The following is a 72,089-nucleotide window of genomic DNA, read 5'->3' on the forward strand; positions in this document are numbered from 1 at the left end:
TCAGGTTCTGACTGTTCACAAAATAATCGAAAGGCTCACCAGAATTTAGTTTAGTTAGTTTTTAGTCTGGCCAATTTTGAGTACTTCTTGTCTAGCAATTGTTACTGTAATGCCGTAGACAGTACAGCCAGCGACGTGCAGGGTGATGGATAGTTGTGGGTGCCTTGAGAGTTATGGGAGATCAGGTTGGATGATACATGGGCTAGCTGTAACTAGTAAATAGGGTATAACCTGTCTTACTAGAGCACCTGTGAATGATGTTCTAGCCGGTCTCGTACCTTAAATTGCTGGAGAACGGTGCAGCAAGATCAGGAATTTTTTCCTTCTTTTGTTTCCTTCTTTTTTCTCACGGTAGGGCTAGTTCGTAGTTTAAGGTGCTTGCTATGTGTCATCATGCCATTCTCTTCATGCTCCTGACGGCTCAACGACTCGCCCAATCAGTTGCTTTGTTTCATTTATTCATGTGGAGTTTTTTTATGTCAGAAACTTTTTTAGTTTTTTGTTCTTGTAAGCCTGCTTAGAATATAGGGTAGTTAATTACTGGCTGAGAGGCGGTGACCTGTGAAAAATGAGCCTATCTGGCCCCGCTCCTTAAACTGTAGGTGAATAGCACGCCCAGGCAGTAGCTTTATTTCTTTTCCTCTCTCATGTATGTAGAGCCTTGTTCTGTAAGAAACTTTATTTTTCTTCTCTTTCTGAAGGGCTATTTAAAGTTTAGAGTAGTTAACTCTTAGTTGGGAGACGGTGACCTGTGAATAATGAGCCTACCGGGCCCCGCCCCTTACACTGTATTTGCTTTTTTGTATATTTTTATTTATGTAGAGTTTCGTTCTGTCAGGAACTTAATTTGCCTTTTTATTGCTGTAAGGCTAACTAGAATATAGGGTAGTTAATCATTTGATAGGAGGCGGTGTCCTGTGAAGAATGAGCCTTCAGGGCCCGTCCCCTAAACTGTATAGGTGAACAGCGCACCCAGTCACTTGCTATTTTGGTGAAGAGGTTAGTTTTGTCAGGTGCTGACTGTTCACAAAATAATCGAAAGGCTCACCAGAATTTAGTTTAGTTAGTTTTTAGTCTGGCCAATTTTGAGTACTTCTTGTCTAGCAATTGTTACTGTAATGCCGTAGACAGTACAGCCAGCGACGTGCAGGGTGATGGATAGTTGTGGGTGCCTTGAGAGTTATTGGATATCAGGTTGGATGATACATGGGCTAGCTGTAACTAGTAAATAGGGTATAACCTGTCTTACTAGAGCACCTGTGAATGATGTTCTAGCCGGTCTCGTACCTTAAATTGCTGGAGAACGGTGCAGCAAGATCAGGCATTTTTCCTTCTTTTGTTTCCTTCTTATTTGTTTCCTTTTTTTTTCTCACGGTAGGGCTAGTTCGTAGTTTAAGGTGCTTGCTATGTGTCATCATGCCATTCTCTTCATGCTCGTGACGGCTCAACGGCTCGCCCAATCAGTTGCTTTGTTTCATTTATTCATGTGGAGTTTTTTTCTGTCAGAAACTTTTTTATTTTTTGTTCTTGTAAGCCTGCTTAGAATATAGGGTAGTTAATTACTGGCTGAGAGGAGGTGACCTGTGAAAAATGAGCCTACCTGGCCCCGCTCCTTAAACTGTAGGTGAATAGCACGCCCAGGCAGTAGCTTTATTTCTTTTCCTCTCTCATGTATGTAGAGCCTTGTTCTGTAAGAAACTTTATTTTTCTTCTCTTTCTGAAGGGCTATTTAAAGTTTAGAGTAGTTAACTCTTAGTTGGGAGACGGTGACCTGTGAATAATGAGCCTACCGGGCCCCGCCCCTTACACTGTATTTGCTTTTTTGTATATTTTTATTTATGTAGAGTTTCGTTCTGTCAGGAACTTAATTTGCTTTTTTATTGCTGTAAGGCTAACTAGAATATAGGGTAGTTAATCATTTGATAGGAGGCGGTGTCCTGTGAAGAATGAGCCTTCCGGGCCCCGTCCCCTAAACTGTATAGGTGAACAGCGCACCCAGTCACTTGCTATTTTGGTGAAGAGGTTAGTTTCATCAGGTACTGACTGTTCACAAAATAATCGAAAGGCTCACCAGAATTTAGTTTAGTTGGTTTTTAGTTTGGCCAATTTTGAGTACTTCTTGTCTCGCAATTGTTACTGTAATGCCGTAGACAGTAAAGCCAGCGACGTGCAGGGTGATGGATAGTGGGTGCCTTGAGAGTTATGGGAGATCAGGTTGGATGATACATGGGCTAGCTGTAACTAGTAAATAGGGTATAACCTGTCTTACTAGAGCACCTGTGAATGATGTTCTAGCCGGTCTCGTACCTTAAATTGCTGGAGAACGGTGCAGCAAGATCAGGAATTTTTTCCTTCTTTTGTTTCCTTCTTTTTTCTCATGGTAGGGCTAGTTCGTAGTTTAAGGTGCTTGCTATGTGTCATCATGCCATTCTCTTCATGCTCGTCACGGCTCAACGACTCGCCCAATCAGTTGCTTTGTTTCATTTATTCATGTGGAGTTTTTTTCTGTCAGAAACTTTTTTAGTTTTTTGTTCTTGTAAGGCTACTTAGAATATAGGGTAGTTAATTACTGGCTGAGAGGCGGTGACCTATGAATAATGAGCCTACCTGGCCCCGCTCCTTAAACTGTAGGTGAATAGCACGCCCAGGCAGTAGCTTTATTTCTTTTCCTCTCTCATGTATGTAGAGCCTTGTTCTGTAAGAAACTTTATTTTTCTTCTTTTTCTGTAGAGCTTATTAAAGTTTAGAGTAGTTAACTCTTAGTTGGGAGACGGTGACCTGTGAACAATGAGCCTACCGGGCCCCACCCTGAAACTGTAGTTGCTTTTTATTTTTTTTACGTAGAGTTTTTTTCTGTCATAAACTTAATTATATTTTTATTGCTGTAAGGCTAACTAGAATATAGGGTAGTTAATCATTTGATGGGAGGCGGTGTCCTGTGAGGAATGAGCCTACGTGGCCCCGCTCCTTAAACTGTAGGTGAATAGCACGCCCAGGCAGTAGTTTTATTTCTTTTCCTCTCTCATGTATGTAGAGCCTTGTTCTGTAAGAAACTTTATTTTTCTTCTTTTTATGTAGGGCTATTTAAAGTTTAGAGTAGTTAACTCTTAGTTGGGAGACGGTGACCTGTGAATAATGAGCCTACCGGGCCCCGCCCCTTTCACTGTATTTGCTTTTTTGTATATTATTATTTATGTAGAGTTTCGTTCTGTCAGGAACTTAATTTGCTTTTTTATTGCTGTAAGGCTACCTAGAATATAGGGTAGTTAATCATTTGATAGGAGGCGGTGTCCTGTGAAGAATGAGCCTTCAGCTAGGGCCCGTCCCCTAAACTGTATGCGAACAGCGCACCCAGTCACTTGCTATTTTGGTGAAGAGGTTAGTTTTGTCAGGTGCTGACTGTTCACAAAATAATCGAAAGGCTCACCAGAATTTAGTTTAGTTAGTTTTTAGTCTGGCCAATTTTGAGTACTTCTTGTCTCGCAATTGTTACTGTAATGCCGTAGACAGTACAGCCAGCGACGTGCAGGGTGATGGATAGTTGTGGGTGCCTTGAGAGTTATTGGAGATCAGGTTGGATGATACATGGGCTAGCTGTAACTAGTAAATAGGGTATAACCTGTCTTACTAGAGCACCTGTGAATGATGTTCTAGCCGGTCTCGTACCTTAAATTGCTGGAGAACGGTGCAGCAAGATCAGGCATTTTTTCCTTCTTTTGTTTCCTTCTTTTTTGTTTCCTTCTTTTTTCTCACGGTAGGGCTAGTTCGTAGTTAAAGGTGCTTGCTATGTGTCATCATGCCATTATCTTCATGCTCGTGACGGCTCAACGGCTCGCCCAATCAGTTGCTTTGTTTCATTTATTCATGTGGAGTTTTTTTCTGTCAGAAACTTTTTTAATTTTTTGTTCTTGTAAGGCTACTTAGAATATAGGGTAGTTAATTACTGGCTGAGAGTCGATGATGACCTGTGAATAATGAGCCTACCTGGCCCCGCTCCTTAAACTGTAGGTGAATAGCACGCCCAGGCAGTAGCTTTATTTCTTTTCCTCTCTCATGTACTGTATGTAGAGCCTTGTTCTGTAAGAAACTTTATTTTTCTTCTTTTTCTGTAGAGCTTATTAAAGTTTAGAGTAGTTAACTCTTAGTTGGGAGACGGTGACCTGTGAACAATGAGCCTACCGGGCCCCACCCCTGAAACTGTAGTTGCTTTTTTTTTTTTTTACGTAGAGTTTTTTTCTGTCATAAACTTAATTATATTTTTATTGCTGTAAGGCTAACTAGAATATAGGGTAGTTAATCATTTGATGGGAGGCGGTGTCCTGTGAGGAATGAGCCTACCGGGCCCCGCCCCCTAAACTATAGGTGAACAGCGCACCCAGTCACTTGCTATTTTTGGTGAAGAGGTTAGTTTCATCAGGTGCTGACTGTTCACAAAATAATCGAAAGGCTCACCAGAATTTAGTTTAGTTACTTTTTAGTCTGGCCAATTTTGAGTACTTCTTGTCTCGCAATTGTTACTGTAATGCCGTAGACAGTACAGCCAGCAACGTGCAGGGTGATGGATAGTTGTGGGTGCCTTGAGAGTTATGGGAGATCAGGTTGGATGATACATGGGCTAGCTGTAACTAGTAAATAGGGTATAACCTGTCTTACTAGAGTACCTGTGAATGATGTTCTAGCCGGTCTCGTACCTTAAATTGCTGGAGAACGGTGCAGCAAGATCAGGAATTTTTTCCTTCTTTTGTTTCCTTCTTTTTTCTCATGGTAGGGCTAGTTCGTAGTTTAAGGTGCTTGCTATGTGTCATCATGCCATTCTCTTCATGCTCGTCACGGCTCAACGACTCGCCCAATCAGTTGCTTTGTTTCATTTATTCATGTGGAGTTTTTTTCTGTCAGAAACTTTTTTAGTTTTTTGTTCTTGTAAGGCTACTTAGAATATAGGGTAGTTAATTACTGGCTGAGAGGCGGTGACCTGTGAATAATGAGCCTACCTGGCCCCGCTCCTTAAACTGTAGGTGAATAGCACGCCCAGGCAGTAGCTTTATTTCTTTTCCTCTCTCATGTATGTAGAGCCTTGTTCTGTAAGAAACTTTATTTTTCTTCTTTTTATGTAGGGCTATTTAAAGTTTAGAGTAGTTAACTCTTAGTTGGGAGACGGTGACCTGTGAATAATGAGCCTACCGGGCCCCGCCCCTTTCACTGTATTTGCTTTTTTGTATATTATTATTTATGTAGAGTTTCGTTCTGTCATAAACTTAATTATATTTTTATTGCTGTAAGGCTAACTAGAATATAGGGTAGTTAATCATTTGATGGGAGGCGGTGTCCTGTGAGGAATGAGCCTACCGGGCCCCGCCCCCTAAACTATAGGTGAACAGCGCACCCAGTCACTTGCTATTTTTGGTGAAGAGGTTAGTTTTGTCAGGTACTGACTGTTCACAAAATAATCGAAAGGCTCACCAGAATTTAGTTTAGTTAGTTTTTAGTCTGGCCAATTTTGAGTACTTCTTGTCTCGCAATTGTTACTGTAATGCCGTAGACAGTACAGCCAGCGACGTGCAGGGTGATGGATAGTATTGGGTGCCTTGAGAGTTATGGAAGATCAGGTTGGATGATACATGGGCTAGCTGTAACTAGTAAATAGGGTATAACCTGTCTTACTAGAGCACCTGTGAATGATGTTCTAGCCGGTCTCGTACCTTAAATTGCTGGAGAACGGTACAGCAAGATCAGGTATTTTTTCCTTCTTTTTTTCCCCGGTAGGGCTAGTTTGTAGTTTAAGGTGCTTGCTATGTGTCATCATGTCATTCTCTTCATGCTCGTGACAGCTCAACGGCTCGCCCAATCAGTTGCTTTGTTTCATTTATTCATGTGGAGTTTTGTTCTGTCAGAAACTATTATTTTTTGGCCCCACCAAATTAAGGGGGACCAAGTCTCATGCACAGGTTTTCCTACAAACAGACACCAGAAATACCATGTCTGTATTGTTTGATCGTGTATATTTTCAATGGGTATCCCTATTGTATACCATGTTCGTCTTTTGCATGATTTCCGGATTTTATTCTATGTAATCGGTCATGAGGTTCGATAGTGTAGATACAGTAGTTCCTGGCTGGGGGATGGTGAGCTGTGAATGATGAGCATACTCAGCTCTACCCTTAAACTATAGGTGAACAGCACGCTCAATTATACACTGGTTTGTTTGTTTGTTTTTATTTTTGTTTTCTTTCTGTAGACCTTTGCATAGTTTTTCGTATATTCAATGACACTACAATGTCTTTATGTATTATTTTGTTCGTGTGAACATAGTTTACCTTTTATCATTCATATTTTGGGATGTAAGCCTTTTGAATGATTCACTTCATCTCTGGAAATAGTCATAGTGCTCCATGGATTGCGTATACACCACAGATATTTTTGGCCCCTTCCATCCTGTTTGTAGAGGCATGCATTTCACAATGCTTGTGTCCCATTTTCTTTGTCCCCTTTAGTATTACTCAAGTTTCATACTTTACGATGGCTTGGTACTGTAGGTTTCCAAATGTTTTGAAGTAATGTCATTCTTTCTATTGGGGGCGGGAAGGGGTGAGAGATGGGAATAGGGGAAGGGGAAGGAGGGGAGAGAGTGGTGAGGGTATTTCCGGGGGGAGGGCTATTGTACGGATCAGAAAAGTGAGCCCGTTTTATTTTTAGGTTATAGGGTAGAATTTTTACAGCAGTAAATTCGGGAGTAAAACGGGAAAGGGTTGCAAATGCTTTTACACATGACTTTCTTATCTCGTTGGTTCATTGAAATTTGTACCATCCATGCCGTGCCTAACCTTTTGTTTGAGTCTGATCAGTTAAGGTGACAAGCATGATTCTTGAGTGCCGCTGGTGACTTCAAAAGCAGGTTCCCCTCTCTACCACTGGATCATGGAATGGCAGAGACACCCCTAGAGCCGGAGAACAAGCAGAGAACGATGTCAAATCCCCGCTGATGATGGTCATGTTTGTGAGCGTATGATCTATTGAAATAAAGATTTGTGAGGCAAGTGCTTGCTTAGTATGTGCACTGTTTACAGTGCTGATATTCGACAGGCATAGCTTCACATGTCCTTGTTTCAGTCGTAGTCAATGTAGTCACTGTGATGGTCTTAGCTCTAATAACCTAGGTGGAGGATGGCTGGTCCGATCATAGGGGAATGATTAGGGGTTTGGGCTTGATTGAAGGAGGGGCCCAAGCCATCTGAATAAAATCTTCACATGCTGGGGGCAGGCTGTGGCATTTCATTCATCATTCAGGCAAAGATTCAACCTGGGAATTAATTTCAGTAGATTTCGATTTAAAAAAAAAAAAAATTTGTGAAAATGAGAATATAATTATAGACTATGTGTTTTTCAAGCAGTCATTTTCATTGTTTATATATATGTTGAACAAGTCAAATTGTATATAAATTCATTTCAGGATCATAAAGAAAAAGATCTTGATAGTTTTGAAATAAATTATCAACATTCTGTTATATACAAGAAAAACTAATTATTTTGACTTATACGCTTTACGTGCGTTACATACCCCCTTTTTACACTTTGATTTGTTTTCAAAATTAAAAAAGTACATTGATAGGACCAAGAATTATTTTTGAACATTTTTTTATCTCTTATAAAACCTTTGATTTGTTATACAAGAGGCTAGAATTCTTCATCGATTAATAATGGACGCAATATCAAAATTTCCGCAGATTCATGAATTCACTTAGCTCTGTCTAATAAGATACAGAACTGTGAAGCGTATTGCACCTTACGGCGTCATAAAAGAACCGCCGCGGGTATCTGATCGAGGCTTTAGTGCAGGGCGTTAAATTTGCTCCTTCTGGCTAGAGAGAGCGGGAAGAGTCCTTGATAGAATACTCCTGAAACTCCTGAAACTCCTGAAACTCCTGATTCCTAATCTAGGGGCAGTTTACAGGCCTGGGAATGAAATGACACATATTGTCTTGTTTTCACACTTTGGTATCCAGTAGTTACCCCTCCTCCTCAATCTCTATTAAAGATTAAAGGTCAAACATCTCTAAACATGGTTGATTAGTCAGATATATGATACATTTGGGACTTTGCACTGGAAAACGTAATGATAATGAAGGCTTGTTTTCTTTGCAGGTCTTTCTGAAAGGCACTTTTCTTTCATGTTTGTTTCATATCAAGTCATAGGGTTGCTTACTTCAAATACAAATGGTGATACGTGCTTGTTGCAATTAAGGCAAAAATTTCATTTCAGGAAGTTGGCTTTCTAGCCAAAATGTTATTCTATGTCTTTGGTCATATATCTAATTTTCAGTTTCCCATTTGTAAATGTTAAACTGCCACCCCCCCCCCAAAAAAAAAAAAAACAGACATCAAAACGGTAGAAACTTTTTCGTAGTATACATTATCATTGGAATGATACAGGTGGATGTACTCGTAATGGTAAAAAATGAGCAATACGCATATTTCTTATTCTAAAATACTTTTTCTTTTTTCTGCGACCTTTGATAAATGTGTTTTGCACTTTATTATAGGTAACTACTGTTGCAATTTAATAAAAATCCATTAAAACGTCAAACATTATGTTAGCTTCTGGCTCCAGTAGCAGAAGTTATTTATACATTTTTAAATATGTCTTAAATATAGTAGGTTCTGGGGGCTGGCCACTTTGGCCATTAATGTTCAAGTTTGCACAACACACCTTATTCGACGAGAAATGCCATGGCTAAAATAGCACTAATCTTGTGTTTTGAGATGGGATATATCATGTCCATGGCTTCTCGGTTAATCTATTCCTGTGCTTTAGTCTTTCTTTGGGATGCAATATTATTGTGCACCAGTAACTGAAGTAGGCAACCCGATGACGATCTTTTAACATCAGATTTCTCTACCCCTCCCCCTCACTTTCTTAATCGGAGCTTCGCTGGTTCTTTCTCCCCCGGCTAAACCCTCTTGGATGTTGACCTCTGGTCATCCCCTTATTCGCACTGCATATCACTCTCATACATCCATGGGTTAGCAGGCTAAACATTTTTCTCTTCTTGTTCCCAACCTCCAGGGGCGTCTCCTGCCATTTCATGGGAAGATGGTGTAGAAGGGAATCTGTGTTTGGAACCATCAACTGTTCTCCTGGATCATGCTTGTCACCTGAACTGTGATGACCCAAACATCAGATTTCGACACTGGATGGATGAGAAGCAGATTTCATGGAATCAAGGTAGTAAGAAAGTCACGTTTAAAAGCATTTGCCATTAATTTTAAGGTTTTTTTAAAGGGTTGGTCCAAAATATGTAGAATACATCCTTTCTGTCATGATTGGTCTAACATGACAATTTTCGGCATGGCTGTACATTGTCAAATTTCCCAAATGGTATTCTACATACATTAGTTAGGATTTTGGGGCTTTGTGGACTGATGTAAGGTGGGAGGGGAGGTATTCATACTTTAAAGGGATGGCTTGTTTGCGTAAGTTACTTACAGTATGTCAGTTAGATTCTTCATGGAGGAGGGGGTGCGGGTCGGTTTCACCCTTCAATATCCTAGTGGTTTTAATGATTAGATATTTATATTTGTATGCTTTGAGAGAATGTCCTAGATTCATTCCCTTTGTGCATGGTGTGTATATAATAGGGTATTCCCGTTGGTTTTTTAAAAGGAGAGAAGGCGGGCCTGCCGTGTCCTTAACTTCGCGAGTCTTATTGATGTAATATCCTTTCTGTTTGCTGGCTTCTTTATGGATATGGTCTAGATTTATTTTCTCCCCTTTTGTTGTTGTATTCTAGATGAAACGCATTGATGGGCCACGCCTGTTAATTTTTTGTTGTTGTATATGTCTGGCCAATTTTGAGCACACCTTGTGTCATAATTGATACTGCAATACCGTAAACAGTACAGCCAGCGACGTGCTTAATAATCAGAGTTGATTATAAATGGTCATTGAGGCAATTATGACTTAAGATCATTATAGTGTCAGCGGCATGTCTTCGAGCTGGAAGACTTTGACTAGCAGTGCCGCAAGGCTTGTGTTTTCACTTCGGACTCACACACAACCTCTTGGACTCAATATGCATTGGTTGCCTGTGCGACATATAATAGCTTTCAAAATCTACGGCTCAGTAAACAAGTCTATTAATGTCCGGAGTGAATAAATGACTGCCTGGTTCGTTGTACTCAGGTCCATCATTAGAGACTTTTAGATTTGCGTGGACTGATACGTGTGACGTCCATTAAAGACAGTGCATTAAAAGGACGTCGATCGTAGCAATCCACCTTTGTCTTCGTGCAAATCTAAAAGTCCCTATTTACATGCTTACTAATCGTCTCTCTAAGAAAAGTGTGGGAGAATTTATTACCCACTGATGACATTCTACATAGAGCCGATCGAGTGAGGGACTAGGGACAGACAACCAAACCAATTTGGCCTCTTTCCTCGTTATGACACGCCACATAGAGCCGATCGAGTGAGGAACTAGGAACGGACAAGCAAACCCGTTTAGACCTTTTCCTTGTGATGACATCCTACATAGAGCCAACTGAGTGAGGGACTAGGGACAGACAACTAAACCAGTTTAGACTCTCTCTTTGTGATGACACGCCACCGTCATAGAGCCGACTGAGTGAGGAACTAGGAATGGACAACAAAACAAATTTACCTCTTTCCTTGTGATGACATCCTACATAGAGCCAACCAAGTGAAGAACTAGGAACGGACAACCAAACCCGTTTAGACCTTTTCCTTGTGATGACATCCTACATAGAGCCGACTGAGTGAGGGACTAGGGACAGACAACCAAACCAATTTCACCTCTTTCCTTGTGATGACATCCAACATAGAGCCGACCAAGTGAGGGATTAGGAACGGACAACCCAACCCGTATAGACTTTTTCCTTGTGATGCACGCCACATAGAGCCGACTGAGTGAGGGACTAGGGACAGACAACCACACCAATTTGGCCTCTTTCCTTGTGATGACATTCTACATAGAGCCGATCGATTGAGGGACTAGGGACAGACAACCAAACCAATTTGGCCTCTTTCCTCGTTATGACACGCCACATAGAGCCGACTGAGTGGGGAACTAGGAACGGACAACCAAACCAATTTGGCCTCTTTCCTTGTGATGACATCCAACATAGAGCCGACTGAGTGAGGGATTAGGAACGGACAACCAAACCCGTTTAGACGTTTTCCTTGTGATGCACGCCACATACAGCCGACTGAGTGAGGGACTAGGGACAGACAACCAAACCAATTTGGCCTCTTTCCTCGTTATGACACGCCACATAGAGCCGACTGAGTGGGGGACTATAGGGACAGATGACCAAACCAATTTCACCTCTTTCCTTGTGATGACATCCAACATAGAGCCGACCGATCGAGTGAGGGATTAGGAACGGACAACCAAACCCGTTTAGACTTTTTCCTTGTGATGCACGCCACATAGAGCCGACTGATTGAGGGACTAGGAACAGACAACCACACCTCTTGGCCGATCGAGTGAGGAACTAGGGACAGACAACTAAACCAGTTTAGACTCTCTCTTTGTGATGACACGCCACATAGAGCCGACTGAGTGAGGAATTAGGAACGGACAACCAAACCAATTTGACCTCTTTCCTTGTGATGCACGCCACATAGAGCCGACTGAGTGAGGAATTAGGAACGAACAACCAAACCAATAAGAGCCAATCGAGTGAGGAACTAGGAACGGACAACAAAACCCGTTGAAACCTTTTCCTTTTGATGACACGCCACATAGAGCCGAGTGAATGAGGGAATACGGCCCAACAACCAAACCAGTTTGGCCTCTTTCCTTGTAATGACACGCCACATAGAGCCGACTGAGTGAGGAACTGGGAACGCACAACCAAATCAATTTGACCTCTTTCCTTGTGATGCACGCCACCACATAGAGCCGACTGAGTAAGGGACTAGGAACAGACTACCAAACCAGTTTAGACCCTCTCTTTGTGATGATACCCTGCATATAAGAGCCGATGGTGGGACAAATCCTCAGGGAAAACATCAGAACTGGCATATGAAATGTATGGACACTCTTTTAAGCAGCCTCACTGAATTGTTCATAATGAATGTAAATGGACCGTTGTAAAGTTCAGCATAGTCACATCTCTGAAAATACGACAGCCTCGAAACGTGGAAGTACTGCCGACAGAGAATGCTAGAGTCTGAGGGATGAAAAACAGTATGATCGTCAAAGCCCGATAGATGGCACCTAGAGTATACATCTCAAGTTGATAGTACATGCAGCTTGGCAGGAGACCCTGGTATTGACGCCCTACCGGAATGAGTTCTAAGAAAGACTGCTTAATACGGAATACAGATAATACATACATTGCATGACATAGTGATCAGGGACATCCTGCAATGATTTAGCACTCAACATCCTGGCCGGAGAGAATGAAAAACTTCAGCACTCTGCCAAAGATTGTGTAATGTGGTTGAATGCATGAACTACCAGACTATTGTCTTTATTCACCATACAAGGAAGTATTTGCTACATAATTCAATGGGGGGGGGGGGGGCGCTAGGCTTTTTACTTGAACCTGAGCTTCCTACAAAGATTAAGCTAGATTCGGAGAGGCTGTGGAGCCCGTGATGATTTTGCAAGCATCCGGCACACTAAACGATGAGATTAGTGAGACAATGTCATTTTGATCCAGCTCATAAATGGTGGAAGCAAGCATATCTTTGCATTGGCAGAGGAGTCAGTGGCTGATTTTACCCGGGAGTGAAGTGATTCAAGTGATACTGTACACTGCCCCCATCCCATCTTATCCCTATGCAGGCTTGATGAGACATGACTACATAGACGATGGGGAATCCCATGCCATTTGATTCAGCTCATGAAGATCTTTATGATTGAAGCACACTTAAATTATAGAGGAGACGGTTACTGGTTAGGACAATGCCTAGGACAATGACGAGGGAGGCAATGGTGTATACCATCTCCATCTCATTTCAACCTCTCTCTATACTGCATCAATTGAGAAGAGCAACTGATGGTTTGTTAACAGAAGTCCTGGCTGGAGTCTGAACAACCTAAGATATGCAGAAAACAGCACCCTTTATGCCACACGCATGGAAAAAGTTGAAGAACTGTTGGAAACAGTAAATAGAGAAAGCCAAGCTCTTGGGTCGCGTTTCAATGTCGCCCAAACCAATCTGATTCACCAAATGAGTCACATTACAACTTATGCCCGATTTTCGCCAACTTTGTTTCAAAAAGACTGCAAAGAACGCGCGGAAAATTATTCCTGCCTTGTGGATGTGGAAAAATTCGCGAAATTTTCAGTTGGAGGGAGAGGGTGAGAGAGAGGAAAAGGGGTGAGAGGGATGTGGGAGGGGAAATGTGAAAGAAGGGGAGAGTAGATTGGGGAGGGAGGGGATCTGGGAGACAGAGAGGGAGAGGAGAGGGGGATCGGGTGGGCGACTGAGACGGAGAGAAGAGGGGAGGGAGGGGATCGGGGGATTGGGGACGGAGAGGGAGAGGAGAGGGGTGGGGATGAGGGACTTAGACGGAGAGAGGAGGAAAGGGAGGGAGTCGGGGGATGGGGACAGAGAGGAAGATGAGAGTTTTTTTTTCTCTCTTCATTTTTGGGTGGGGGTGGGTACTGTGTATTTTTTTTTTATAATATAGTTTAGTTTAGTTTAGAGCCACATACTTCAGGGAACCAAATATTGGGCAAAAAGGGGGCAAATGCGTTTTTACGTGACTCTTTTACTATGTTGGTTCCTTGAAATCTGCATCATCCATGCAGTGCCTAACCTTTTGGTTGAGTCTGATCAGTTTTAGGTGACAAGCATGATACAGGAGAGCTTTTGGTGGCTTCAAATGCAGATTACCTTCTGCATCATCTGCTCATGAGTGGTATTGAGACAACCCTAGAGGAGCAGAGCAGAAAAAGAGGGAGATGTGGCGCACTGTTAACCTGAAAGATGTGTGAGTTTTGAGGCCCAGCGCATACTACATGATCTCACCACGACCTGGTCTCGGGAGAAAAGGCAAAGGGTTTGGTCTTAATTCTTGTTCATGCTAATCTTCCTCATCAAGGTTCTTCACTTTTCAAGAGCAGTTGGAACCTTGATGAGGAAGATTTGACATTGTTAGATATTGCACACCGGGACCCTTTGCATATTCTTCCAAAATCAGGCCGTTGTTGGATCATGTATTGTGGGCTGGGGTAGTGTGAATGGAAGGCTGGAGGTACACAGGATGAGGGAAAGTCATCGGGGAAGGATACCCAATAATCCTTGCAAAGTCTCAAACATGTATTTTTTTTTTAAATTGTGTTTTCCTCTTAGCAGCAACATGATTAGGCAAGGGGAAACCCTCCTTCCGGAGATTTTCTGTTTGACCGTACTTTAATAGGGATTCAAGGTAATGCACAGTGTCATTGGTTTTAAAAACTTAGGGTCAAGTAGTGAACAGTAAACTGTTATCTGAAGTGAGCAGCTTGAGATCAAAGGCTAGGCAAATACGACCATCTCATTCAATAGTTAATTGATGTCTCATTGAAAGTATGGTCTGTGCTACTCAAAGCCGGGAAGCTGCATTTTCATTTCTAGACATTGTAGGTAGTCATGTCATGTAGATCGAGTGCGGATCCACCGCATCTCCCTTAAGATTGAGCTAGTATAGGTGGTGAGGTATTCAACAAGCCTCGATGATAGTCCCTCACTTAGCTTACTCCTCGGCCCCAGCCAGGAGCGGAGGGAGGGAGGGGTGTAATTGTATTTGCCCGTCAAATTGGTGGCTGATACTGACACTGTGCATTACCTTTAGCTGAGTGGGATGAAACTTTTATCATTAATAGTGTTTTATGACGATGATGATGATGGTTTTATTTTAATTAAGATTATTATAATTACTATTAGTTATCATTAGTATTTACATTATTATTGTTGTTGCTTTTATTATTATTATTTTCCATTATCCTTTAAATAATTATTATCATTGTTAAGACCATAATTAATATTTTAATATAATTATTATTATTGTTAAAATTATTTTAATTAATATTTTAATATAATTATTCCATTATCCTTTAAATAATTATTATTATTGTTAAGAGTATTATAATTAATATTTTAATATAATTATTCCATTATCCTTTAAATAATTATTGTTAAGATTATTATAATTAATATTAGTTATTATTAGTAGTAGTATTATTATCATCATCATCATCGTCATAAACATTGATATTATTATTGATATTAACTACGTTGGGTTGCATTCTCATTTGAACCAAACAGCTTTAAGATCAAATCATGTTCTCCGATATCTCTGGGACAGGCTTCTCCTTCAGAATGGCAGAAGAACAAACTCTGCATTTGATCACAACTAGATAAATCTTTGTTGATGCGTCTGGTTGTGACCAAACGCAGAGCTGTTTACTTCCTCTTTCCTGAAGATGCCTGTGCTAGTGACATCGAACTCCATGATTTGGTAAGAGGGGTCTGTTGGGTTGAGATGAGAAGAACTCTAACATCTATAGGGTATTAAGCCCTTGTCATGATAGTGTCTATTGTCTCTCATAGCTTTATTTTATTTACCATAATAAATCATATGTATCTACCTATTATTGCTTAGTATTATAGTACTCTAATTATAATTATTCTTTATTGATTAATTTATATGTTAGTATAATTTACATGTTAGTATAATTTATATGATAGTATAATTTAGTTTATCCCACATACTTAATTAAATTTAATTATCGTTATTATTATATTAGTTTCATTATTGTTATTTGTATTATTATTTATAATGAGTAAAGGATTATTTCGTGACATTGTTACCACTCCCGTCAGATTGCGTGTGTGTACAGCAGTCATGGAGTGATTTATCTCCTAGCAATTGGTGACGTAGGATACATGGGAGGCGCTCGGTTTGGGAAACTTTCTGCTTCTTTCATTCGTCAGTTATCTTGCACTTGTTCGGTTTGTTGGAGAGAGATAGCAGTGCGAGTGAGTGTGTGGTGGTGCTATGTCTGACATAACACCGCCACACACCCACACGCACTCCTCTTTCTCCTCAACTAGCCGAATTTGTGCATTTTAACCGACGGATGGTAGAGGCTGATCGTGACTCGGATCGGGCGTTCCTGCGTCATCTTTTGTTTGGGGATACAATCACACCATGGCTTGTCTATACACATGCAATGAGATGGGAATGGTAACAATGTGACAAAACTCATCCTTTATCCTTTATCAACAAAACAATTGCTCACATGGGTATTATATGAAGTTATATTATTGTACATATGTTATTTTTGTTATTGTTGTTCATGTAACGAAAAAAAAAGAAAAAACCACGAGAAGCAAACAGTAGCTGAACAACAAATAAACCGTGTCTTGAGTCTTTATTTACCTGTTGATGTTCACGTGCTGGTGTCGAGAACGAATGAGAGATTGAGAGAGGGTGATACCGATTCCGATGTAAAACAATGGGAGTGAAAGCAGGGGTGTCGCTAGACATTTTTTCAGTGTGTGTGTGTGTGTGTGTGTGTGGGGTTGGGCCACCAATTACCAACAAAACTAGCCCCGATCACCGACAAATACGGTCTACAAATGTAATCCCATAAACCCGGGGCCGAAAGCTTAGTAAATAATTTTTCCTATGCACTATCTACAATACGTGCGTATGCGCACATTATCATTTTCCTCGACGACATAAATATACGATTTATTTCGTCAACTTAGTCAGCATATTAGCCAGGCACGAAATATTTAAAAATATATATATATTTTCTTTTCCTTTTCTTTTGCTTTCCGCGTATCTCCCCTGGAGATACGCTCTTCTAACGCTCCCTATATTTCTAATTTTCTCCTATTTTCTCACGTCACAATGGTCCAACTTTTGAGCTTTGTGACGTTTCTCTATCTCTTTTTCTCTTCTTTCGCGTACTCTCACGCGCCTTTGCATCTTGACTACCAAGCGTCGCCTATATATTTTTGATTTTGTATATTGTTGTTTATGCTTGAATCACTTCGATAAAGGGCTATGCCCGAAACGTCAGTGGAATATTCACTTCTCCGGTGTTTTTATTTATTAAAATTTAAAGAGTAGACAACGATTTAAAATGGTTTATTGACAGGCTGACAAAATGTAGGTCAATAGGTTGTTTACATTTTTGAGGGAAATTCACGCGCTAGGAAATGTAATACTTTGTATTACATTGGAAGGAAATGTACAAGCGTATGTACGCTTATCAAGCAAGCGCGGAAAATACCGCCAGCAAATTAAAAATAGCACGAAGGGGCTTTCATTCTAGTTATGGCTTTCATTTTGAATGGACAAGAAGAAAAATTTACGGAGTCTAAAACATTATTAGAGGATTTGGATTAATACTAAAGTTAGCACTGCACTGGAATAATTAGTTGGATATATAACGCTGAATTATTTCTTCTCGTGAGCGACCAGCGGGATTATACTCGGGTTTTGGGCTGGCCTTTGTCGTTGGGCCTGGTTAGAAAGGAGAGTCCATATCATTATTTTGGCCTGGTCGCACATCACACAGTGGCATTACGGCATAGGCGGGATCGAATGCTGCGCTTTACGGACGTGGCAGTCACCGGCAGTGCACCACATCGCCGGGTGAGTCTCTCTTAGTTTAAGGGAATCGAAAACTGATCCGAGGGGAAACGGTTGCACCATTTCAATACACGAAATTGAGGCGGGTAGTTGTCCCGTAAAGGCGGTCCTTATACTGTATATTTGAAAATGCGCCCGGGAAGTGGGGAGGCTTTCTTTTGCTCATATGGTTCACTTCCTCTCACCAAGCATGAGTTCAGTGCCATGATAAAGAGATGCATGTCATACAGAGATATGTTGGCGGCCAAATGTTGGCTATGACCGGCTGCTCGGACGCCCATATACAGCACATGGGTCGATGGGCTTCCTCAGCGCATCGCAGATATATTGATACGGTTGTTTAAATATGAGCAATGTTGCAAAGTACCGTTGGGGTTGATTTGATTTGATTTGATTTGATTCGCCAGGTATACGTACAAAATATAACAGAGTGAATGATGAGGTTAACGTGTCCGGGGCCAATAATGTAAGGGTGAGGCCGCATACACAGGAATGAATATATGTACAACACACAGAGGAATAAGTCCCTCGCCTCGAGAGGTTAAATAAGCTAATAATAATAATAGCAATAATAATAATAATGGTGCTACAACATGAAAATGAAAACGAAGTCAAGCAGACAACAAACATACATGCAGAACAAGAGCAAGAAAATATAATGGGATTTCAAGTTCACATTAACGCATGTTCTTTGGAATACAAAATGCTGCCCAGTCCTCTTTTCTTATTTTGTCCACAGAACAAATATGGATAGTAGGCGACTCTATCGTTTTCTGGGCCCATCGCAGGGCGGAGCGGATTGGCTGCGCCGATATGGATTTGGGGACGGTCATCCATTGGGCTGGAAAGCGGGGCCTTCGCTTGGACCAAACAAACGCATGGCTAGAGTCGATTACCAGTGGCCTGACGAAGCCGACCGTTTTAGTGTTACACGTGGGCACGAATGACATAGAGGGATGTTCGAAGAGGGCGATGGCGAATTCGGTGAACAGATTAATCACATCGAACACTGAGACGACAATAATATGGTCTGACAGCCTAGAACGGGTAGAATATAAATGCTGTAGTCCGGAAGAGCAGAAAAAATTAGACGATAGAAGGAGGGCCACGAACCGATACGCTAGCGCCTTGGCCGGCAGGAATGGGGGAAAGGCCATTCCACACCCCGACATAAGGCATAAGGATAGGGCTTTATATAGGCCGGACGGATTGCATCTCTCCAATGAGGGTTTGGACAGGTTTATCACTGACCTGAAGGAGGGCCTGTCCTATCTCGGTTCATCCAAGTAGTTAAACAATGATAATGTTACAAAACACGTTGTTCTTATATTTCAATGTTCTTATAGTTCAGTGTTCTTATATGTCAGCGTTCTTATATTTCAATGTTTAAAGGGAAAGTCCACCCCCAAAATAAGTTTGTTTCGATAGAGGCAGAATAATAAGAAAATCAGGTGAGTGAAAGTTTGAGCAAATTCTGAATGAAAATAAGAAAGTTATGAATTATTGAAGTTGTGATCAATCAAATACAAATTGGCAACTCTGTGACTTATTACACGAGCTCTCCTTCATTTGCTTTGTGCATAATATTCCATAAAATCATGTTTTCTTCGTTATTGATGACGGAATATATATTTGTTCCTTGCAGGGGGAGTATAGAAACATATTTGCAATTATTATATTTAGGGTGCATGTATGGTTGAAATTTTTCTTGAGAAAAAATGAAAATTTTAGATTTTTTTAGTACTGAGCAAATGGAAGTCGAGCTCGCATGATACGTCATAGAGTTGCCAATTTGTGTTTGATTGATCACAACTTCAAAAATCCTAACTTCCTTATTTTTAATCGGAATTTGCTCAAACTTTCACTGACTTGTTTCTCTCATTTTTCTACTCCTATTAAAACTAACTTAATTTCAGGGTGGACTTTCCCTTTAAGTCTGTTCGGGTAGCAAAGTAAATCCCGCCCAATAAACAGAACACTAAAAAGTAACCTCTTTTGGGAGTGTATTTTAAGTGATTTTAAAGTATAGCGCCTTTTGAACTAGATTTAAACGTTATCGACACGTGCCTTCATTTAAACAAAAAAGGTATTCCTGTTCACGTTTTCATTTGACCTAAAAACCACCAGTTTATTACGCGACTGGAATAACGTGATTCCACTTACCTTTGTAAGTGGAGTGTTTATGACCAAATAACCACTTGACCAGGCAACGAGTTTTTTGTCCGTTAACCGATGGTGGCGATAAATACGTAATTATTTGGTCTTGTAAGCACCTTTATCGATTGGTTTCACAGGTTATCCAAGGTTGATGGTAATAATCACGTTGCTTACACCGGCTAATCGTCTTATTGTTCTGTCCGTGAATCTCTGGTTATATTAAATTAGTAATTCGGAGGTGTCTTACACACCTCTTTAAATGGTTTCAAAGTTACCATAAATTTATTGGTTATGATCACGTGGCTCAAGCTGATTACTAATCTAAGCTGTGAATCCATGATATGTAGGTGTGAAAAATGAGTAATTATTAGGTGTCTTAAAACACCTATTTAAATGGTAGTCAAAGTTGCCAGCAGTTCCGCGGTGATAATCTCGTGACTCAAATGGAATATTAACCTAAGCTGGGCATACGTGACTTTTAGGTGTGAACAATTAGTAATGATTAGGTGTCTTAAAGCACCTATTTAAATGGTAGTCAAAGTTGCCATAAGTTCCGCGGTGATGATCCCGTGAGTCAAACGGATTATTAATCTAAGCTGGGCATACGTGACTTTTAGGTGTGAAAAATTAGTAATTATTAGGTGTCTTAAAACACCTATTTAAATGGTAGTCAAAGTTGCCAGCAGTTCCGCGGTGATGATCTCGTGATTTAAACGGAATATTAATCTAAGCTGGGCATACGTGACTTTTAGGTGTGAATAATTAGTCATGATTAGGTGTCTTAAAACACCTATTTGAATGATAGTCAACGTTGCCAGCAGTTCCGCGGTGATGATATCGTGACTCAAACGGATTATTTATATAAGCTGGGTATTCCGTGTTTTTCAGGTGTGAAAATGAGTTATTCTTGGGTGTCTTGATGGTTTCACAGTTACCATTTAAGTTCCGTCGTGATAATACCGTGACTGTTGGCATATTTTTATGTTCACCAGTTGATAACTGACTGTTGGCATATTTTCATTGCACCAGTTGATAACTGGAGTGTGTATATTTCCAGTTGCACCGGTTGATGACTGAGTGTTGGCATATTTCGAGTTGAACCATCTGACACCAGTTAATTTGCATATTGAAAATGGGGTGCGTGCAGATCTATGTTTTTTAAACAATTTATCTGAATTTACAGCATATTTCTTAATTACTGATGATTTAGTTATATGCAATTCATTTCGAAAATAATACAAATATAAATTACCAGTTATTAGGACATTTCGCTACTTCGTATAAATTACATTTAGTTAAACATGAATAAGGGAAACATTAACTATGAACTAAAATAATTTCAAATGATTCATCCCAAGTCAGCCTCGTAATATTCACGTGAATTTCACGCAGATATTTTGACTAAAACTATCACTAACGCTTCACGTGTTTCTGTGACGCGATAATTTCGTTTTTGAAGATGTAATTTCATAACCAAACAAACACGGGAATATTAGGTTTACAAACCAAGGTCTCCAAGGTAGGGATAATCACGTTATTATAATGGTGATATTGCAGTGACAATTGCGTGATTTAGTGTACGTGTGTTTTAAGTTACCTAGTGCAATAAACGTATTAACACATTTACGTAAATGTCAGGTGTTTGAAGAACGTAACTGTCCTCAAGTCGATACCTTGATATTGACGTGATTTTCACGTGATTTTGTTTATTGGGCGCAAAAAAGTTTGAGTCCGGCACCGCAAGATCATGTTTTTGTTGTTGGGATAAGAGTGCCTTATTTTGGGAGTAACAAAGTTGTGGAGAGTAAATAATGGTTATATGGGGCAGGTTTAGGTGGACATTGGTAAATGACCAGTAAATGCTTCATTTCGAAATGGGCATTAACGGTTTAGTCACCTCTTTGAGGGGAATGAATTAGGCATAATGATGTGCCGGTGTTGTAGAGAAAAGTTTATTACGATACTCTGTAGTCTGTTAGAGGGTTAAAAATTAGCTAAGGGCGAAAAAGTACATGCCTGTACATGTACATTGGTTAATTTGGCCAATTGAAATGTTAATTCCACCAAAGTGTAAATAGTTAAGCATAGATATTCCCTTAGGGCACAGAAATCGTTCATTACAACAAGTTAATACGCGTCAGGGGACAAAACCTAATGAGGTATGACGTATTGTTTTCATTTACATACAGCCAATCAGAGCCCATTGGTGGTACTGATTAATGAATATTCATATAACTATCACGAGTTGACCTTATTCGCATACGCGCAATGTAAAACAGATTAAACCAATTAGCGCGTAGTGTGCACATTGCATACGCGCGCGCCAGTCGTTGAGAGCCGTTGGGAGGTCATAAGGAATGAATATTTATGAAGTGATCCCGCGCTAACCTTATGCGACATCATACTCTAACGATAGTTATCCAATCAGCATCGCGTATTACAATTGTTGCACGCGCATGCTACTGTGTGTACACCTATGGCATGGGCAAAATGGCCTTGCTAGCTAGTCGGATTGACAAGGTTTATGAATATTGACAAGGTACCTATGGCGAATTTTTGCAAATTGCCACGAAATTTTTCATGAATATGCATAAGGATCTGTTGCAATTAATTATGTAGGTTTTTTTTTTTTTTTTTTTTTTTTTGTTGTTGTTGTTGTTTTGTTTTGTTTGTGAATGAACAACGTGTCGACAGTGAAACGCCCCGCCAAAGTTGGAAATCCGGCTGGAAATATTCCACCTCGCGTCAATGTGAAAACGCGTGTTGTGGCAGGCTAATTGCCCTAGAAAGTGCCTTGTAAGCTATTTTTCAACTCGAAAGGTACCTATGTAAAATTTTCACAAAAGTAGACAAATTTGGCATCTACAGCAAGTCTTATACCTGAATTTTCATAAAATCGGGTTCTTTTGTACATCAAGATATATTCGGGGAGATATGAGCTCGTAAAATGGACAGTGTGTGTAAAAGCCCATACCTGATTGTGCGCCCTTTTGTGGTGCGTTTTGAATACGCTTGGCCTCTATGGAGATGTCCCTCAACTTATTGTAATGTGATGACAACGTTGTGATTTGGCGGCCGATCATATATAAATATATTCTCGTTTGGCGGTAATTTGTCAAATTATGCCTCCAAATCACTAATCACATGGTACTGATAAGTTTATTGATCAATAATTGTCATCCGATAATTTTCGACCCCACTCAATTTTTACATGCGAGGGGGTTGCCAATGTATATTCAGTCGAATTTGTTCGCATGTCAATTCTTAGTTTTCCGGCCCCCATTCGATTTGAATGCGGGGGGACCTAGTTGTACCTACACATTTTCAAACTCAGAGTGTCACGCTTTAATCTTAGGCATCATCCGATCTTACAGGCGGAGAGGCTGGTATATATATATACATCTATATTCTATAACTTTAGGCATCACTCGATTTTATAGGCGGGGGGCTGATATGATGACTTAATGTATATAAGTTTAGCCTAGGCATCACTCGATTTCATAGGCGGGGGGCCTAGCATAACTTTAGGCATCACTCGATTTTATAGGCGGGGGGCTGATATAATGACTTAATGTATATAAGTTTAGCCTAGGCATCACTCGATTTCATAGGCGGGGGGCCTAGCATTGCATTTGTAAGCATTTTGTATGATTCAATATATCTGGGTTATTTTGTTATGACACCCAGAAAATCAAAATGTGCAAAATAAGCGTCCATCTCAAAATGTTAATAAAGCCACGACATAAACGCAAATTTGGTTGTTTGTTATTTTTGTTAGCCGTGAATAATAAAATTTAAAGAGTAGACAACGATTTAAAATGGTTTATTGACAGGCTGACAAAATGTAGGTCAAGAGGTTGTTTACATTTTTGAGGGAAATTCACGCGCTAGGAAATGTAATACTTTGTATTACATTGGAAGGAAATGTACAAGCGTATGTACGCTTATCAAGCAAGCGCGGAAAATACCGCCAGCAAATTAAAAATAGCACGAAGGGGCTTTCATTCTAGTTATGGCTTTCATTTTGAATGGACAAGAAGAAAAATTTACGGAGTCTTAAACATTCCCACCACCTCCCCATTATCTCCACCAATAAAAGTATTTTTAGTATATTAGTGGCATAAATTAAGTATTGCTTGGTGGTTCGAAGTAGCCAAGGACCAAGGTATACGTATTAGTACGGAAAGGATTTAGGGTTTGAGGTATGAAAGGTACGGATAGGGTTTATGTAATAAATTAGTCAGTGATTTATGAAGTTAATGCAGAGCCGGGGGCATTTGGCCTGGTCGCACATCAACTTGCGTCGTGCACAAAGAAAGTGGGCCGTAGGGGAATTTTTCCCATTGGGTTTCGCCCCTACCCGGTTTTGTATGGGTAAATCATTGATCACATGGTACTGATAAGTTTATTGATCAATAATTGTCATCCGATAATTTTCGACCCCACTCAATTTTTACATGCGAGGGGGTTGCCAATGTATATTCAGTCGAATTTGTTCGCATGTCAATTCTTAGTTTTCCGGCCCCCATTCGATTTGAATGCGGGGGGACCTAGTTGTACCTACACATTTTCAAACTCAGAGTGTCACGCTTTAATCTTAGGCATCATCCGATCTTACAGGCGGAGAGGCTGGTATATATATACATCTATATTCTATAACTTTAGGCATCACTCGATTTTATAGGCGGGGGGCCTAGCATAACTTTAGGCATCACTCGATTTTATAGGCGGGGGGCTGATATAATGACTTAATGTATATAAGTTTAGCCTAGGCATCACTCGATTTCATAGGCGGGGGGCCTAGCATTGCATTTGTAAGCATTTTGTATGATTCAATATATCTGGGTTATTTTGTTATGACACCCAGAAAATCAAAATGTGCAAAATAAGCGTCCATCTCAAAATGTTAATAAAGCCACGACATAAACGCAAATTTGGTTGTTTGTTATTTTTGTTAGCCGTGAATAACTACCTTGTGTCCTATATATATATATATATATATATTCTTTTATTTTTTTAATGAAAAAATAAAAAAAAAATTAACAAAAAATGGGGGAAAATAATTTTAAGACAAAAATTAAAATAACTTTTAAAAAAATCCGCCCGCCTTCCCCTACTCCAGAAAAGTTTGACGGAGATTCCGAACATGTTAATGATTTTTCTTAGAAATCATCAATAATTCTGGAATCTAGCTTTAAAAATGACCGACTCAGAACGCTTGAGGAAAAGCCCAGTTTCGGAGCTGTATCGCGCAATAGCACATGACGTCACTGCACGAGCCTCTTCGGTGAAAAGGAGGGTGATTTAGGCATTACAAAATTTCCCTCCCCTTTTATTCATTTTTCCTGAGAGCAGTGCAATTTTATCGACAATATCCTGACAGGTGTGGGATGTCGCACCCCCATCCACCCCCCCCCCCCCTGTAGCGACGTCCCTGAGTAAAATGGAAATAAGTTGAAATGCTGATTTAAAAGATTTAAAAGACTGAAATGGGAGAGAAAATGGAGAGTGAGATAAAAAGGAACAGAGAAAAGGATTGGAGGAGGAGGAATGGTGTAAAAGGTATGCAGCGAGGGAAATGAACTGGGAGGGGGGGGGGGGGGGGGGGGGGGAGGGGGGCACTCGTTTTCCCGAAGGTTCATAATTCCGAAACACAAATTTCCCATACCTATAGGGGTTCATAATTCCGAACATGAAATAGGGTTCGTAATTCCGAAAATGGAAATGGAAAAAGATACCTGCATGTAAACAACAAACGAAACGTAAAAGGAATTCAGGAGGCCTAGACAGCCCATCCACCCTCTCCAAATAAGAAAGGAAGGAAGAGAGGAAAGTTAGAAAGAGCATGGGCTTAATACGGATGGACATTCAACGTGATTCTTTCTTTGATCAAATCATAGTCGCCGCCTTCTGATTATGTGCATCTTAATGAGAACATTCAGCTATTTTAACAATAACGACTGCGTAAGCATTTTCGGTCATTGACAAAGGAGCAGTTTCCCTCTCTTGGGTTTTGTTTGGATGGTGTGCTCTGTAAAAGTGTGTCTTAAATAAAAGCGTCCTCAATGGAGAGCAGCAAAGTTGAAAAGCAGACGATTTTGGTGATATGAAATGTATTATTACTGATTCGCAAACTTTCGCACACACCTATGACCTTATAAAACAATTAGAAGGCCATGATCTCTATCAGCCCTGTGCGTTGTAACTCTGGAATATTATGAGGAAATAGGGGGAAACGGGATTTTAAATCACAACCAAAATATCCAAAAATAACCTCTATCTGGTAATATCAACATGTTTTTCAAAAAAAAAATACATGTACAGTACACGGAACAACAATTTCCGATTATAAGCCAGAACTGCACGTCTATTTTCCATGATTTAGGCGAGTAATTATCTTCTGCGCATGTAGATTAACATGTGTAAAATCACTATCTTGATTCTGTCCCGGCTTTTTGCCGGCGACCATGATGAGACCAAAGGGAAGAAACATGTACGGAATGTTATTGAGACGACATTGACGGAGACAATCACAATGAATTCGTTAAGAAAACGATAAATGTCCATCCGTAATAGGTTCATGGAAAGAGGGAATAAGATTGAAATCGGTGACAGAGAGTGAAAGATAGAAGGGGGTATCATGATTGATTAATAAGGTGATATAGGTGATTTTTTTTTTGGGGGGGGGGAGGCGGGGGGGGGGGGCACGTCCCCCTTGGATCCGCCACTGTCAGTATATCACTTTACTCCCAATAAACAAAATCACGTGAAAATCACGTCAATAACAAGGTATCGACTCGAGGAGAGTTACGTTCTGCAAACACCTGACATTTACGTAAATGTGTTAATACGTTTATTGCATTAGGTAACTTGAAACACACGTTCACTAAATCACGCAATTGTCACTGCAATATCACCATTATAATAACGTGATTATCCCTACCTTGGAGACCATGGTTTGTAAACCTAATACTCCCGTGTTTGTTTGGTTATGAAATTACATCTTCATAAACGAAATTATCGCGTCACAGAAACACGTGAAGCGTTAGTGATAGTTTTAGTCAAAATATCTGCGTGAAATTCACGTGAATATTACGAGGCTGACTTGAGATGAATCATGTTCTTCATTCACGTGAAATTTACTTCGAAGAGGAAGTATGTTACTGTAACCCGCGGTCAACCCAATAATTACGCAAATGTTACACAATAAATGAACCAAAATAATGACGTTCTCATCCCGTTTCTGAACATCGTGTCTTGGATCCAAGCGCGCCGGAAGCAGTTTGGGATAAGAGGGGGTTAGGTGTGGGGGGGGGGGGGTGCAAACATCCCAGAAGAGAAAGCTAGTTGCAACTGGTCCAGTTGATGAACCATTTAATGCCATCTGGTAACCCTGGAAATTGAAATGGGCTAAATGATCCAGTTGATCCAGGCCAGTTATAATTCAACTGGTCTAGCTGAGCCATTAGAACCATTTGGTAAAACTTCCAACCCGTTGAACAGCAACAATACTTCAATACTGGTACGTCTGTATTTCCAATGTAAGGGCATTGGTAATAAGTAGACTTACATAATTGAATTAATCGAAAAAATTTCGTATACTTGTACTTTATTGAAATTATTTTAGTTCACAGTTAATGTTTCCCTTATTCATGTTTAACTATTTATACGAAGTAGCGAAATGTCCTAATAACTGGTAATTTATATTTGTAGTATTTTCGAAATGAATTGCATATAACTAAATCATCAGTAATTAAGAAATATGCTGTAAATTCAGATAAATTGTTTAAAAAACATAGATCTGCACGCACCCCATATTCAATATGCAAATGAATTGGTGTCAGCTGGGTCAACTCGAAATATGCCAACGCTCAGTCATCAACTGGTGCAACTGGAAATATGCACACTCCAGTTATCAACTGGTGCAATGAAAATATGCCAACAGTCAGTTATCAACTGGTGAAAATAGAAATATGCCAACAGTCACGGGATTATCACCACGGAACTTAAATGGTAACTGTGAAACCATCAAGACACCCAAGAATAACTCATGTTCACACATGGAAAACACGGAATACCCAGCTTATATTAATAATCCGTTTGAGTCACGCGATCATCACCGCGGAACTGCTGGCAACTTTGACTACGATTCAAATAGGTGTTTTAAGACACGTAATCATGACTAATTTTTCACACCTAAAAGTCACGTATGCCCAGCTTAGATTAATAATCCGTTTGAGTCACGAGATCATCACCGCAGAACTTATGGCAACTTTGACTTCCATTTAAATAGGTGTTTTAAGACACCTTATAATGACTATTTATTCACACCTAAAAGTCACGTATGCCCTGCTTAGATTAATATTCCGTTTGAGTCACGAGATCACCACCGCGGAAGTGCTGGCAACTTTGACTACCATTTAAATAGGTGTTTTAAGACACCTAATAATTACTAATTTTTCACACCTAAATATCACGGATTCACAGCTTAGATTAGTAATCAGTTTTAACTACGTGATCATCACCAAGAAAGTTATGGTATCTTTGCAACCATTTAAATAGGTGTTTTAAGACACCCAATAATGACTAATTTTTCACACCTAAAAGTCACGTATGACCAGCTTAGATCAATAATCCGTTTGAGTCACGAGATCATCACCGCGGAACTTATGGCAACTTTGACTACCATTTAAAAAGGTGTTTTAAAACACTTAATAATTACTAATTTTCACACCTACATATCACGTTTTCACAGCTTAGATTAGTAATCAGCTTGAGCCACGTGATCATAACCAAGAAATTTATGGTAACTTTGAAACCTTTTAAAGAGGTGTGTAAGACACCTCAGAATTACTAGTTGAATATAACCAGAGATTCACGGACAGAACAATAAGACGATTAACCGGTGTAAGTAACGTGACTATTACCATCAACCTTGGATAACCTGTGAAACCAATCAATAAAGGTGCTTTAATACAAGACCAAATAATTACGTATTTATCACCACCATCGGTTAACGGACAAAAAACTCGTTGCTTGGTCAAGTGGTTATTTGGTCATAAACACTTGATTTACAGAGGTAAGTGGAATCACGTTACTCCAGTCGCGTGATAAACTGGTGGTTTTTAGGTTAAATGAAAACGTGAACAGAAGTACCTTTTTTGTTTAAATGAAGGCACGTGTCGATAACGTTTAAATCTAGTTCAAAAGGCACTATACTTTAAAATCACTTAAAGTTGATACTCTAAGACAATCCCAAATACTGAGATAATTACATAAATAGAAAGCTTTTAACCCCCATAATAACACCAAATGGTGTCAACCCGACAAAACAAGTTTAGAATAATGAATTTATTCGAGTAAACTCTACAAAATATCTAAGTCTGAAACCCGGAAGTGCGCGTAGAGTCGGGCCTCTATCCGTGACGTCACGAACGGGAGTCATGGGCTCAGTGAGAGTGAATGGCAGTGATATCCCTACGTAAATGCTATCCTGTCAGAGCTTAGATTTGTTGTTGTTAAGGAGTACATTTGATGGATTTTCTGTTTTCATTTGAATGAAGAATAACGAAGCAACATTTTCCAGTCGCTGATTTCTTTTTATATCCTCATATTCACCTATTTGGTAGAGATTTAAGACGAGTTTACTGCTTAGGAATTAAAGTTAAATCGTGCACTTATGAATAGGCGGATGCATTATATTGTCATCAGATGTACATCATGAGCAGTTTTGTAAAACGAATAGGTCTAGAACTATATGATAGTATACTTATCATAGATGTGTGTGACTGCCTTAAAAAAGCATACAGTACCAGTTAAACATTTTATGTTGTAAAATATCAAACTTGAACGAGATCATGCAAGCGCGCTTCCTCTATAATATTTTAGCGAGTGATGCGGCTCTTGCATGAACATTCGTGAAGCGAGCAGAATCGGGAGGTAAGACCAAGCCGCTGCTCTAGGCGCTGCTTGCTTGTGATGGAACGTACGTGCGCTAGTTATATGTTTATCGGCAATTGCAAGAGAATGAAAGCAACGTTGCCAGCTAAGAAAAACAACTAACAAAGACTTGCTCCTGACTACCGGTGTCAGAATTGGTAGATGAAGGATGTTCAGGGCCAAGGAAGTCGAAAGACATGGGTGAAAAGGAAGAAGAAACCATCGGGAGATCGCTGTAGTGTATGGTAATGAACTGTGCATGGGTAGACAGCTACTGTTCACTCCGTGCCTGGGCCGATTTCAACACCAAAACAAAAATTACATGGTGAAAATATCGACTAATAGCACATCGTTGGCATGTATATGTCATAATTTTTAAAAGGGGAATTGATATTAATACTATGAAGTAGTAGGGGAAGGTAAAGAATTGTACATAGAATTATGATTTATTAGACTTTTCAGCCTTTGAAACAAAAATATGCAGAAAATCGTATCACTCTGCACATGTTTGCTATGGAACATCCGGGTACATGAATATACTCTCTCCCGGACGTGAGGTCATAAATAGTAGACCAGCGCCGTGACTGATTTTCTATGCAAAGAGAGGCGGATATTTTAGACATTTCAATTGAGGATTTCGAGTAGACAGAATTTTTTTGTGATATACTAAGTAATTGAAAAACTTAAAAATAACATATACTTGCCGTAGGTAACAAATCAAGGGACATTTATTTGCTTAGAGTATCAACTTTAAAATACACTCCCAAAAGAGGTTACTTTTTGGTGTTCTGTTTATTGGGCTGGTTCACTCTTTAATATATGGTGTTTCTTTAAGTGGGCTCTCTATCGTAGGCGTCATAATCATTTCGATAATGGCATCGTAATCAGTCCAACCACTTTCCTAGAATTTAATTAGAATTCTCCACTTGCTTGAATACATTTTGATTGATTAGAATGCATTGCAATTTATTATGAACTACGTCTTTCACGCTGCCACGCTTTATATGCTTCGATGCATGTACATTACATCATCATAATTATAATATCAAATACGGAGAGTGGTTGCTGTATAACATGATTTTCCTCATGCTCCAGCAAACCCTCGCTATTAGGCTAATGAATGTTTATGACATGATCACTGTGAATCATAGGGATTACATGCTGTACCCCCCCCCCCACGGTAAACTAACAAAAGCTTACCATAATGCTAAAACTCCAATACAGTTATTAACAAATTTTAAAAATGCATTGACCCCGCAAGATCAACCATGTAAAATGACAATTAACATGGCCATCTATAAAAAAACAAAACATGCATTGTAAAATGTAAACAATGCCATTTGTATGATGAATTTCTATTTATTTATCCTTTATCCTTACGTTTACAAATTTTGCACGATCATTGTATCAACAAGTTCTGAATTTATTATTTAAAAAATTCACAACTCGTTAGTGTAATTAATTTTTTTTTTTTTACACCAAAACAAATTTCTTTTTGTCAGATTTTTTAAAAGTAACAATATATTCGCAAAATAAAAATTATTGGGATACTTCATAAATACTCTCCTAAATATGGTGGCCCTGAAGGGACATCGCGAATAGACTAAATCGTGAAAAATATGCGATAAAATTCACGATATCGTCAATTTTATCGCATATTTTTCACGAAGAAATTCACGAAATTGACGATATCGTGAACTTTATCGTGAACTTTTCGCGATGAAATTGACGATATCGTGAATTTTATCGTGAAAAGTTCACGATATAAAGTTCACGATATCGTCAATTTTATCGTGTACTCTATCGTGTACTCTATCGTGTACTCTCCTGACGGGCGCTTCGTAAACAAAACCAGCCCTAGCTGGGGGAGACAGAGAGAAGGAAAAAAGGGAAAGGGAAAGAGAAGATAAAAGGAAAGAAAGAATAATAAGAAGAAAAGAGGGAAACGGGGGAAGGGCGAAAGGCTCTTACCTCCCCCTCCCCCCTCCCGCCATAAAGGGAAAGAGAAGGGAGAGGGAAAGAAAATATAAAAGGAAAGAAAGAAGAGGAAAAAGAATAAGAAAAGAGGGAAACAGGGGCGAAGGGCTCTTGCCTCCTTTCTTTTCTTTCTTTTCCTTTCTTTCCTATTCTCCCTCTTTTTCGTTTTTCTCTTTCTTTCTTCTCTTTCCCTTTCCTTCTCTCTCTCTTATTTATTTTTTGGCGGGGGGCGGGGGACGAGGCAAAAGCCCTTTGCCCCCGTTTCCCTCTTTTCTTCTTCTTCCTCTTCTTTCTTTCCTTTTATCTTCTCTTTCCCTTTCCCTTTCCCTTCTCTCTCTCTCTCTCTCTCTGATTTATTTTTTGGCGGGGGGGGGGGGGGGAAGAGTCCTTCGCCCTTCCCCCGTTTTCCTCTTTTCTTCTTCTTCCTCTTCTTTCTTTCCTTTTATCTTCTCTTTCCCTTTCCCTTTCCCTTCTCTCTCTCTCTCTGATTTATTTTTTGGCGGGGGGGGGGGGAGTGAGGAGGAGGCAAGAGCCCTTCGCCCCCCCCCCCCCGTTTCCCTCTTTTCTTCTTATTATTCTTTCTTTCCTTTTATCTTCTCTTTCCCTTTCCCTTTTTTCCTTCTCTCTGTCTCCCCCAGCTAGGGCTGGTTTTGTTTACGAAGCGCCCGTCAGGAGAGTACACGATAGAGTACACGATAGAGTACACGATAAAATTGACGATATCGTGAACTTTATATCGTGAACTTTTCACGATAAAATTCACGATATCGTTAATTTCATCGTGAAAAGTTCACGATGAAGTTCACGATATCGTCAATTTCGTGAATTTCTTCGTGAAAAATATGCGATAAAATTGACGATATCGTGAATTTTATCGCATATTTTTCACGATTTAGTCTATTCGCGATGTCCCTTCAGGGCCACCATACAAATGCACTGAACAAGAAGTTAAAGAAACAATATTATGAGAATATTTGCATTGAAAATGGTAATGATATGAACAAATCCTGGAGAGTACTCGAAAATTTACTCCCCAAGAAAGATGCCAATTCTGATTATTACATTCTTGTAAATGACCAAATTGTAGTAGACAAAGGAAAAGTAGTAGAATTGTTTAATGAAAGTTTCAATAATATTCAAAGCCCATTAACAGGAGCGAATGATTCTCATCTCAATATAAATGCATTGCAAACATTACCGCAAATAGCACATGAATTCAAATTTACAGAGATCGAGGAATGTTTTATATTAAATGAACTACTCAAGCTTGATGTTTCAAAAGCAGTTGGAATCGATGATCTTCCTCCAAAGCTACTTAAAATAGCTGCCCCACACATATTAGAGTCTTATTGTTCAATTGTTCATTGTCAAAAGGATACGTTCCTCATGAATTCAAAGTTGCTAAAATAACCCCTATTCATAAAGATGGAAACAAAATGGAATTAACTAACTACCGACCTATTTCTATTCTCCCCACAATTTCAAAGATATGTGAGAAGGCTGTACACAATCAGATATATTCTTACTTAAACACAGTGGCGGATCCAGGGGGGGGGGGGGGGAGGGGCCGGGGGCCCGGACCCCCCCCCCCCTTGAAAAGAAAATCATGTAAAAACACGTGATTTTTTACCTTTTTGGGGGGTTGGCGCTCAAGGGGGGGGGGGGGGAGGGGGTGCAAATTTTTAAATTTTCGACGACCCCAAAAAATGTGCTCACTACCCCCCCCCCCCCCCCCACTGAACGACTTTTCGGCCGGCGCGAAAAGTGTCCTCTTACCTCCTCTTATTGCCCGAAACCCCTGAACTTCTGGGGGCCCCGCCCCTCCCCCCCCCCCCCCGGCAAAAAAAGAAGGGAAACAAAAAAGGGAAAAAAGAAGGGGGGAAAAGGGGGAAAAATAAGGGGAAAAAAAGAAGGGAAAAAAAAAGAAGGAAAAAAAAGAAGGAAAAAAAAAAAGGAAAAAAAAAAGGAAATAAAAGGGGAAAGATATCAAAGGTATCAAAATATGCTCATCTGACCGTAATTAAATGCTTAAAACCCCTGAGCTTCTGGGGTCTCGGCCCTATGGACCTCACGCCAATTAGTGTCCTACAAGTGTCGCAAATAAGGTATAAAATTATGCTCATCTGACGATTAATTGATGTATAAACCCCTGAGCTTTTGAGGGTTCTTCCCCCTAGACCCAACATCAATTTGTGTCCTGCCAGTGTCAGAAATATGGTATTAAAATATTTATTGCCCGAAACCCCTGAGCTTCCGGGGGCTCTGCCCCTGGGCCCTACGCCAATTCGTGACCTGCCAGTGTCAAAAATAAGGTATAAAATTGTGCTCATCTGACGATAAATTGATGTACAAACCTCTCAGCTTCCGAAGGCTCCGCCCCCTGGACCCAACACCAATATGTTTCCTGCCAGTGTCACAAATAAGGTATAAAAATATGCTCATCTGACCGTTATTTAGTGCCCAAAACCGCTGAGCTTCTGGGGGCTCCGCCCCCTGGACCCCATGCCAATTCGTTACCTGCCAGTGTCACAAATAAGGACCAAGTGGCGGATCGTGTAAAAACACGTTAATTTTACCTCTCTTTTTTTGGAGATGGCCCCCTCCCCCCTGACGCTCAAGGGGGGGGGGGGGGGGGTTGCGATTTTTCAAATTTTCGAGAGCCAACAAAAAAGGTTAGTGCCTACTACCACCCCCCCCCCCCAGAAATATTGGCCGCCACGATTTTCAAAATTCAGCACACCAAATTTTAAATTGATTTCAAGTTTGGGCCCCCCACCCCTAAGAAATCCTGGATCTGCGTCTGGTATCGGTTGAGTTGAAATTAAATGGTTCGAGTCATATCTATCTAATAGGCAACAATGCAATTCTTGCAAGGGACGTAGAGTAATTTTCCAACTGTGAAATCAGGAATTTCACAAGGATCAATACTGTATATTTATTATATATTCACACTCCCCACAATATGCTCCATCGTTTCGGGGAATTTTTTACAAAAAAGTACATTTCAACTATCAAATGGAATTATTGACCCGTAATTATTTTAATAATCACTAACAGAGTTTATACTTTTAACATGCATGCATTTATCAAAACAGGGTTTGGATGCAACACAAATATTACGAATATTCCAAATTTGTTGATTAGTATATTAGTAACTTCTACATCGTCTGGATTAAAAAAACTAAAATAATCTTTCAACAATTCATTTATAAAAACGGCGGTATGCTCTTCCACGTGTAAACTTGTTTTGGATGTACATTACAATAAAAAACTAGGTAACCGAGTTGAATGAACTTATCAAATATTCTTCCACACATTACTAGTTGTGTTATAAATATCTATCCACTTTAACGTAGAGCAAATGTCTGAATGTGACCTAGGTATAATGTCTATAGGTCACATTTGCTCAACGGCTAGGATACGGCACCGTTACGTACGCCCCCGAAATCGAGAAATACTTGCGGCGGCCGCAGAGAAACTGCGGTGGCCTCAGGGTCACCCTTGGGCGTATCCCTATCTTTACAGGCCGTACGGGTCGCCGTGGGATTATAACGCCGAGTTATAACTGTTTTCATTTCTAGATACGCCGTAGCGATTAGACACGCCGTAGTCATGCCGTAGAGTGGTTCCACGGCGACCGTACGTCGGGCGTACGGTAGCCTTGCGTTTTATATACTACAGGGGTGAAGCGGTAGCATCAATCTGACCGCACGGTCGCAGTACCGTCCCCCTTCGGCCGCCTTGCGGGCACCTTGCCGATACCTTGCGCCTGCCTTAGTATTTGTCAAAAAGCTACGGGCGCCGCAGGGACGCCCTAAGGCGACCGTGCGTCATCACTTCAAAGGCCGTACGGCAGTCGCAGATTGTCTGTCTCCACACATTCAAAATACGCCGTGCGGCTACCTTAACATAATGTGACCGCTACCGTAATGTGACCGTAGGAATGCTGCGGCGGTCCTATATTGCTAGTAGCAGTAGATATTTTAGACCGCACGGCCGCCGCGGCAAATGTGACCTAGGCATAAATCATGAGTCACTCTCCTTTCATCACACAAACATTGTTTTCTATAGCATGAAGCTCTGTTTAAGTCATTTATGATATTTTTTCTATTATCTTTTTCTTGTTTGTCATTACACATTTATTATATTGTATTGTTTCGAAATGTATCATGTATATGCTTATATTGGAACGGGAAAAAAGTAAAATGGCAATGAAATCAAATCAGATTCATGGTGGCCATTTTCCATATGATTGAAATAAAAACATAAAATACTTACCATTTTATAGATCAATCTTCAAGGGCTTCCAAAAATGATCAAACAGCACGATGATAACCTAACGTCTTTCTCGGATAATAAATATAACAAATCCAGAAGCGAAGGATACAGTTGCTTGATTTACAGAAAGGCGGAAAATACTAACCGTAAGATTCAAATTGTAAGCTATAGCGATCGATCAACGGAGATCAATTGAAATCGGAAGAGACATAGTATGACTTGATATCTTCCTTCGACCAATTGTAAATGGTAAACTAGACTTTAATTCGTCACTTAGACGAATTAGGTGATACGTATGATAATGGTTTACATAACGAATAATGCATTACACGATATATTATTTTGCTTCTCCCATTCATATGCTTCTCCCATTATGATCTATTCATATGTCAAGATTAAATTGTGTCTCCTTGATCATCATGGATCTAGGGAAGATAGATTGAAACAATATATGACCTTTGACCCTGTGCAGTAACCAGTTACACATTTGACTCTAATTTACATCATGAAGAACACCTTTTGACGATTTTATCTTATTCAAAGAAATGAAAATGTAATTGATAAATGATTAGCATCATTATGATAATGATGATCGTGATGATCATGATCATGATCATGAGCGCGATCATGACATCTTATTGAAAAAATGAGAGTTGATTTAGATAGCATATAATCTCAGCTACAACATACTCAAAAATCAACAAAATCTAAGCCGAAATAACGGCGATATTGCTCGCAAAAGACAGGAATGTAGACTCCAGATTTGAGAAAAAAGTCATTTCCCATAGGGATTACACGCAAAAAGTAATGGATTAAGTGAAAATAGGGTAATAATAAAGTAAAAAGGGTTATTTATGACATTATTTGCGAATCTACGTGTTTAAATAATCAAAGGAGATGGTACAGTGAAGGTCAAAAGGAAAAACAATTGAAAAAAAAAGTGTTGGAGACACCCGGACTCGAACCAGGGATCTCGAGGTTGGAAGTCAAGTGCGTTACCGATATACCAAAACATCTACCATAGCGATTACACGTAAACGGGAAATGGAATTCAGAAATCCTACTTTGCAAGTGAAATATGAGCATGATCCCGGCATCTAATCGAAAAATAAAAGGCACACTTTTGATAGCTTATTGTCTCAGCTACAACATATCCAAAGCTCAGCGAAAACAAAGCTAAAACAACGGAGATTTTGCTCGCGAAAGACAGGAGTGTAGAATCCAGTTTTGAGAAAAAGTCATGTCCCATAGAGAATACACGCAAAATGCGAAAAATTGACATGCCTCCTTTAATCGCAAAAATACACCATGATACTTTTGTCAAAAATAAAAATTGTGAATACTACATTTGTAGAAAATTGTCTCAGCTAGAACAAATTAAAATTAAAAAGAAAATTGATCCATATTTACAGAGATACAATAAATTTTCCAAAAATATGCTGACGTCATAATATGCAAATTGAAATTTTGAGTTTGGAGGCCATTATGATGACGTCATGAGTTAATCGAGGATAAAATGAGACATGAAATCATATCTCCTACCCATAATCTATCCAAATATGAAAAAATATTATGAGTTTCTATCTATTCGAAAGAGTTACAATGAATTTTATATAGGCATGTTTTTGCCCATGTATTGTGGATAAAGATAACGCAAATCCGCGCGTGCTGTCAACTTTGACGGACGCTCATTGCGTTAATAAAAGGTGAACAAATTATCAAAATGCTTGGAAAAATGTACCAAATATGATGACAGAAAAAAATCGGCGATTCTATGTTGCAAAATGCCAGTACGCGCGAAAACGCGCGCGCATGCGCGTGCGCGTAATTTTTTAATCAAATGCTCCATATGGCCTGAAACGTATGCAAAAAAAATTTGGGATGATTTAGAGCATTTTAATTTTTTGCGCGCGCGTAAACGCGCGGACGAGCGCGCACGCGTGCATTTACGAACGTTTATTGACCTAAAATTGATCGGACGGATATTGATCTTAATCGTGATAATTATGAATGAGAAATACTTTTCCGTTATGAAGATATGATCATAAGTTGATTTTCACAAAATGGCGTCTGGATGACGTCACGATGATTTTGAGTCTTTGAAAAGTCACGCAGTTCTAAGTTAGACTAAGATCTATCATCATTGAAAGTTTCATGACAATGGCTTTATTCAATCTTGAGATATCCTGCGAACAAAATCGAGGAAGAATACTAGGAATAAAAATCTTGACGAAATCAATAGGTGATACGTAGACTTCGTTACGTATCACCTAATGATACGTTTTTTCCTTTTCTGCGGGCGGTAAGCTCGTATGAGAACGGGATTGATATTAACAGACAGATTAAAAGGAAATACTGCACTATTGTTTTGGGGCTAAACGAGGGGGGGGGGGGGGTTAACACTCCTTTTAACACCCCCTCCCTTGAGTTGAGTGGATCGAAATTATGGGATAGCATTAGAATATATATTGTTATACCATCCACCATTTGTGTTGTTGAAATGTACGTTACGATAGAAACAAGCTGATTAAATTGATAGGTAATATACAAGGCAATCAGACTATTAATTTGATATCGATCCTTATCACATTAACCTTCACGTTAATGCTCCTGCTTTGGTAGAATGATGGATGGCATCGTTTTCTCCCGAAGGTTGGTACTTTCAAAGGTTCGTTTATTCGAATTTTCAAAATGACTAATAAAGGGTTCATACTACTTTGGACGAGGTTTGCAATTGTTAAAACTAAAAATTATCTCTTCGTTTCGGAAGAAAGAACCCTATTTCATCTTTCGACTGCATTCGGAATTATAAACTGTCGGAATAAAGAAATATTTCTGATTTAGGAATCTTTGGATTCAAGTGCGGAAGAAGAAAAAATTCAGAAACGAAAATGGGCAATTAATTTCCCACGCCCACCCCTTCAGAGCTAAATACTTAGCTTTCGGAGTAACGAACTTTCTTTGGTTTAAGAGTAATGAACACACTGGTACAACAAAAGTTTGGGTGTTCGTAATAATTCTTCCTCATACAATGACCCTTTTTTTTAGATACGAGTGCCCCTGGCCACGCCCTAACTGGGTTGACAAACAGCGAGTATGACATTGGTTGTCTTTGAAAAAAGTTATATTTACCATTTTTAATGAGAAAGATGCAGTAGCTACATGTAGCATAGTGAATTATCTCATCGTCATATGCAGGAATGTTGACACTAAAATGGACATCATTTGCCATTTTTAAACAGCCATATCTCTGTAATTTGTGGGTCCAATTCGTTGACTTTGACACATTTAGAACAGTTATTGCGAAACATATCTTACAAAAGGAGATGAAATTGGAGTAAATTGGGATGATTCATGGATTGTTAGTAATATGTGAGTTATGAACGTTGTATCTACCATTTTGAATGAGAAAGATGCATAAGCTGGTCATGTAGCATAGTTAATTATCTCATTGCCATATTTGAACATAAAGAAAGAAAATGATGCCATCATCAGGAGAAAGAAAAGTAGTTCCTCTAGAATCATCAAAGAAATTGAAGAGTGTGCAACGATGGCCATGAGATCGAAGTCCTAATATAGTTTTTCAAGTACCCCTCCCCCTCCCCTGTTTACCCAAGAATCCATCTCAAAATTAAACTTTTCTAAACATGAGATAAGAAATTGTATAGCTAAGACAACGAATGCTTCAGTAAAATCTGGTAGCATAATTGCTCCAGTTTTACCATTTTTAGTGAAATATTCAATGATATCTTTTGTCAACCTTACAATAGGGACTTTTAGTTTCGCACGAAGACAATGGGGACTGCTACTGTGGACGTCATACGTATCAGTCTACGCAAATCTAAAAGTCCCTATTATTGGCTGCCAGGCGACCTTTTATATATCCTGTCATATCCGCTGCCATTATTTTATAGTCATAATTAAGCAAAGTGATTGGTCTCCAGTTTTTTAAATCGTGAGAATCACCTTTCTTAAACAACAATGTAATGAGACCTTTCTGTTGTGTGTTCGACATTATTCCTGTTACATAACACTCATTCAAAGCTTCAACAACCAATGCTTTTATCTGTGACCAAAACACCTGATAGAATTCAATAGAGATTCCGTCTGATCACGGTGTCTTATATTTCTGCATTGCAAATACTGCACGTTTACATTCATTTTCGGTAATTTATCCATCACACAATTCTTTGTTTTCGTTAGATAATTGATTAATATTTTGAAAACCAATATAATTGCTCATATTCTTGGTATCATGCTTTTATTTTTAAACAAATTTGAATAGTAATTTACAAACTCGTCCATAATCTCTTCATTTTTGCTAACGATTCGACTATCATTTCCACGTTTTAATAAGCGAGTTCGTAATTAGGATTTGCGCATGTGCAGATAAAGGTATTTCGTTCCCAAATTGTAAAACCGTTGAGACGAATACGCGTATCGTGCTCATGAAAGTTATGTAATTAGTATTCATTTATATACCGACAGTACATTAATTGTATCTGCTACACAGGCGGAAGTATTTTTCCCAAGAGGGCATTAAATAACTTTATGTGAATTATCTTGAATATTAACCCCAAAAACATATTCATATCATTAAACTATCATTGATATTTGATAACTAAAAAGTCAGTAAAAAATTTATCAAACTATGTTCAATACTTAGTTGAAATTAGAGGAGTTTGAAGTGGAGTATGATTGCACTCCTCTGTAAACAATCGAATAGCCTAATGAGTGTCATGAATATTCATACCTTTGCTTCTTGAATAAGAAAAGTACGGTAGGAAAGGGGGGAAGGGGTAGTCACATATTGCCAGAATTAACCAATCATAACTGATTTATAAAAACTCATATTTTTTTCTTCGTATGATTGACCTACATGTACATCCTTACCTGATCCTTACACTCGCGTGGCAAATTGCTTTCAAAGTTTAACTCGTCACACATGCGTTATAATGGCAATAGCTGGTGATCTATTTTGACGAAGCTGAGGTTTCCAATTAAAAGGAGGTTGATGTGATTTTCGTTAAAAAAATATAAAGATAAAATTAATGATTGGTTTTGTACAAGTCGATAGGCAAACACGTTATGGTGCGGGACTTCGCCAATAGGAGGCGCTATCCAGTGAGACTAATCGTAGGTATAAGCTTTTTTCCTCTGTTCTTTCCGTTCATGGTAGAAAATACTAATCACACTTTTCCAATGCTGAGTTGTAAATCGCGTGATAAAAGAAGTTCTTTAATTTCATTTTTATATCCGCACATTCTCTTAGTCTATATATCCATCACGTCTATTCTAATTCTCTCAATCATTTATTCCGCTTAATCTTATTTAAAAAAAAAACATCATTTAAAATTTCTCTCCCTTTATCATCTTCTTACAATCTGTTTACAATCTTTATTTCTTCCATTCAAATCCATTTACATTTTTAAATTTCTTTGTCTTAAAAATCTCTTACCTTATTATCTTCTCACATTCTCTCACTCTTTTGTTTTCCTCTCTTTTAAATCATCTCACTCCCATTCATTCACGAATTCTCTTCCTTCATCAGCTTCTCATATTCTTGCAATCTTTTTCTCCCTTTCAAATTAAATCACTCTATCATAAAATTCTTTCATGACAAATTTGTCTCACTTTAATCCGAATCTTCTCACATTCTCTCACTCTTTATCTCTTCCTTTCGAGTTCTCTCACTAAATTATACATCTCTTTCATTACAACTTCTCTCAATTTCCCCTCTCCACTCTTTCTTATGTGCTGTGTATTTCTCTTCTTCTTACTCAAACAAAAACAATTGGTAGGATGGTAATTGAAACTAATTATTGCACGTCAAACAAACATTTAATCACTAATGCTACTATTTCAATTACTTTAAAAAATGAATCATCCTGTAACATGGCAACTCCCATCGTATCAAGTTTGTATATTTACATCGGCTTTACTTACAATAAGTATAATGATTAACTTGTAAAATAATGGATATATTCACAGCAAAAGTAATAATAATGTTAATGATAATAATAATAATAATAATAATAATAACAGCAATACTGATACAATAAATATTCTTATCAAAATGTAAGGCACCCATCAATTTGATTCTTGTTTTTTAAATATCTTTTAACTTGCTCTTTTTTAATTGCAGACCCATTCACTATCTAAAGTATGCCCTTTTACCCTCACAATTAACAATATTTCCACGATGCATTATTTCATGATAAAGATGGTACTGGACTTGCCTTCATTATTAATTAAGCTCAATAAAATATTCTTCTCATTCGTTTTTAAAATGTGTGTTTGTTTCCGGTCATGATCGGTCATGTTCGTGTTTGATATTTAGATACTAACGGTTTCACTCTTTCACCCGAAATTAGGGCAAGGGGATGTCAACATGGCATTTTAAAACGATGTCGCTCAGTGAAGCGTGTATGGATTAATGTAATCAATGTATCATTGGAAAGCTTATTACTTCTACTCTATGGAAACAAGGCATCTTATTATACTCCTCATAGATATTCACAAGATCTATTTGTTTTCGAGTTTCATCTTTTCTGGGACGCAGTGTATAGTTAATAATTGATAAACCGAGCATATTACATCAGATTACTCATATTTCACACTAAAACCATATTTGTTTTACCTTAAGTTTGGAAGATAAAATATTGACTTTTGTCTTTCTTTATTCTTTTTCCTTGTCTTGAATTACTTATATGACATGATGTCGTGTATTGCATATAGTTCTCATTGAGGGAATGCATTTATTCATTGTATTCAATCTATTTATGTAATGATTGTGAAATATAAAATAAGATGAACTTGAAACTTAAAACCAGTCACATAAATTGCCGTGTTTTTTGACACATTAACCTTACAATATCTGTTTCCGTTATTCACTAGTTCTATTCGTATCTGAAGTATAAGCTCATTACTCGAGACCACAGCCAGATATGTATATAGCTATGTATATGCATATGTATATTTATATGTGTATGTGCATTTACATGTATATGTAAACAGGTTCCTATATTTGTATCATAGACCCTATAAACACTCTACTACACAAACTGCACTTTTATGTTTAAATATCTTTGACGTTTCATGATTTCAAGAAGCACTGACTATTATCATACAATGAAGTTTGAACAAAGTCTTTTGGTAATAAAGTAAGATTATATGATACACAATAAGAACAAATCGCCACATGCGTCATCTATGTGTGACCGGGCCATAATGTATGTTATTATGCATTCAATATATTTGTTTAATTTCGTTTATTAGCTTTTTAAAATTATATACAGTTAAAATAGTGTATCAAACCATATTATATTCGTGAAAATGTATGATGAAAAAAAGAAAAGAGATGCAGAAACCAATAAATAAAATAAAATCAAATCAAATCAATTCAATTCAGTCTTCCACTCCCGCGCGAAACGCGGAAGCCTCGCCGTTTCATTGAATTAATACTCTTAATCCTTGTCTGAGTTCATTTTTCGCCCATCCCGTGCTAAGCGCGGAAGCTTCCACGTTTCATTAAATTATTAGAGAAAGAAGACTGACGATTTGTTGTATCGTGTCCTTGTCTGAATTAGTCTGAATTAGGGCTATGCAAAGGAATGATTTTATTTTATTTTCAAAAATATTATCGTTATGCATCAAAATATGCGCATCCTATCCCCATAAATGCGCCAAGGTGCAAGGAGAGGGGGACACGAGTAATTACGTCACGAAGAAATAAGAAGGAGTTTCCAATGAAAAGGAGGTTGATGTGATTTCTGTTATAATTTTTTTTTAAATATAAAATGAATGATTGATTTTGTACAAGTCAATATGTATTATGCTGCGGGACTTCGCCAATAGGAGGCGCTGTCCAGTGAGTCTAATCGTAGGTATAAGCTTCTTTCTCTGTTCTTTCCGTTCATAGCAGAAAATACTAATCACCCTTTCCCGATGCTGGGTTGTATATAACGTGATAACAGAAGTTCTCTAATTTCAATTTCTTATCCACACATTTTCTCAGTCTATATGTACATCACGTCTATTCGAATTCTCTCAATCATGTATACCGCTTATTATCATTTTTTAAATACATCATTTAAAATGTTTCTCCCTTTATCATCTTTTTACAATCTGTTACTTTGTATTTCTTCCATTCAAATCCATTTAACTTTTGTATTTCTATGTCTTAAAAATCTCTTATTTCATTATCTTCTCATATTCTTTCACTCTTTTGTGTTCCTCTTTTTTAAATCATCTCACTCCCTTTCATTCACAAAATAATTCTCTCTCTTCATCACCTTCTTATATTCTTGCAATCTTGATCTGAGTCTTCCTTTCAAATTAAATCACTCTATTATACATCTCTTTCATGACAAATTTCTCTCACTTTACATCAATATCTTCCCACATTCTCTCACTCTTTATCTCTTCCTTTCGAGTTCTCTCACTAAACCATATGTTTCTTTCTTTACAACTTCTCACAATTTCTCCTCTCCACTCTTTCCTATGTACTGTGTATTTCTCTTCTTCTTACTCAAACAAAAACAGTTGACAGGATAGTAACTGAAAATAGATTATTGCACGTCAAGCAAACATTTAATATCTAATGCTACTATTTCAATGATTTTAGATAATGAATCATCCTGTAACATGGCAACTCCCATCGTATCAAGTTTGCATATTTACATCGGCTTTACTTACAATAGGTATGATGATTAACTTGTAAAATAATGGTTATATTCACAGCAAAAGTAATAATAATGTAAATGATGATGATAATAATAATAATAATAACAGCAATACTGATACAATAAATATTATTATCAAAATGCAAGGCACCCATCAATTTGATTCTTGTTTTTAAAATATCTTTTAACGTGCTCTTTTTTCAATTGCAGACCCATTCACTAACAAAAGTATGCCCTTTTACCCTCACCATCAACGATATTTCCACGATGCATTATTTCATGATAAAGATGGTATATATTAAACTTGCCTTCATTATTAAAAAAGCTCATTAAAATAATCTTCTCATTCGCTTTTAAAATGTGTGTTTCTTTCAGGTCATGATCGGTCATGTTCACGTTTGATATTTAGATACTAACGGTTTTACTGTTTCACACAAATCCGGCAAAAGTGGATGTTGACATGACATTTCAACACGATGTTGCTCAGTGAAGCGTGTATAGATTAATGTAATCAATGTATCATTGGAAAGCATTATACTTCTACCCTATGGAAACAAGGAATCGTATTATACACCTTATAGATATTCACAAGATCTATTTGTTTTCGAGTTTCATATTTTCTGGGACGCAGTGTATAGTTAATAATTTATAAACCGAGCATCTTACCTTAAATTACCTCATTTTTTACATTGAAACCATATTTGTTTTACCTTCAGTTTGGAAGATGAAATATTGACTTTTGTCTTTCGTTATTCTTTTTCCTTGTCTTGAATTACTTATATGACATGATGTCATGTATTGTATGTAGTTTTAATGGAAGGAATGCATTTATTCATTGTATTCTATTTATTTAGGTTATGATTGTATATTATAGAATAAAATAAACTTGAAACTTAAAACAAGTAAATAAAGTCATAAACTGCCGTGCATTTCGACACATCGACGTTACAATATTGTTTTCGTTATTCACTAGTTCTATTTGTATCTGAAGTGTAAGCTCATTACTCGTGACCACAGACAGATATGTACAAGTATATGCATATGTATATGTATATGTACATGTACATCTGTACGTGTATTTACAGGTACATGTTTAAGTACGTATATCATAGACCCTATAAATACTTAACTACACAAACTGCACTTTTATGTTGTAACCAAATATCTTTGACGTTTCATCATTTCATGAAGCACTACCTAATATTATACAATAAAGTTTGAAAAAAGTCTCTTGGCAATAAAAACGAGATTCTATAAAACACAAAAAGAACAAACCGCCACTACTTCTAATCATCAATATAATTATTTCTAAACTTATTGAAGTAAAGGTGTAACGTGCTTCGTCTTTTAAACATCATGAATCAACACCTTTAACAATGGTTTCAGTGCTCTTCGTGTGAAAATTAGTGCATGGAACGGCAAAAACCACAAACTCGAACATTTCTATAAAGCTCCGATAGACTTATACACACAATGACAAAAGAACTAAAACCTGATTTTATATGTATATATATATATATATATATATATATATATATATATATATATACATGTTTATATATTTATTTATATATATATATTTTTTTTTAATTATTATTTATTTATTTTTTTATTATTATTATTTTATTTATTTATTTATTTATTTATTTTATTTCATTTATTTATTTATTTATTTATTTTTTTTTTTTTTTTTGGGGGGGGGAGGGATATTCCCTTGCCCCCATCTAGGTGTTCAGATGCAATCGATGGTGCAACCAGGTATTATAACAAAATCGAAAGAAAGAAATCCAATTTTTATATCCCCACTTCTTTCTCGCATATGAATCTTACTCGTTCGGAGCAATCCCTATCACGCCACCTACAATATTGACTCCAACACTTAATACGAAAACAGCCTACATTATCATTGAACGAATACTGGTCAAAATTGCTATATGTAAGACTCGATCCGTCTAGCCACCTTGCCTCACTGGGACTCAAGCCGGTCAGCCCGAACCAGTAATCAGTCACCCAGGTATACCGGTAGTACTCAACATGCCGCGCGATGAAGTCCTCCTCCTCTTGCGACTCGATGAAGACCAGATGGGATCCGTATTGGGAACAAGCTGAAACCGCAGAAGCATGATCCATCTCCGAAGTGCTGAAATTGTAGAACGACCCGCCGAATTCACAATCCACCGGAGGGGATGAGCATGCTGAAAAGATAAAAAATACAATATGTAAATTACTCAATTTTAAGAAAGTAGACAAAGTGGTTATTTGGGTAGAAACTGAAATATTTAAAGAAAAATAGATAATGATGATGATGATGATGATGATGACGAAACTAATAATAATAATAAAAGTCGATGCAAAGACATGAACAAAATTACAGCTATAAAAATCAATACCTACAGGAACTTTGCTCACCATCGCAGATAGCAATGGTATTTCATACAGTTATTTTTGTTTTTATGAATGAAACATAGGGGAGGAAGAGGGAAGGGAGAGAGCGAGAGCGAGAGAAAGAGAGAGTGAGAGAGGCAGAGAGACAGACAGAGAGATAGAGAGAAGGGGAAAGTGGTAGTGGCAAGACCCATTATAATGATGATCAAATGCATGACGTCAATGTATTGTTTCTATTACTCAGACTCAGATAAAGACTGAAAGAGTGACAATATTAATAGGCATTTATATAGCATCTATCTAGACAACTATATTCCGAGGCGCACTAATAATTAACCCGGCTTTAGCCTTGCTGCCATTACGGCGCTCCAGTATTTCAAGGAATTAATTCCTACCAGGTACCCATTTACCTCACCTAGGTCGAGTGCGGCAAAGGAAGATTAGTTGCCATTAGGCATTACGGCGCTCTATTATTTCAAGGAATTAATTCTTACTAGGTTCCCATTTATCTCATCTGGGTCGGGTGTGGCAAATGGAGATTGATGCCTTGCCAAAGGACATTAATGCCGTGTCGCGGATTAAACCACGACCTTTGAATTTCAAGTCAAATGCTTAAACCACTCGACTGACACACAAAGATGAAGAGAGAGCGAAAGAGGGATGGAGGGGGTGGTCGGTGAATAGGGAGGGGAGAAAGAGGGAGAGGGGGAGATAGAGAAAGAGAGGGAAGGTGTAGTTGCTTGACACATTAAGCATGACATCATTTCATTGTTTCTCTTACTTACTGGAGGGGGTGGTTTCTTGCGATGTCGTTGTGGCTGACACCGTGGTCATAGGCCTCGTAGCCGTCTTGGTCACCACGTCCATAGTCGATAATTTTGCTGACTCTGAAACGTTTGAAGGTTGTTGCAAATGAAACCACACTTCCAAAGCAATATGATTAGGAATGACAACCTGAACATGATTACAGAAGGCCAAAACAAAGAAAATTGTGCTCCATGACAACATATAAATTGTATCAGTCTATTTATTTCATGTGGTATTATTTGTGTTTGTAGATTTAGTGATGCTTTGTCAAAGCCCATGAATTTTACCAAATAATTTATCTAAATGTGTTTGTTGTCATTAAACTCGTGGGCGAACGAATGAGACGGGCGCCCGTGACAGGAAAGGGATAAAGGCTGAGAGAGAGAGAGAGAGAGAGAGAGAGAGAGAAAGAGAGAGAGGGAGAGAGAGAGAAATAGAGAGAGAGAGAGAGAGAGAGGGGATTTTTAATTTGTTTTTCTTACTTGAGGTGGTGGTTTCTTGCGATGTCGTTGCCTCTGATCGTTCTGGCATCATGATCGTAGGGCTCATCGCGGACTTGGTTTTCGCTTCCGTTGTCACCGACTCTGAACGGAATAAAAAATAAAGAATAAAATTAATTAAAAAATTAATTGAGTGGGACAAAAAAGGAGCCGGAGTCAGGTATTGATAGGGGATCAGACAGACAGATACAAAGAACATGCGAAGAGGGGAGAAGAAGAAGAAGAAGAACAACAACAACCACAATCATGGTCGTTAAACTTATAGACAAAATTTAAATTAAGAAATTTGACGGGCACTAGCTTCCTCCTTATAAAGTGTTTGAGCGACACTCATGAAAGAATGATCACAAAAATAAATAAGACTAGAACAAACAAGAATTAGACGGTCACTTCCCCCCCCCTTAAAAAGTGTTTTAGCGACGCCCAGAAAGGAGTGAAAAATAGAGTCAGATATAGACCGAGAGAGTGGGAGAAAGAGAGAGAGAGAGAGAGAGAGAGAGAGAGAAAGAGAGAGAGAGATAGAGAGAGAGAGAGAGAGAGAGAGAGAGAGAGAAGAAGGGGTGGGGTGTAGTGGCTAGATCCTTTGGCTCGAATTCACAAGGGAGGGTTTGTCGACAAACCTCCCTTGTGAATTCGGGCCATCATGATCATGGTCAAAATAAATGCATGACGTACTCGTGGTAGTGGTGGATTGGGAAGTCGTTGTGTCTGAGCGTTCCGATATCGTAGTCGTAGGGCTCATGGTAGGCTTGGTCGTCGCTTCCGTCGTTGACTGTATGATCACTGGAAATACCAAATAACAACAACAAATAAACATAACTGAGATAAATGACGATGCATAACATTATTTTCATTGAAATATCTCCCCGCCGGCTGTCTCCACGCGCTCTTAGTCAGGGTACGGGGATAAGATCAAGAACGGGGGGGGGGGGGGGGGGGGGGGAGCTGATAAAAATCGGAGAAATGTTTTCCCCGTGGGACTCCCAATTCTATGAAATAGCTCCGAAAGAGGGCAGTGATGTACTTTCTTTTTAATCATTATCATCCTCTTCTTCTTCTTCTTCAGTTGCAGTACCGGCAAACGTCATGTATTGTCGTACTGGTGAGGTGCAGTGCAGAATGTATGTACAATTTCTGATAAAAGATACAGCAAACTCTTTGCTCTTTGCTCATTCATTTGCCACTCATTAATTGCTCATTAATTGGCCCGATACTATATTATATTACACCTACTTTCATCGCAGTGTCTCCCTTGAAACCCACTTGAGCAGGTACAGTTGTAGCCTACCATAGTCTCTTCACACCAGCCGTTGTTACAGAGGTTTTCGTCACAATCTGCGAAATAAGTTATAAACAGGATAATACTCATCATATATATATATATATATATATATATATATATATATATAAAGCTTCCAAGTGGTACAATGAATCAGTGTATTTAATATCTTTAGCGTAGTGCCCAGATGACAGATCCATATATGACAGAAAATAATAATAATAATATCGTATGGCTTTGTTTTCGTGTGATACAAGAATAAATTGCTCTCGTTATTACAATATATCGTCGAATCCAATATTGTAAACTCGTCAGCCGTTCCACCGTTATCAAACGAAATACTAACCTATTACATTATAAACCATCAATAATTGATACTCAAATCACCCAGTAGCCTGAAATTAATTATCAATGAATTTGCTATTAATGGATTACCAGTCAAGTCTTCTCGCTCTTTTGAATAGTCTTCTAAATAAACGATAGTTGTTACTTTTCGGCTGGAACGATTCAGTTTCACAATCTAAATAGGTTTTACAAATTAGGATGGCATTTTCACTGGGTCGAAAAGAGTTTTAGTTCCCCGAAATATCTTCGACATTCGATTGAGTTAAAACAGAACAAAAATATAAGATATTCTTCTTGTCATGATGGGACAATAATTTTGTCACATACATTTTTTATTATCATTATCATAATTACTATTATTGTTGTACTTGATATCATTAATGTTAGCATAATAATCATTATCATTATTATATTATTTTATCATCATTGTTACTAATATTAATATTATAATCATACGTATTCATATTATCATCATCTTCATTACTATTATCATATTTTTTTCATCGTTATTATTACTATTACATATTATCATAATTGTTATTGTTAGTAGTAGTAGTCATCGTAGTGTAAGTATTAATATACGTAGCAGTAGTAGTAGTTGTAGTAGTAGAAGTAGTAGTAGTAGTAGTAGTAGTAGAAGTAGTAGTAGAAGTAGTAGTAGAAGTAGTAGTAATAGTAAATGTAGTAATAATAGTAGTAGGAGTAGTAGCAGTAGTATAAGCAGTAGAAGTAGTCAGTAGTAGTAGAAGTAGTAGTAGTAGTAGTAGTAGTAGTATTGTTAGTAGTAGGAGTAGTAGTAGTAGTAGTAGTAGTAGTAGTAGTAGTAGTAGTAGTAGTAGTGGTAGTAGTAGAAGTAGTAGTAGTAGTAGTAGTAGTAGTAGTAGTATTGTTAGTAGTAGTAGTAGTAGTAGTAGTAGTAGTAGTAGTATTGTTAGTAGTAGTAGTAGTAGTAGTAGTAGTAATATTAGTAGTAGTAGTAGTAGTAGTAGTAGTAGTAGTAGTATTAGTAGTAGTAGAGGTAGTATTAGTAGTGGGGTAGAGGTAATAACAGAAGTTGTAGTAGTAGTAGTAGTAGTTGTAGTAGTAGTAGTAGAAGAAGTTAGGAGTTGATATCAAACTTTAATGATATCACTGAAGTCCGTGTTATCTGCATGTAGATTTATTGATTAAACAAAGAAACGAATTTGACATATGAGAATAAACATGAATACAAAATGAAACCTACACGGGATTCTGCATATTCTATGCCCGCCCGGGATCCCTTCTTTATTCTTCCTTTGGTGGCACCCGCCGATGACAGAAGGGAAAGGGATGAGTTTGGGGATGCTCTGCACCATGCTGCCATCGCGGAGTCGCATCATCTTACACTTTTGGAACATGGGCAAAGTGTAATTTAGGCCGTACCAGTCTGAACAAGATGTCCTATCCGATAACACAGGCAAGGCTGTGAAGAATATATAAGAAAATTCATTGCTAATTGTTTTTTTCCTCCTCCTCCTCCTCCTACGCGTCTTCTCCTCCTACCAGCCCTGCTACTTCTCTCCACCCCCTCTTCATACTCCTCTTCCTCCCCATTCCTCCTCTCCTACTCATCCTCATATCGCCCTCCTCGAGCCTAATCATCATTCCCTTCCCTCCCTTTACCGCTCCTCCTCGTCCTTGCCTTACACCCTCTTCTCAATCTTGAGGATGCAGGTTTTTTAACATATATTTTGAAACATTTTTTAGAGAGACTTTTTTTCGGATGTGTTTTTTGGTTTGAGATGCCATGTTCATTAGGTCAAGTTTGAGGGCATAAATCCTTGTCAATGGTTGTGTCTGCATAACGTGACTATACAATTGGCTGCGTATACTTCAGCTGCTTGTTTTGATACAGCCAGAAACCTGAAACAGGCAGATCTACGCTCTGCCCAAGGATTTATGAATTGTGATAAAGTGTCAAAATCAGTCTGTGCTTGCAGACTAACTTAGGTTTTTTACCTCGCTCCTATTTCGCTTTCTTGTGGAAATTTTGAAAGCCAGCTATGTTTCTGCAATATTCAACAAAATATTACGGATATGTTTAGTCAAAATAATACTTACCGAAGGACAAGCAGGTTACGATACAAAACAGCAACTTCCAAAATACACCTTTCCTTGGGTCTTTAGCCTGTATTTAGAAAAAATAGTAATATTGTTTAAATCAGTAAGAACAAGAACAAACAACAACTGAAGAAATAACTGTGATGAGCATTTTGAAACGGATGATAATGGTAATACTGATAATGGTGATGATGATGATGATGATAATGAGAGCAATTGCCGTTACTTATACAACACACACATGTTCCACTAACGTAATTGTTGAAACTTTCACATCTGTCAACGAGATTTTATAAAGGTTTTATTGGCCAATTTCGTAGTTTTTCCAGCAAATTTGATAAAACGTTCGTTCAATTTATCGTAAACACTATTTTTGGTGGAGACTGTCATTTACTTTAGGGGATAGGGCAGGTTTGTAAAAACAAATTTACCCAGGGGGAAGCAGGTTTTTGAGACATGGAATGTCGTTAAAGGTCGGTGGGTATCAACGTGTGGAGGCAACCCCCCCTGCACCATTCCTAAGTGGACTTCCTTGAAAATATATTGCTGGAACAAAAAATGGCGGCCATTTTCCAAAAATACTGTTGAACTATCTTTGAGATCACTTTTTACCATGTGTGAGATGTCATATGAAAAAGAATTAAATTTCATACGGGGTGATAACACATTTCATGAAAAATGTTCTTTGATACATATCAACATAAGTGATCTTTTTTTGCATTTGGGTTTCGTTACCTTTGAGTTTTCAAAGGTTACGAAACCGGTATTCGAGATAAAGACCTTATGCTCCTTACGTATGTGAAATGGCGCAGCGGTCGGACAGAATTAAAATAATCATGAGACAAATTAGTAAACTGTTCAAAACAACGTAAAGGTTATCCTATGCATTGATACAAGATAATGTGAAAGCTTAACTACATTGCATCATTTTAAACAATGAAGCACCAAATCACGAGGCAAAATTTAACTTTTAAGCATATATGCACAATGGCCTGACTCAAATTCGTTCCATCAGCCCAAACTTGGTACAAGGTAAAACTTTTTAAAGACCCTTGTGCTTATTCACTGCGGGAGGAATATTATGGATAGGCTATCATTTGAAATAAAATTACTTACTTTTCATCATGAACAAAATTTCAAAGTCATATTAGTTACGAATTTGTATTAGGAGCTACCAAAGTTGTGTACACTTTTTTTATACGCACTATACACTAAAACGGGAGTTACATAGTATTTCAGTCCCCGATCAGAGACACGGTTCAGGACTTATATGTGATTATGCACCAGGACATGTATGTGATTATGCACCAGGACTTATATGTGATTATGCACCAGGACTTGTATGTGATTATGCACCAGGACTTATATGTGATTATGCACCAGGACTTATATGTGATTATGCACCAGGACTTATATGTGATTATGCACTGATTGAACCCATACTATCAGTGATGTCCTGGACAAGCTAAAGCCCGTTAGAGGTGATAATATTAGTTACAAACTCCACACACTCTTGCAAGCACCAAAGATTCTTAAGCACATTGTGAAAAGTGGAAAAGGTAAATTCATGAGAAAATTTCAAATGCGATCCCCTTCACAACTGCCTCCGAACAGCTGCTAAATGACCAGATACCACAATAAAGTGGAGGTGAAAGAGACATTGTATTGGTAGCAGCAGAGGATTCTATCATCAGGTATCAGCAATGTTTATTTAATTTAGAAGAAAGAATAGGGGCAGAATACAAAATCAGAACCCAGGGCCCCGTCTAATAGACAGTTGGGTTTTATCCAAACTTATCTAAACCAACTTTACATAAAAATCAATTCATAAATCTGTATAAACAGTGACGTATATGGATTATGGCGCCGAGAGCAATGGATAAAACTGTGAACCCCCCCCCCCCCCCACTTTACCTACGTAACTGTGCAAGCGAGGGAGCAAGGCGACCGGCTAAGGAAGTAAGCGCAGCGATCGAGTAGTATCAAAGATGTACGCATTTTGAACATAAAAAGTTGGTTTTCTATTCATTCCTCATTAAGTGTTGAACACAATTAATGAATGAATAAGGGATTTAGCAAGGTAACCAAAATGAAATATTTTGTTCAAAAGTTGAATCGCATTTAAGAAATTTAATTATTTTGATGTCAAATTTGGAACCATTTGAAAACGCTATCCCCTCCCCCAATAAACTATCCATATTTTGGGCATAAATTACGAGATCCTGTGCAACATAATTATGCGAGATGCGACCGAGCTTGAGAAAATGTTCTATTTCTAATGTATTTTACCTTGCGTATTGGGGCGCATTTATTAATAAGGATCAATAGTTTTCTTCCTTTTCGCCGCCCACGTATCTCTCTTTTACATTTTTGCTCTCTAAAAATTCACGTGTCACGTCATCAGGAGGATAGTCAACCTGTTCGAAACGTCGAGCCAACTTCCGCCACTCATCCTCTTTAAGCGCTATAGTTCACCTTAAAACTATAAGCTATAGAAAGATAACCAACAGCCTTTTTCAAGACTATGTACCAACAGTCCTTTTCAGGACTAACAAACCCTCAAGAAAGATTACCGAATCTTTCGTCTACGGCTGATTGTCAACAAAACGGAGTTAGGTCTTTTGTTAATTCTGTTTGTTGCTACGGCCGGGAGCCAGTGAAAACGAATTCGTTTGATAAAATTATGGAAATGCAAGCACTATTTTAAAGGTACTATGCCCCTTTTGCAGCCAACCTCAAATTCTATAGAACTTTGCAGGAAGTATGAATATGTCATGTATGTCCTATCTGTAAAATTTAAAAGTTAGCAGTGTCCTAATATTCAAATTATGCAAGGAAATCCGTTTTCTTGCTAGACGTCACTGTCAGACACTATTGAGTGACTGACCGGCTTTTTTCTTCTTTGGTAATAACATACATAAAATGAGCTGTAAGGGGTACATGAGCATTTGTCTACATCAATAACCCACTTCTTTTGATTGCCAAAATTAAACCAATTAAATCTTTTCACAGCATAAAACGTATGACAATTCGGTACAGTGGCCTGAAAATCAAGACTATTACTTATTGGCTCTATAGCTCCTAAGTCGATTTGACAGCTAATAGTCGTTATTTTCCCACTTGAAGACTTTTTCAAGCCCCCCTTTTTTAGGGAAGTTCTAAATTAATATTATCTATCAAATGCCGTTGGAATTTAACCTTTTCATTTTTTGGCCTGCAAATGGGACATAGTACCTTTAAACAAACAGAACTTTGTTATTCCTAGCTCATCTGTCCTGACTGAGGTGTCATATGAAAGGGCAGGAACTCAACTTTCTAGAAATGTGATTTTCTCTTTGAAATTCAGATACAGTTCGCCAAATGACTTTTGGGTTTCCTCTCTTCAAATTCATTTTAATCCCTCATGCATGTAATATGCATCATATGAGTTGTATCAAATGAAAGAAGAGGATCTAAGCTTTCCAAATATGTGTCATTTATTTATTATAAATGTGACTAAGTTATGTTAAAACACTGTATATTAGTTATACATGGCGGCCAATTTAAGAGCAGCATACTTTCAAGCGAGTCCACCTAAAAATATTTTTTTTTAAAAAGGGTTTGCCCCGTCTTGCACATTTTAATGAACGAAATGCTAAGTCGGTTGCTCAAAATGATTTTGAATGTATGAAGGACAGGATTACGTGATCATGTCATTCTAAAATGTATGTACGTTTGACAAAAAGCTTAAATAACCCATGAATTAGAATGAGGAACATGATAATTTGATTTAATCAAACGCGAATTGAAATGCACAGATCATGAATTTATACTTTCGAATAGCAAGACTGGGACAAATCATTTTTCTATTGAATGAATTTTAAAAGTTGCAAAATTGGCCGCGAAGATCTATACTTTCTCTTTTCTTCTGTTCTTTTAATTTGTTAAATTTTCTTCTGTTTGTATTCTTCTTCTCCTCATCTCTTTTTATTTTCTATTTTCTTCATCCTATATTCTTCTTTCTTTTTTTCAATAGGCCTGATGTAGATCAAATATGGACGTTGAACTAAGAGCCTGGAATTTGCCTAATACACCAGTTCGTAGTTAGTGCATAATAATCATTTATATGGAATGTTCACTACGAAGACTCCAGTCTAACTCAAGCTTTTGCTTTCTTTGGCTGAAGTCTCATGTGCAATTATATTTCTTTAAACTTGAACCACACAGCTATTATTCATTTAGTCATGAGTCACTCACACGAACATTGTTTCCTAAATCATGCCTCTCTGTTAAAGTCATTTATGAAATGATTTTATCTCAGAAACATCAAAGTTTGGGATCGAATTTAGGGGATAGCTTTATTAGATAGGTATTAGCGACGATGAACTTGTTCTGAGGGTTGGGACATACATAATTTTGCTCGTGAAAATAATTTTTACGCTAATAACATGCTAAAATGGAATAGAAAACTATACTCCTGAACTATAGGCGGTGTCAGACTTCCAAAAATCCGGATTTTAGTTATCCGAATTATTCGTAGCCTGTCTGTCACCCACGTAAATGAAAAACACTTGATTTCTAAAATCTAGTTTATTCAAGATGGATTGGGATTTTTCTGTGTGACACCGCCTAATGAGTCAGCTTCATGGAATACCTTTCAACGCCAATAATTTTTAGAGGGGTATAGAGTTGTCTTTTTTGTTTGGGGAAAACACACGTTACCTTAGAAACATGTTGAGTGAATCGAAACTATGGGATAGTATTACGGTATAGCATCGACCATAGTTACCATAGAAACAAGCTGGTTTAGTTGAGAAAAACAATTGTTGAAATGCACGTTACGATAGAAATAAGCTGATTAAATTGATAAGTATGATACAAGAAGAAGAAAAAACGCCCGTTATGCACAATCAGTCGATTGGATATCGAGCCTCATCATAATCAACAACACCGCCGCGTCACACTTTTATGCTTTCACTTTGGTAGAATAATGGATGACATTGTTTTTTCCCGAACGTTGGCGCTTTCAAAAGTGAGTTTATTCGAATTCTGAGAATAAAATAGGGTTGAGTACTCTGGACGAGGTTTGCAATTGTGAATAATAATAATAATAATAATAATAATAATAGACAAATAAGAGACAAATGCAAATGAAATTTCTAATTTTACACCTGAATGTTGAATTTTGAATAACTATCGGCACAATGTTTTTTTTTTTTTGGGGGGGGGGGGGAGTGGGGTTGTATTTTTTTTCTTTGGGGGGGGGGTGGCACACGTTACCCTAGAAATATGTTGAGTGGAGCTAATTTATGGGATAGCATGACAGGATGTATATTTATAGCATCAACCGTTTGTGTTGTTGAGATGGACGTTACGATAGAAACAAGCTGATTAAATTGAAGGCATGATACAAGAAAAAAAGGGAACCCAACCGTCATGCATAATCAGACAATTGGATATCGAGCCTCATCACATTAACTGCCCATCACATTTTAATAACGCGTCACACTTTAATGCTCTCGCTTAAGTAGAATAATGGATGGCACCGTTTCCTCCCGAACGTTGGTACTTTCAAAGGTTCGTTTATTCGAATTATGAGATTAGGGATTTTTAGATTCGCAAGAAGACAATGGGGATTGCTACGATCGACGTCCTTTTAATACACTGCCTTGAATCGACGTCACACATATCAGTCTACGCAAATCTAAAAGTCCCTAATGAAATAGGGTTCACGTACTCTGAACCAGCTTTGCAATTGTGAAAATGAATATTTTCTCTTCGTTTCGGGAGTAAAAACCCTATTTCATCTTTCGACTTTCATAAAAGCATTCAAAATGACGAGCGTTAGGATAAACAAACATCAAAATTATTAACTGTTGGAACAATGAGTCTTTCTGATTAATAAACCCTGGGAATTAATAACCTTCGAAATTATGTTCTTCGAGATAATGAACTTTTGGAATTATAAACCTTCGACAAAAACAAAAAGAAATAAACTCGGTGTAGAAGATTAATTCGGTCTTGTTTTCACGAAGTGACGGTAGTGAGGAAAATCGTAACGCAAAGTGAATGCAATTTTTTTCACTACCGTCACTTCGTGAAAACAGCGACGAATTGTCCGACAAGGTTACATTCAGCTTAACCAAATTAATGAGTAATTTTAAACATCATGATGGTCATCATATTGTCCCGACCGAAACTTTCTTCAAAATAAACAAACAAATAATTATCATGCTTACAAGATGACTAATGGAAATGAAATTTCTCATTCTACACCCAAATGTTGAATTTTGAGACATTTAGAAATTATGAGATTTGGAATACCTATCGGCGCCAATGGTTTTTGGAGAGGTAGGGTTTTTTTTTTTTTTTTTTTTTTTTTTTTGCTTTTTTTTTTTTTTTGGGGGGGGGGGGGGGGAACACATGTTACTCTAAAAACATGTTGAGTGGATCTAAATATTATGGGAAAGCAGTATTGGATAGATACTGATAGCGTCGACCATTTTGTTATGTTGTTGAAATGCACGTTGCGATAGAAACGAGCGGGTATTAAGAGGCATGATATATATATTAAACAAACCGTTATGCACTGTCAGATAATTTAATATCAAACTTCATCACATTAATTTATGTATATTTCCGGCATGAAAATGTCTAAATAATTCATGAACACATGTATAATTGAATTTTAATAATGCGTCAAGCTTAGATGCTCTTGCTTTGGTAGGATCGTGGATGGCATCATTTCTCTTTCTCTCTCTCTCTCCCACACACACACACACACACACGCACCCACGTACGCACGCACGCACGCACTCATGTATACACGCCGTGTATACACAAACGTACGCATGCGCATGTATACACATTATACAGGGCCCTGGGAACGATTTTTGTTACCTTCTAAATTGTTTGGGGGCTCCAAAAAGACGCCCCGCCCCTACACCCATAAATTGATTTTTGTTTTGCCGGGGGCTCCTAGCCTAATATGTTTTGTAAGTCCTACGGAAGCCCTGTATCAAAAATGGTGCTTTTATCCGGCCAGTAAGGATAATCGATAAATTTGACGCTAAGCCACCTGACTATTATGTTGACATTCCAAGTTTTTGACGTTATGGTAAAAATGTCAGTTCGTCTTTAAAGAATAAGTCATACAAGATGTATTCAAGCACTTAGCCGCATACTCGGATATATTACTGTAATTGTGACAACTTGCTGCCTGGATATGAGGTGACGGTTGCCCAAAATATCGATACGTTCAAAATAATCAGGGGAGCTGAACCCCAAGCCCACTGTATCTTACTGATATGGGTGCGGGAGGCATTCTGGTTCCAACTGTTAAAGGTACTATGTCCCTTTTGCAGCCAACCTCAAATTCTGTAGAATTTTGCAGGAATTATATGTCATGTACTGTATGTCCTATCTGTGAAATTTAAACGTTAGCAGTGTCCTCATTTTCAAATTATGCAAGGAAACCGGTTTACTTGCTAGACTTCACTGTCAGACACTATTGAGTGACTGACTGGCTTTTTTCTTCTTTGGTAATAACATACATGAAACGAGTTGTAAAGGGGACATGAGCATTTGTCTACATCAATAACCCACTTCTTGTGATGGCCACGATTAAACTGATTGAATCTTTGCGCAGCATAAAACGTATGACCATTCGGTACAATTGTCTGAAAATCAAGACTATTACTATTGGGCTCTATAGCCCTAAAGTCGATTTGACAACTAATAGTCGTTATTTTTCCACTTAAAGACATTTTCAAGCCCCACCTTTTTTAGGGAAGTTCTAAATTAGTATTATCTTTCAAATGCAGTTGGAATTTAACTTTTTCATTTTTTTGGCCTCCAAATGGGACATAGTACCTTTAAGTATCTAGTTTTTATAGAGTGATACTAGTCTATGATTTTAATCCAGGTCTTTTATTATCTTACACATGGCTGGTTCAATAAAGTATTATACAAAACAAATAATTTATGCCTAAATTTTCGAGGTAGGGGAGGAAAAAGGAAATGCATTGCCAAACATGTTTCCATGCCGTTTGGACAAGTATTGAGAAGATTCCGTGGGAAAAGAGACTATTTCTGGATTGCAATGAATGTACTATATAAATATTGCTTTACACTTTTTGTTCTAGAAGAGAGAAAGAGAGAGATAGAGAGAGAGATAAAGAAAGGGAGAGAGAGAGAGAGAGAGAGAGAGATAGAGAAAGTGGGAGGGTTGGTCTCAGAAGGGGGTGGGTGCAAGTTCTGAACTCCACCATCCATTGTTTTCACGTTTCAGACTAAAAATCATGACTATCACCTGGATCCAGATCTTATTTATGTATCATTCAACCGATAACCTGCATCATTTTTTAACCCACACCATGCCCTACACAACATATTGCCCCCATCCCGAAATTTCTCCAGGTGTTAGTAAGGGGGGGGGGGTATACACTATGCCCATGTTTCAGAAAGCAAATCATGTCTGTCACTTGTAATATTTTATTTATTATTTGACCGATGGCCTGCTTTGGTTTCAGAGAACACATTTATCGGTTGCTATCGAAATTATCGCCATATCAACAGGAATTAAGAGAAATATATCATTAAAATATGAAAGAACTTACATTACCTGACACCATTCTTCCCAACAAAATAGTCATCTGCTTAAAGATAGCGTCTACTCGCGATATACTCTATTTTCATCTATTTTACAAATGCTAAGGAGCAGACGGCCCTTAGCAAACAAAATGTCCATTTTAGCTCATATCAAAGTGAAAAATTTAGAGCGCTATAACTTTTTTTACACAAAAGCAATGAAGTTGGATATGATATGCAAGGTTTTCAGAAAGTTTGAAGTCAGTAGTCATCATAATTAAATAAATATATATGGACAAATAGGAATTTGGGGCGATTCACATGTTTGGTAAATTCGTAAAAATTCATATTTTTGGGTCAAAATTAAAATGCAAACCATCCCCGAACCTACTTAATGTTATATCATCTTACACGAAACTTAATTTTCTTTTATAATGACACCTCAAACATAGTAAAATGAGGTTCCGTTAAAATGTGCTATGCAAGATTCATTCAAATTCATCGAAGAAACTGAAATAATTTCAATGAACGAAATGCTACGACGGATGCTCAAAATGAGTTTGAATGTATGAAGGGCATGGTTCCGGGATCTTATCATTCTATAATATATGCACGCTTGACGAAAAGCGTTAATAACTCATGAATTTGAATGAGGAACATGTAAATTTGATTGAATCAAACGCGAATTTAAACCCATAGACCATGAATTTGTACTGTCGAATATCAAGAATGGGACAAGTCAAATTTGATTGAATGGATTGGAAAGGTTGTGAAATTGGCAGGAAAAATCTATACTTTCTCTTCTTTTCTGTTCTTTAACATTTTCTTCTATTCTTCTCCTGATTCCTTGTTATTTTCTATTTTCTTCATTCTTATTCTTCGTTCTTCTTTTAGGCCAGATGTAGATCAAATATGGACGTTCAATTAAAAAGAGCATGGAATTTGCCCAATAGACCAGCTCGTAGTTAGTACATAATAAAATATGTATCGAATGTTCACTACGAAGACTCCAGTCTAAATCAAGCTTTTGCTTCCTTTGGCTGAAGTCTCATGTTTAATTACATTTCTTTAGACTTTAACCACACAGCTCTTATTCATTAATGAGTCACTCTCCTTTTCATCTCACGAACATTGCTTCCTACATCATGCCTCTCTGTTTAAGTCATTTATGTTTAATCTAAGAATTTTTTTTTTATCTTGTTATTGTTTGTTCTACACTATCATTACATTCTATTATTTCGAAATGTATCATGTTTTGTTTATCTCTTTTCCACAAGCGAGGTTTTTATTTCCATAATTTCAATACTATTTAGTAAATATCCAATGTTATTTTTCATTCAATTATTGATTGAATGAAAAATAACATTGGTTAAAAATTAAAATATGTTCAACAATTCTTCCAGCTTAGTATTATATTCTTTGCCAATACATTCATACCTTAAAAATAATCTTAACAACGACTTGAATTAGAATTAAAAAGCATGCGGGTAAATAACAGAACCATTTACAATCTTTTTAACGTAACATTTATAGATTGCATATTGCGTATAATTTAAAATAGTATTCAGGAGAGCATATTTCTTGTTTTCTAGGTCCTTACCTGCAACTAATATCTTTTGTCTTATTTGAAGTTCTACTTGGAATAGGTGGAATATCAAATTACAAATTATTTTACATCATCATATCCTTGCAATACAAAAAAAAGTGAAACCTTGAATCAACTTTTTCACAAGTGTTGCATAAATTATTATTCACAGTTTGCCATTTATATAAATTTTCTTTTGAGGCAATAATCCTGTGAATAATCTTTAAATTAAATTGTTTAACTTTGTTATTTCGAATTTGCTTTGATTTAAATAAAAATACATGCTTTCAAAAAAGTCATTATCTAATTCAAGAAAGGAATCATGTATATGCTTATATAGGATTTCCTGGCCATATTCGCGTGTTTGTCATTCGAATTCATTTATTTTGCATTTAAGTTAGCGCAGATCGGCTTTCCCATGCCAATTATCATTCAATTTTCCAGTTTTTGTATTTAATTTAGGATTTCGGTCGAAGGGTTTCATAGATCTGTCATTCAATTTAAAAACTGCTCAACTAGCATTCAAATTGATATTCACTTGTCGAAGCGTAATTTGTATCATTCAAATTAACACCTGTCATTCGTATTCGTAATATTTTTGTTCAAGTTAGGAATGTTAGGGGGAAGAATAGCAACAAACTATTACAGTTTTTAAATAATGCAGTTGAAATGCATGATTTGCCATTGGGGTCTAAGCTGTTATTCCATTTATTTATTTTCAGGACAATGCATATGGGTGTAGTCAGACATAAAGTAAAGAAGGGGTGAAATCAAGGGATATTGCATTTCTGCACGGACATGTTAATATACCCGGGAAAGTTGGGGGTACCCTCAATCGCCCCTTTTTACTACAGACTCGGAATTTTACAAAAGTAATTCACATCGTCTCTTATACCCAGCACATCCCTCTGTTTTTCTTAAAGAGTTTCAGAGTTTACTTGTCCGCCTGCAGATCGATGGCTAAAGACATGGCTAAATAATGAATCTTGTTCAAATTGTTGACTCTAGTCCCTACCCCGTCACAATATAGTACCGTTCTTCCATAATGAAATTATGATGAAATTATGATAAATTTATGATGAAACATAAGACAAACAACTTCCTTACATGAACATTTCCAAATATACTGAGACTATCAGGTCCGTAAATGCAAGTCGTTTTTTCTTCTTAACAACTAAACTTAAATGTTGATGAATATCATATAAATCTAATAAGTATAAGTGTATAAATGCAAGAAAATGAAATATGATGAAATACACATGAAAAAACATTCTTGAAAGAAAAAGTGTGTAATAAACGAGAAATGTATATTGACCATCAATTTAAGTGCACAAAGTGCTAATTTGAATGCTACAAATGAATTAGAATGCTAAAAGTACATCGTCGCGTTGTCAGAAAATCGTGTTGCGCCAAATCGAATGACCAAATAGCGAAAGAAGCACATTATTGATTAATTTGAATGAAACATACGTAGATTCTAACGACAAATCCATAGATTTGAAAACTAGAAAAGGGAATATAAACCCGACACTTAAACCGTCGAATTTGAACGCAAGACAAATTAATTTGAATGACAAACTCGCGAATTTGGCCGGGAAATCCTACATTAAAACGGATAACAAGTAAAACGGCTATAAAATAAAATCAAGCACAAGGTGACCATTTCAATATGATTTTTAAAAAAACATAAAATACTTACCATTTTACAAATCAATTTTCAAGGGCCTCCAAAAATGATCAAACAACTTGACCTCGGTCTCGGATAAAAAAATGAACAAATTTGGCAAAGAAGAAAACAGTTGCTCGAATACAGAAGGGCGGGAAATATTAACTGTAAGATTAAAACTGTAGGCTAAAGCTACCAATCAACGGAAATCAATTGAAATCGCAGGAGACATATGACTGGATAACTACGTTCGACCAATTGTAAATGGTAAATGATACATTTTTCCTTCTCCGCAGGCGGTAAGCTCATATGAGAACAGGATTGATATGAACAGATAGATTGTGTTTTGTTGTTGAAATGCACGTTGCGATAGAAACAAGCTGGTATTAAGAGGCATGCTATATACAATTATATTTTAAACAGACCGTTATGCACTGTCAGATAAATTAATATCAAACTTCATCACATAACCTTCATGGATATTTCCGGCATGAAAAATTTCCGGCATCAACACATGTATAATTGAATTCTAATAATGCGTCAAGCTTGGATGTTCTTGTTTTGACAGGATAATAGATGGCATCGTTTTCTCACTCTCTCTCTCTCTCTAACTCACACACACACACACACACACACACACGCACTCACACATACACACACACACACACACACGCACACTCACCATACACTTGCACAACATACTCACCAACTCATACACAAAGATCGTTTAAACACTTTTTCATTTTAAGGTTTACCTTAAGATTTTTTTGCTTTTGTTTTTTTGAGGCCGCCATCCTTATCAAGCTTTGCTCATGATTGCGGTCTCCTGCATTTTTCCAACAGAATAGTTCGGATAATACTTTAAATTTATGATTATATGTTTTTGGAAATATTAAGTTTCGTTATTATATGTACATATATTATGTAAAAAAAATTTTGACAAGAAGAAAATATTGTTTGTTTATATTGTATTATACCTTACATTTATATGTTCTTTGTTATTCAGTTATATTTTATATGGAAAAAAATACAGAAATAAAATAAAATCAAATCAAATAACTTCACACAGGCGCCCCCCCCCCCCCGAGAACGGTGGTCCGGTACTTTACCAGTAGTACTTGCAAAAATATCTCGTGTGTATAAACTGTGTTGTTATCAGTGGCGTCGATCGCTCGACGTTTCATTAAATTATTAGAGAAAGAAGACGATTCATTGTACTGTTTTCGACTCTTAATCCTTGTCTGAATACAGTTCCCCCCCCCCCTCCCGCGCGAAACGCGGAAGCTTTGTCGTTTCATTTGATTATTACTCTTAATCCTTATTTGAATTCAGAAGCCTCGCTGTTTCATTAAATTAATACTCTTAACCCTTGTCTGAGTTCATTTTTCGCCGATCCCGTGCAAAGCGCGGAAGCTTTCACGTTTCATTAAATTACTAGAGAAAGAAGACGATTTGTTGTATCGTGTCCTTGTCTGAATTCAGTTTCCAGCAATCTGGTTTCCATTGTCAACAGAAAAAACATGCAATCATCACTGTACACATAGATTGGCATATTGCAAGCTTCGCATGGCACGCACACACATGAGCTGACTAGCCATCCGGGTAAGTGCAAAGTCCTACCAGACCCATGTACTATCAGCTGGTTACCACGCACCGCGCCGGTATCGAGTGTCGCGAGTATTATTGGGTCGCGTGCCAGCTAGGAATACATGTTATAGGATTTGTGAAAGAAAGTTTAAAAATAACACAAAAAGCCTCATTTTTGGCTGTCGGCTGTGTAACAATGTCGTAAAAGAAGCATAATGATATACATCAAATATATCATACAAACAAAAAATGCAGTGGGTGCACCCCCTCTTCCCAGGGCCCTGCACATATATATATATATATATATATAAACATACATATTAATGTCCAGATATCTCCTCGGAGATCGAGGAAAATACACAAGAATATAAGAAATATTTATGTTCCGTACACGCAGAAATTGTTTTAAAAATGTTCGCTCTTAGGGCTTTGTCAAGTAATGATTTTATTTAACTTTCAAGAATATTATCGTTATGCATCAAAATATGCGCATCCTATCCCCATAAATGCGCCAAAGTGCAAGGAGAAGGGACAAGATTAATTACGTCACGAAGAAATATGAAGGAGTTTCCAATGAAAAGGAGGTTGATGTGATTTCTGTTATAAAAAATACATAAATAAAATTAATGGTTGTTTTTGTACAAGTCAATATGTATTATGCTGCGGGACTTCGTCAGTGAGTCTAATCGTAGGTGTAAGCTTCTTTCTCTGTTCTTTCCGTTCATTGTAGAAAATACTAATCACCCTTTCCCGATGCTGGGTTGTATATAACGTGATAACAGAAGTTCTCTAATTTCAATTTTATATCCACACATTCTCTCAGTCTATATTTACATCACGTCTATTCAAATTCTCTCAATCATTTATACCGCTCATTATCATTTTAAAATAAATCATCTAAAATGTCTCTCCCTTTATCATCTTCTTACCATTTGTTTACAATCTTGATTTCTTCCATTCAAATCCATCTACCTTTTAAAATGTCTATGTCTTAAAAATCTCTTACTTTATTATCTTCTCATATTCTTTCACTCTTTTGTTTTCCTCTCTTTTAAATCCTCTCACTCCCTTTAATTAAACGATTCGCTCCCTTTACCACCTTCGCTTATTCTTGCAATCTTTATCTGAGTCTTCCTTTCAAATTATATCACTCTATCATACATCTCTTTCATGACAAATTTCTCTCACTTTACACTAATATCTTCTCACATTCTCTCACTCTTTATCTCTTCCTTTCGAGTTCTCTCACAAAATTATACATCTCTTTCATTACAACTTCTCTCAATTTCTCCTTTCCACACGTTTTTATGTACCGTGTATCTTTCTCCTTCTTACTCAAACAAACACAATTGACAGGATATTAATTGAAACTAATTATTGCACGTCAAACAAATATTTAATCACTAATTGTACTATTTTAATGACTTTACAAAATGAATCATCCTGTAAAATTGACAACTCCCATTGTTTCAAGTTTGCCTACTTACATCAGCTTTACTTATAGTAAATACTATTATTAGCTTAGAAATAATGGTTATGGTCAAAACAGTAATCTTTAAAAAAAAACTTCAGGCAGTTCTGAAAATGCAAAAGCACTGTTCATTAAATCATCTCACTCCATTTAATTAAACGATTCGCTCCCTTTACCACCTTCGCTTATTCTTGCAATCTTTATCTGAGTCTTCCTTTAAAATTATATCACTCTATCATACATCTCTTTCACGACAAATTTTTTTCTCAATTTATATAAATATCTTCTCACATTCTCTCACTCTTTATCTCTTTTTTTCGAGTTCTCCCACTAAATTATATATCTCTTTCATTGCAACTTCTCTCAATTTCTCCTCTCCACTCTTTCTTATGTGCTGTGTATCTCTCTTCTTCTTACTCAAACAAACACAATTGACAGAATAGTAATTGAAACTAATTATTGCACGTCAAACAAACATTTAATCACTAATACTACTATTTCAATTACTTTAGAAAATGAATCATCCTGTAACATGGCAACTCCCATCGTATCAAGTTTGCATATTTACATCGGCTTTACTTACAATAAGTATAATGATTAACTTGTAAAATAATGGTTATATTCACAGCAAAAGTAATAATAATGTAAATGATGATAATAATAATAATAATAATAATAATAATAACAGCAATACTGATACAATAAATATTATTATCAAAATGTAAGGCACCCATCAATTTGATTCTTGTGTTTTAAATATCTTTTAACTTGCTCTTTTTTCAATTGCAGACCCATTCACTAACTAAAGTATGCCCCTTTACCCTCACCATTAACAATATTTCCACGATGCATTATTTCATGATAAAGATGGTATATATTAATCTTGCCTTCATTATTAATGAAGCTCTATTTTATTTATTTATTTATTTATTTATTCGGTTTAAAAACATCAACACGTCAAGTTCAGGAACTCATAATGGCTGATTTACAATGAAATTGAATAGTGTAAACAAAATTGAACCAACAAATATACACTTAAGAAAAACATATTGTTTCACACACATGAAAATATGGTTACAATACAATTTACAACGGCTGGCTAGATGTGGCTAGACCAAGGCGAGATATGACAAGGAAATCGAAAAGAAGATAAATGACTAAAGAGAGAGAGAGAGAGAGAGAGAGAGAGAGAGAGAGAGAGAAGAAGAAGTGGTGAGAGAGAAAGAGAGGGACAAGAAAGGGGAGGGTAGAAAGAAAAAGAGAGAAGGTAGAGGGAAAGAGAGGGGAGGGGAGATACGGAGGGGAAGTGAGGGAGAGAGAAGGAAGAGAGAGGAAGAGAGAGGAAGGTAGAAAGAGAGAGAAGAGAGAGGGAGAGAGTGAGGTATAGAAAGAGAGAGCGAGAGAGAGGATAGAGGAGAGAGAGAAGAGAGAGATAAGAGGGGAGAGAGAAGGGGATAGAAGAGAAAGAGAGAGAGAGAGAGAGGGAGGAGAGAAAAAGAGAGACATGGAGAGGGAGGGAGAGATAGAGAAAGAGAGAGAGAGAGAGAGACAGAGAGAGACAGAGAGGAGATCTTTAAAAGGCAAATTAAGAAACAAGGTAGATAAACGTAGCATTAAAACATTAATACATTTCTTATACACATCTACACAGGAGAAGGCGCACCGGAGCGTTCTGAGAAGACAACAATGGATTGGCCTGCAACGCATCGTCGCGTCCGCTCCGAAGGCCACGGTACGTGCGGCTGCACATGATGGTCAACATTTCAGCATTTTCAAGAAATTTAGAGTAGCTAGAATGTACAGGCAATTTGGCAGTAAATAGCAAAATATAATCAATACCCTTCCCGACAATGTTGTGCAAAACATGTAAAGCTAATTGTTTAAGAGTTGACACCTCTATTAATTAATGGAAAAACCCGCATTTCTTCAATATTCTGGATCAGAAAAATACAGCTATAATAAAGTATTGCACCTTGTAGTGGTTCTAAAGAGTCACAACTAGGATGTGAAGCTAATCGCTAAGTTGACACCTCTATTAATGGAAAACCCGCATATCTTCAATTTAACGAATCAGAACAGTGGGATGGCCCTTATGAAGGTCCCTGTGCTTACCCTGCCCACGAACATCACATGAACATTGCTTCCTACATCATGCCTCTCTGTTTAAGTCATTTATGAAATGTTTGAATTAAGAAAACAAATCTTTTCTTTTTCTGGTCTGTTTTACACATTAATTACCTTTTATTATTTCGAAGTGTATCATATTTTGTTTTTCTCTTTTCCTCAAGCGAGGTTTTTATTTCTTTAATTTCAATACATATTTACATTAATTACTATATAATTGAATGGAAAAAAACATTGGCTAAAAATTAAAGTATGTTTAACAATTCTTACAGCTTAGTATTATTTTCTTTGCCAACACATTCATAGCTTATAAAACAATTCTAGCAACGACTTGAATTAAAATAACAAAGTATGCGGGTAATAACAGAACCATTTACAATCTCGTTAACGTAACATTTATAAATTGCATAATTATTGCGCACAATTTAAAATAATATTCAGGAGAGTATATTCCTTGTTTCTGTATGTCCTTACCTACAACTAATATCTTTTGGCTGACTTGAAGTTCTACTTTTAATAAGTAGAATATCAAATGATAAGTTATTTTCCAACACATAATCACATCTTTGCAATTCAACAAAAGTGAAACCTTGAATCAACTTTTTCACAAGTGCATACAATATTATTCACAATTTGCGATTTTAAAAATTCCTTTGAGGCAATAATCGTGTGAATCATCTTGAATTTAAATTGTTTAACTTTATTATTACGAATTTGCTTTAATTTAGATGAAAATGCATCTTTTCAAACGAAGTCATTATCTAAATCTAGAAATGTATCATGTATATGTATATATCGAAACGGACATTACGTAAAACAGCAATGAAATCAAATCAGGCTCATGGTGGCCATTTCAATATGATTTAAACAAAAACATTAAAATACTTACCATTTTACAAATCAATCGAAAAAGGGCCTCCACAAATGATCGAACAGAACGATAATAACCTGACCTCTTTCTCGGATAAAAGGAACAAATTTGGCAACGAAGAAAACAGATGCTTGAATACAGAAAGGCGGGAAATATTAACCGTAAGATTCAAACTGTAGGCTAAAGCTACCGATCAACGGAGATCAATTAAAATCGCAGGAGACATATAACTTGATACCTTCCGTCGACCAATTGTAAATGGTAAATGATACGTTTGTCCTTCTCTGCAGGCTGTGAGCTGATACGAGAACGGGATTGATATGAACAGATAGATTAAAAAGGAAATACCGTCAATTGGTCGATCAAAATTATGATGATGATTGGTGGATTGATATCAATGGGATAGATGGTGAGATACCTCTGCAAGGGATGGAGCTAATGTGATGATTGTTTGGTTTCAGTTTTTGTTTGTAAAGTCACCCATTACTTAGGGAGCTTGTTGTGTTGTGAACAGAATCTATGGGATAGCTATTAACGCCGATGATTGTTCTTTCTTTGTTTTTTTAGCTTATGCTTTTATTTGAGAAAATGCTAGATATCTCAGAAACATTATACCTTTGGATCGAAACAGTGGATAGCTCCTTGAGATAGCTTTTAGCCCCGATAATATTTGTTTGTCTATTTTTTTTACATTTTGTTTAAGAAAACGCACGTTTTTATCTTAAAAACATCAACATTTTGGATCAAATTTAGGGGATAGCTCTATTAGATAGGTATTAGCGCCGATAAACTTGTTCTAAGGGTTGGGATGTACATAATTCCGCTGGTTGAAATACATGTTACGCTTATAACTTGCTAAAAGTGAATAGAAAATTATGAGTCAGCGTCATGGAAAACCTTTCAGCGCCAATGATTTTTAGAGGGGTGGAGTTGTATTTTTTTGTTTGGGGGAAAACACATGTTACCTTAGAAACATGTTGAGTGGATCGAAGCTATGGGATAGCATTAAGGGATAGCATCGACCATGTTTGTTGTTGAAGTTACCTTAGAAACAAGCTCGTTAAATTGTAAAAATTAATTGTTGAAATGCACGTTACGATAGAAAGAAGCTAATTAAATTGATATGTTTGATACAAGAAAAAAAAACGATTGTTATGAACAATCAGTCGATTGGATATCGAGCCTCATCATAATTAATAACGCAGCAATATCACACTTTAATGCTTTGACCTTGGTAGAATCATGGATGACATCGTGTTTAACCTGAATGTTAGTACTTTCAAAGGATCGTTTATTCGAAATTTTAGAATAAAATAGGGTTTATTACTCTGGACAAGGTTTGCAATTGTGAAAAAGAACTCTATTTCATCTCCCGACTTATCATTATAAACCTTTGAAATGACGAACCTCCGGAGAAACGAACCTCGGAGTTATGAACTGTCGGAATAAAGAATCTTTCTGATTATTAAACCTTCGGAATTATGCATCTTTAAGACAATGAATTTTCGGAATTATAAACCTTCAAACAAAAAACTAAATAAACTCGGTTTAGTAGGTTAATTAATACCGAGAAGGTTACATTCAGGCTAACCAAGTTAATGAGTTATTTTAAACATCATGTTGGTCATCATATTATCCCGACTAAAACTTTCTTCAAAAGAAACAAACAAATAATTATCTTGCTTACAAAGAGAGAAATGCAAATGAAATTTCTAATTTTACACCTGAATGTTGAATTTTGAGACATTTAGGAATTATCAAAATGTTAAATACCTATCGGCACAATGGTGTTTTAGAGAAGTGGGGTTGTATTTTTTTAATTTTTTTTGGTTGGGGGGGGGGGGCACATGTTACCTTAGAAATATGTTGAGTGGAGCTAATGTGTGGGATAGCATGACAGGATGTATATTTATAGCATCAACCATTTGTGTTGTTGAGATCGATAGAAACAAGCTGGTTAAATTGATAGGCATGATACAAGAAAAAAAGGGAACCCAACCGTTATGCACAATCAGACAATTTGATATCGAGCCTCATCACATTACCTGCCCAACACATACTAATAACGTGTCACACTTTAATTCTCTCGCTTTGGTAGAATAATGGATGGCACCGTTTTCTTCCGAAGGTTGGTACTTTCAAAAGTTCGTTTATTCGAACTAT

At 37.5% G+C, this 72,089-nt stretch overlaps 1 protein-coding gene and 1 long non-coding RNA gene across 2 annotated transcripts; both read right to left on the bottom strand.

Annotated features, from left to right (window-relative positions):
- Nucleotides 1-15,368: 15,368 nt before the first annotated feature.
- Nucleotides 15,369-49,090, bottom strand: LOC115923254 (asialoglycoprotein receptor 2-like). The gene is made up of 5 exons (XM_030983666.1): nucleotides 49,024-49,090; nucleotides 48,331-48,432; nucleotides 47,827-47,928; nucleotides 46,627-46,851; nucleotides 15,369-15,484 (listed from the first exon to the last, which is right to left on the bottom strand). The coding sequence occupies exons 1-5, from the start codon at nucleotides 49,088-49,090 to the stop codon at nucleotides 15,369-15,371; spliced, it is 612 nt and encodes a 203-aa protein (XP_030839526.1).
- Nucleotide 49,091: 1 nt separating this feature from the next.
- Nucleotides 49,092-51,241, bottom strand: LOC115923331. Its single transcript, XR_004063857.1, has 3 exons — nucleotides 51,198-51,241; nucleotides 49,582-49,683; nucleotides 49,092-49,131 (listed from the first exon to the last, which is right to left on the bottom strand). It is a non-coding gene; the product is annotated as an uncharacterized LOC115923331 (long non-coding RNA).
- Nucleotides 51,242-72,089: the final 20,848 nt, after the last annotated feature.

This window comes from Strongylocentrotus purpuratus, unplaced genomic scaffold (assembly GCF_000002235.5).
Source record: "Strongylocentrotus purpuratus isolate Spur 01 unplaced genomic scaffold, Spur_5.0 spur5_scaffold_13, whole genome shotgun sequence".
NCBI lineage: Eukaryota > Metazoa > Echinodermata > Echinoidea > Camarodonta > Strongylocentrotidae > Strongylocentrotus > Strongylocentrotus purpuratus.

Excerpts from the sequence above, each read along its gene's own strand:
- LOC115923254 (XM_030983666.1), bottom strand. The coding sequence starts at position 49,090 with ATGAGCCCTACGACTACGATATCGGAACGCTCAGACACAACGACTTCC. Across the intron at positions 48,433-49,023 it reads CCAATCCACCACTACCACGA|AGTCGGTGACAACGGAAGCG; the intron begins GTACGTCATGCA and ends TATTCCGTTCAG. Across the intron at positions 47,929-48,330 it reads GCAAGAAACCACCACCTCAA|AGTCAGCAAAATTATCGACT; the intron begins GTAAGAAAAACA and ends CAAACGTTTCAG.